This window comes from Ruditapes philippinarum, unplaced genomic scaffold (genome assembly GCF_026571515.1).
Source record: "Ruditapes philippinarum isolate M1 unplaced genomic scaffold, ASM2657151v2 ctg3928_1_1_1_1, whole genome shotgun sequence".
In the NCBI taxonomy this organism is placed as follows: domain Eukaryota; kingdom Metazoa; phylum Mollusca; class Bivalvia; order Venerida; family Veneridae; genus Ruditapes; species Ruditapes philippinarum.
The window spans coordinates 835-72,923 of NW_026863809.1; the positions used below are offsets into that span (position 1 = coordinate 835).

General features: G+C 29.5%; 3 protein-coding genes across 3 annotated transcripts; 1 reads left to right on the forward strand and 2 right to left on the reverse strand.

The window, feature by feature from the left end:
* Positions 1–25,026: 25,026 nt before the first annotated feature.
* On the reverse strand, positions 25,027–32,166 carry LOC132723398 (NAD(P)H-hydrate epimerase-like). Its single transcript, XM_060708112.1, has 6 exons — positions 31,984–32,166; positions 28,565–28,673; positions 27,897–28,007; positions 27,079–27,256; positions 26,590–26,673; positions 25,027–25,836 (listed from the first exon to the last, which is right to left on the reverse strand). The coding sequence occupies exons 2-6, from the start codon at positions 28,604–28,606 to the stop codon at positions 25,586–25,588; spliced, it is 666 nt and encodes a 221-aa protein (XP_060564095.1). The 5' UTR covers positions 28,607–28,673; positions 31,984–32,166; the 3' UTR covers positions 25,027–25,585.
* Positions 32,167–45,461: 13,295 nt separating this feature from the next.
* On the reverse strand, positions 45,462–56,976 carry LOC132723397 (NAD(P)H-hydrate epimerase-like). Its single transcript, XM_060708111.1, has 6 exons — positions 56,603–56,976; positions 48,426–48,534; positions 47,768–47,878; positions 47,321–47,498; positions 46,853–46,936; positions 45,462–46,345 (listed from the first exon to the last, which is right to left on the reverse strand). The coding sequence occupies exons 1-6, from the start codon at positions 56,728–56,730 to the stop codon at positions 46,089–46,091; spliced, it is 867 nt and encodes a 288-aa protein (XP_060564094.1). The 5' UTR covers positions 56,731–56,976; the 3' UTR covers positions 45,462–46,088.
* LOC132723400 (putative uncharacterized protein DDB_G0279653) lies at positions 52,398–53,546 on the forward strand. Its single transcript, XM_060708113.1, has 2 exons — positions 52,398–52,537; positions 52,811–53,546. Exons 1-2 carry the CDS (start codon positions 52,504–52,506, stop codon positions 53,011–53,013), a joined length of 237 nt encoding a protein of 78 aa, XP_060564096.1. The 5' UTR covers positions 52,398–52,503; the 3' UTR covers positions 53,014–53,546.
* Positions 56,977–72,089: the final 15,113 nt, after the last annotated feature.

The following is a 72,089-nucleotide window of genomic DNA, read 5'->3' on the forward strand; positions in this document are numbered from 1 at the left end:
GAGATAAAAAGTGGGTAAAATTTTTGGTGTCCCAGATTCGGCATCGAAGAAGAACTGTTTGATCACGGCCGTTCGAACAGAGTATACATCAGAGGTGGACACATCAAGAGATGGGGTTTATATCGCGTGAAGTTTATAAAAAAAACGGCATTGTCCCAGTTTGCTTTACATTCAGATGATAGAGTTTATTAATAGCCGGTTAAATTAATCACAAAGCAGGTAAAAAATAAGTCAGTTTATTGAAATTTAATGATTGTTTATTAGCAAAGCATCTCCTTTTTCCATTTCCCTCGTATCCTAATGACTTTGGTAATCCAATTATTAACTATTTTGTTTTAAGTATATCATGAAATGTATATAAAAGAAGTTTTCTTTACCATGATATTGTCAGATTTTTTAGTTTTTAATGGATATTTAAAAAGAAAGCGCGTAAAATATCAAAATTTATGGCGTGGGTATGCTGTGCTAGTATGATAATGCTAAAATCTATTTTAAGGGGTAATTAAAAAAAGAAGTTATAGATGAAAATTTATAGATGCATTTCCGTCACAATAACAAAAAAGGGGACCAAATTTTAAAAAGAAAACATGTTTTCTTGAAAAACTATTTTTTTTTTTAAGAGTAAAAGGGAAACCTGTCGGAACAATATGCATAACACATATTAAAAAGTAGTTTATCAATAACAATTAAAAAGGGTATTTTATCAGATAAATTGGGGCTGGTCTATATTATGATAAAAACAAATTTTTCGGGGAAAAAGAGAACGTTTTTGCAAAAAATTTCCATTAAAAAAGGGTTTCTATGAAAAATTTTTTTATTTCCCAAGGGGGGAATAAGTAAATGCTCATTTACCATTAATTTCTTAATTTTTATTTTCACGAGTCACAAAAAATGTTGGAACAATTATTTTAAAAAAAAATCTCCGCCCCCTTTGCTTTAAGGAAAAAAAAAAGAATTGAAACTATTTTTTAAAACTGTTAATCTAACAACTCTTTATATAATTTATCTTATCAAACAAGGAAAAAGAACAAAAAATTTTTTGACTATGAACTTATATATAGAGATTCTAAGTACACAATAAGAGACACATTATTCCATTCCAATAATATTTTTAACTCTCAAGACAGGGAGATCAATTAATGACAAGTAATAATGTCCATTTAGAATAGTTATTGCTTGAATAATTCAGTGCTAATAGAAGTGTTTGTGATTACCCAAATTGCGAAGATCATTTTGAGTCATTGCAAAGGTTGGCACTGTAAAAAGTATACCTTGAATAATTGAATCGTGACTTGTGAGTCAAGAATTAAGTTCAAAATGTGACTGATCTATCAATTATTATCAAAAAGCGTAACGAATATTCTAATACTGCAGAACTAAATATATTCCAAAAAAAGAGTGTCACTTTAATGAATATACAAACACACAATGTCATATACTTTCAGTACGTAAATATGCATGATTGTTTTCATTTCTTAGTTTACAATTTTTTAATATCGAAATAACGCATTCAGAAAGAGATCATATGTGTTCATGACCCCTTTCGTTTACGTTAACAAAATGAAAATCAAATGGTATACCTTAATAAATTTGTTGTACTTATTTTGATTTTCCTTAATGCGGTATGTTTTTATATGACTTACAATGTCATCTATTTTTTTTAAAGTATAATGTTATTAAATCAATACAATTTAAATATATTGTCTACTTAAATCACGTGAATTTTTAGATTTGTGTGGGTTTCAGAACTTATAATTTATAAGTGTATAGGAATGTTACGTTAGAAAATTTGTGATATGTTAAAAGTTCTAAAATGTCGTTTTTCCATTTTAATTATGTTTACTAAATGCTCTCTTAAGACTTATATGTACAGGCATTATCTGATATTTCTTTATGACATTGTTTCTCTTAAGCTGAATTAGTCTTTATGGATATTTATAAAGTGTGCATATGCAATACTGTCATTTCATTGTTGCTAGAAATATGTTCTGCTCTGCGTTATTATTCCTAATCAGGCATCAAAATTGTGTTTTCTTCTTTTAATTTGCCACATTAAAACAGCATTGCAGAGCTGACTACGTGAGTGAAGCATTAGCTAATAGGTTTGACAAAATAATATAGTAAAACGCCAGGACAAAACATGTTCCCTTACTTTTTGTGCTTAACTAAAATGAATACTTTTCTCTTTGAGTGATCTAATGATAAACACGTCACAAACGAAATAGAGATATTTTGAAATCGATTGACATTTAAAAGAATAATATTCATTTGTTCACTAGACTAATTCAAACTTAGTGCAATTTAATGTTGCTTAAAGAAAAGAGATATCATTGCTTGTCGCTCGCTTTGAAATAATATTGTTTTGCATCATCCATCATGTAGGGTAATAGTAACAGATTATTTTTCAAATCATGTCACCATGCATTTAAAGAACTCAAAGCTTATGTATATTGGCTGTCTGGGTTCATAACTTAGGTACACCTCTCAATGTATTTTATGTTCATACTTTCATTGACTTACTGAGATCGTTCAAATTAATATGTTAATTTAGTTTTTTAGGTCTTTATTATTAATTGTGCAAGTTCAGCCATGACCTAAATAATTAACTTGACATTTCTTTAACGGTCATTAATTTTTGGTTAAGTTTAACTAGAAATCATGGCAACCAACAACGGATGTTGTGCATGTTATATGCGTGTAGAACATAAGTCCTCAATTTAGAGAACAAATTGCCCGTGATGTTTTAATTCTTCAGTAAATAAGAAAAGCGTTCTTACTGAAACCATTTACTTTTCATAGATCCTAAGAATTTTCTCTTTAGAAATTAAATGTTTTTCAAAAATTTTCGGGATATCCTAACATTATGCTATCGGCTATATCATTCAAAATAATAGTGTACAGATCGACAAAGCTGACTGGTGCCCTGACATAAACAGGTAGCTCTAGAAAAGGCATTGATAGAAAAAATAAATAAAAAGAACGTGCATTTTTAGGGACCCTCCAGAGTTTGAAATGACCCTTTTAATGCACACTCTCAAAGATTTCACAATTTTTAGAATATATATATATATATTTTTCTTATATCTTCGATAAACAAATTAAATTTAAGGCACATATTTTGAGTTTTCTTTAGGTTTTCTATTTCTGATAATTGCTATCTAACATTAACATTTTTAACCATTATATTGCTATTGACAACTTGTATTTAAAAAAAAAAATGGCCGAATTGCTTTTAAAGTAGCCTCACTTACTGACGCATGTAGACACAACATATTTTACAATAAGAAAACAAGAGTTCTATCTTAATAAAGGTAAAGAAAATATGTCTGCAGCGAAATAAAATATATTCCAAAGGGAACATTAACATGTTCAGCACATATGTAGCACAACCACTAATTGGGAAAAAGAAAACTATTCCAAAAATAATTGACAGCAAGAATAAATGTTCTTCAACTTCCAGGCAACAAAACATAACACAATATAAATTGATACATTAACAACAAAGACGTTGACAAAACATGCCCGCGGGGAGTATATGAATCAAGAACAATAATATCAACTGTGATAATAACTGACAAGTTGCGTACAGTGTAACTTCTGAATTCCGGAACTTCTAAAATCCGGAAACTTCTGAAATCCGAACATTTTTCAGGGTCCCGAAATTTCTTCTTCTGTTTTCTATGTAATCAAAACCTCTGAATTACGGAACTTCTAAATTCTGAATTCCGAACGAATTTCTGGTAAAATTTTGGTAATATAAATTTAAATTTACTTCCAAAATCCGGATATTAAAAAAGGTGTGAATATTATACTTGTAATTGAAAAACCTCCAAATGTCAGTATCTTCAAATTAACAGTGACCATTTGACACCTATTAGAATTTGCAACCTGTCAAGCATATCAAACACTTGTTTTTAAGTGTGAAAATTAAGAAATTAAGAACAATAGTGTGATGAAATGAAAAGATACAAGTTAATAGCAGGTACTACATGTATATGAGATATACTAAAATAATATACTAATTAATATTATCCTATTGTATCAGCAAATTCAGTTAAATGTGATAATGAAATTTAAAATAGTGAATTTAAAGTCCTACAATTTTGCTATTTTATTAATTTAATCAGCTTCATATATTTTTCATTATGGTTATGACATACTAAAAAACAATTGATGTATACTAATATTACTTGTTCAGATAATTCCGAACTTCTGAATTCCGAAAACTTCCCCAAATTCCGAACTTTTTGGCTAGTCCCTTATGCGTTCGGTTTTCAGAAGTTACACTGTATAATATGTTATGCCATACATTTGTAGACAACAGAAACGAAGTGAGTTTGCATGGAGTGTAGTTTCAAGCTCTACTTGGGGCCAACAGTTTGATATATAGGTTTATTCGCAAATGCATATTTAGTGATAAATGAGTGAAAATACAGTAGTTGTGCAACGTCAAAGGTTGATATTGCCAAAATATGGATGGTAAATCTCCTTTTTTTTAAAACATGTTCTGAATTTAGATACATTTACTGGGGTTGTTAGACCACCCTCTTTCTGCTTTATCAAATTCGACTTACACCTGTTTCAATAAACCATTTATCAATCATCCTTTTCCAACGACATTGAAAAAATACAGACACGCGTGTATTGAACTTTGATTAAGCATATTTTTATAACATCAAATGAATGATTAGTAAACATGTATTGAACATTTTGTTTATATAATGATATTTTTGAAAATTATATTTAGATATTATTGTTTAACAAAAAATGTCGAAATCGTACTTTATAAAATAGAATGACATTGTTAGCCATGCAAAAACACCCCGCATTAAGGAAAATAAAAAAAATATAAAGACATATAAAAAACATAACAAAACAACACGAAAAACAAAACAGATCAAAACAAATTAAATAAATAAAAATATCAAAAGCAGGAATTTATAAAAGGAGGATATTCTTAATAGCACCGAACTTCACGCAACGTTTCTTTATACACTGAAAACGTCCATATTAAGTGCTGAAACATTTAAATTAATTAACACAATACTTTTCTGCTTCTTACTGGTACATTATACTTCTGATTCTGAACAAACCTCATTCTAACATGCATTCAGATCATTTTCAGAATTTGACCATGAAAGTGTTCAACTGTACCTTTAGTATTTTAACGAGGTTACAAGTAACACCTTAATTATTCAGCTTTGTTTTAGAAATGCTCGAATACCTATTTCACTTAATCCTTTTTTTCTTCCTCTTATTTTTATTGGTGCCTATAAATTTCAAAAAGTCATACAATACTTTATATTTTCATATGAATGTGTTAGACATCCTTGTCGGTTGCTATTATTCCTCATTAGGCATTACTAAAATTAGCGGCAGGTCCTTGCTGTCTTTGTGCTCTGCTTTGTTTTTGTTGGCCGGTGATCCTATGTTGCTGGATCGTTGAAGAGATGCGTTCGGTGAATGCCTCCCTCCCTTATTGATCTTGTATTTCATATTTTAACACTTATTATTGTATGCTTTCGATGCCTATGATAAAATTGTCCTATTGGAAATGGTGGTTTTAAGCAGTATCCCAAGATTTTTTTTTTGACTTAATGAAAGCGATAAAGAGACTGTTAATATCAATAAACGCATCATGCCGATGATGCCTCCGATTAAGCCAAAGTATTTCAAAAAACAAAAAAAATTGGGAAAAATATTTTTAGAATGTAATGAGCGTTAAATGACTGATTTTGCAGTAATTGTATACACCACCCAATTACCACGAGACTATGCAGTAAGGGCAGTTTTTTATGTTTAAATTTGATAAATTTTATCGATTCTAAGTGCTGTTTGCCGTGTGTATATTTCTTTTTTACTGTTCCTTTCACAATATTATACATTTAATTACATTTTTAAAATTTCTATGAAAACCAGTATTAATATGAAGGCATGCTACTATAAGCTTTTTATTCAGCATAAAAAAGTAAATAAATAATGAATCAGCTATAGAATACGGTTTATCACATATCAGACGACTCTCTTTAAATGTTCTCAAATTCATCATTAGAGTGATAAAGTTCTTATATATTGACATCCAATAAACGCATTATAGCAACACTCATTCAAGATTAAACAGATGACCATGTTTGAAACCAGCACAATATTTTAGTTAATATATGAATACAAATAAAACAATATAAACTTACCTCCAATTACATTGTACGTATCCTCTATGGATGTTTTCAAGTATCAATACAATCAAATTTCATGAACTACTTAGTTATGATATTGTGTACAAAATATTGTATGTTCTTGCACGGGGTGATTAATATCCTGTTTTTTCCAAACTTGTAAGTAGGATTACCAGAGGCTTTAAATGCTGATATAACATAATTGAAAGAAAACATCAGCTAAAGTTTTATATTCCAATGATAAAGGATGAAAATATGATTATTTCAAATCGGCATGTGATATTTCTTCTCTTTATGTAACATAAAATTGCTTTCAGTTTGATTTAAGTTTACAAATTACTTTCACTTTGTCGATATTCGCTTTCATCACATTCATTAGCAAGCATATGATCAAACGAAAAAATTATTTAAGGGACCAAAAAATATTTTTCAGTGACAGAGTAAATCGATTCCTTGGTTTCGTTCTTTGTTTGTAATGTTTTTACCACAAAGCGTTCACAGAGTGAATAATCTTTTATACAACAAACAAGCAAGTCATGTGTAAGATAATAATTTTATTGAGTTTAACTTTACTCTTTTGTCAGAATGTTATCTACTTATTAATAATATTATCGAAGTAATTTGTTATAATTCAAAACATTCTGATTTTTTTACACAAGGCAATAAAACATACGTAGAAAACATGTCAAAATAACTAGCTTGTTTGTTCCATGAAAAGGGAGGTTGTAACATCATTTCAAATTACTAGCCACCATAAAATGACATTATTCCACATACATGGAAACTCAAACTTCAAATTCATATATAATTGAAACAGGGGTTATAAAATACATATCAGGTAGGTATTAAGAGTTCTCATGGTAAAAGAAAATCAATAGTAACATGGCATAATTTGAGAGCATTGGAACCTTCACAAGTTTAAGTAGTATCGCCTTAAATCAATGTAAACACTCAGAAAACACAATTGATTAATGAACGGTTTCGCCCTTTTTCATGACTGTTTAGACTTTTATATTAAGTAAAACGAGCAAAGAAAGAAACTATAAGCATAGTGTGACTATTAAAATATGAAATTATGAAATACCCTGCTGCCACAGCAAAGAGTGAAAAAATAATAAAAATATAGGTATTGTTTTCAAAAATCTATGGACATTTTGGTTAAACACCATTTATTACTTGGCTTTTGCATTGAATCGTTAAATCATTTCAATGAATAATATATACCTTGATGGTACATTCAAGTATTTGTAAGACCCCAGCAATTCCCGTCATTTTAATATAAAATTTCATTCTATTGTGATAATGGCAAAATATTTAATATTATACTAATGAATTTGTGTCGTTTGAAATAGCTCATGCGATTAATTAAATTCAAATTTTTAATATGTTACCATGGTAAACATTTGAAAATCTCCGAATCATAACTTTCAATAACGACATTATATCTTTGAAAATGAAACCAAACTTTTCTGTTCGGTTATGTTGATAGAAGCTAAAAACTTTTAGAAAAATGTAGACTCGTCAATATATATGCATTTTTTTCTGCTATGATGAATATCTTAGACAATTGCACCTTTTAAAAAAGAACGATTTATTTAAACTAAGATAAACAATGATAAATATAGTAAACATACTCAATGTATTGAACAATCATTTCATTTAACAAAATAAGCAAAGCTTAAACAAAGTGATTGCTTATTCATTCATTTAAGCTTTAGTTTATTTTTTAGAGAATGCAAAATCCATTATTCAAGCTCTCATAATCTTTAAAGGCTTGCATAACTTTTTTTTGTCATTAATCTTACAACAAGACTTAGTAGCTGCTGCCATTAACTTTCCGAAAAATTGATATATAATTTACTGCATATAATTTATAATAACTACAAGTGTACAATTTTTGTTTTTCGTCGCTACTTATTACTTTGCATCATAGTTCAATTCATTTTTAAATGAAAGTACAATTTGATAAACTGCATGACAATAGATTGAAGCATCTTAATATAATATAAGCTTTCCCGATTATACATACATAAGCAATCTTCAACACTGAAAGTGGTAATATTGCCACAAAGGTGAGGCAAATATTACAGCAAGGATTAGTTCAGGGGAGTATCATACAACTGCGAAACAGCTTTATCCCCTTTAATTATTACCCCTAATGTTTTCCCTAATCTTTGAAAACATCAGATACACATATAATATATTAAAAGCACTTAGCATATTACTAGTTTTAGTAATGTTAGAAGATAATCATCGTTCACAACCTTAGTTTATTAATAGGAAACACTGTGTTATTTAGTTGTAATGTTAAGTTATAAGATACCAAACAAAACTTCGTACAGAATTTACAGGTCACGATTTCCAGACATTATCATTATAATATAAACGAAAAGTCATTATTTTCTGCCACGGTTATGATGCCATTTATAATGACACGGTATGAAATGAAGAAGTATCTTTCTAAAATGAATCCTTAGAGACGAAATGAAATGCCTTTCTACTTTTAGCATTTAATTTAGTTTCTAAAATAACTCAAGGAATCTTTCAATGTATTGTTTAAGTACTTTTCTAATTATATATTTTTGTAGACATAATCATTTATTTTGAGCATTTCTGTCATATTATCAAGATTTCTACTCATTCTAGCTGTGTTGTATTGTGTGTATGGTTTGATTAAAATAAGACTTACATTACGCATGAGGGCAACAAAGATAAGTATTCGTATCTCTAAATTTGTGTCATATAATTATCAGTTATATTATATTATAATAACAACACATGAATTAAGATATATATTTGAAACGAAGCACGTAATGTGTGTAGTGGTTTTCTTTTTGTTTAATTGAGAAGCGTTCCTACATCTTATAATTAATTACATAAAATTACTTATCACTCATTAATTTTCTTTATATATATATAGGCCTGTTTTAGATTCATCATTTATATAGAGAACAATTATTTTGCGCAAGAGATGTATCAACGTTTAACTTATATTTGTTAAAACAATTAAACAATATAACTGCAAATCGGCTCTTACTCGTCAGTAATTAGTGTAGCCGCTTTTTCATGAAGAGACCAGTGCTGATAGTGAAAATTGTGATTGGCATATTTTAATTAGCCAGGTCAAGTGTTTCTAAGAAGGCTGATAACACTGTAGCAATGTGAGGATATATTCAAATTTATTACATAGATAATGCACGTGGAGCTCAGCTCGCAGAGACAAATGAGTACACAGTAACTTTTTGATCTCCTTTTAACTCTAAGAAAAATGATTATTAATTGCTGACTGTTTATATTTTCTGGAAAAAAGTAAGCAAAACATTATTTTGTTTCATATGGCAGGAATGAATTGCATTAACAATCCTAGGTATTGTTGAAAACTCATTGTTTTACTTGCGAGATTAAGTAATTGGACCCCATCCTTGTTTGTACGTGACTGCTGGGGAAAAATAATGTTATGCTTAATTAAAGAGGTGACACTTTCTATATTTTTATCTGATATCGAGTTGTAAGAGCAGATTTGCAGTTATATGGGTAAGAGTTCGATAAGACTCCCTACGGTCGTCTTAATACGAACTCTTACCCATACATACCAACAAAATAGAACCTGGCAAGAGATTATCAACGTTTAACGTGTATTTGTTAAAACAATTAAACAATATACCAATAAAATAGAACCACGTCAGGTTCAATCTTTAAAGACAAAATATTACTATATAAGAAGATTAAACAATCGGCCCTTTCTTTGAAGATTGGTCAGGTTAATGCCAAACCGGTTTAAGTCGTAATTATCAAAACCGCCTGCTAAATTATACACGGTTAATTTGAGTACAGCCTTTTTCACAACGCATTGTGAAATATCCGATGCATCGATATTTTTCTGTCTAAATAAAGAACGAATAATAGTTTCAATTTCACACCAAAGGTTTCATTTTAAATAGTTTTAACACTTCATACATGTCATAATAATAACGTTTTGAATTACTGCTCCGTCTAAATTTTTTTATCTTCTTAAAATATTCAAACATCTTATCTAAAAATGTATTTTATCACAAAAAATCGTCTGCTAAAGTAATGAAAAAATGAGACGTACAAAGAAATAGATCCTGTTCTAGAAAATATTTGTTATAACATAATGTAATTTTTATAGAAATTGAAAGTGTTAAAAAATGTCGTTTTTATTAAAAATAGTAAGTGTCTTTCTTTTAACTAAATGTAAGTTTTTGCAATATTCGTATTGTTACCAATGTATTCAATCTGGGATGAAAATGAATCATGAACAAAAAAAATATATTATTATATCTAATCATTACATCGTAAAATTGCAAATCAAAATATTATTGCCATGTCTTGTTCTTCATTTTATACGCCTTTAACCACAGTATTTTGTCCGCACATTTATTTGCTTCGTAAATATAATCATTTTCTTTAAAAACAAACGAACTTTTCTTGATATTTTAAATTGTGACATTGTTAAACTGCATAAGGCAACATAATTAAATGTCGGTAGATTTTTTTTGTCCTGCAGCATTCCTCCCTCGTTTCGGCAATATACAACATTTCTTTTTTTTGAAATTGTTTGATATTAAAGAACTTATTCATTTCTTTTTTGAAATTGTTTGATATTAAAGAACTTATTTATTTGTTTATGATTTTAGTTTTGATGTTAATTTGCTCGAATAACAGTTGTGAAAAGTTTCAGATCAATTACTTCCACCATCATCTTTCAAGAAGAATGAATTAGCTTGTGTCAAAAGACTCAGAATGAGAAAAGATGAAACGTTTTAAACTCAAATCAGGCTTAGAATAGCACTTAAACACGCTTTTCCAATTAAGTCATAACAAAAATAAATGTCTATGTTGCTAGGCAAGTAAGGAGTAATAATGCAAGGGTTTAATTTTCAGAAATCTCAAGGAATTAATCATGAACTAGTGATGGAATAATGCCCTTAAGAGCTGTGCATAGTTTCTGCAACAATTTGCAACTCATCAAGTATCATATTTAAAAGTAACACTTGGATTTTGTATTCTCAAAGGATGTTGCTTAATGCATTATTAAGTATTTCAAAGAAGAAAAATTGATTAAAATATGCATGACAGTTATGTTGCTTTAAAGTCAGAAGACGTGTTAAATATGAAAATTGCTTGTTAATATGTTTCTACAAATTCCTAATTAAGAAAATACATTTATCTGAACCGTAGTTCATTTGATCTTTATTGCATGTTTCAAGTAAATTATTCATGCTGATTGTACTGCATGAAATAGATACTGCAAGGATACTGCACACACACGTCTGTTTTTTGTGAGTACGGTTCCTTCTAAGCCATTGTGGCAAATATTATAATAAATGTACGTTCAATTTGCAAAGAAAAATTTTCTTAAGTTATATTTGATAAAAGTAATACGTATATTTATATACATTACACTATTTGATTTGTCTTGTTAGTTTTCCATATTAATTTATGGCACTCATACAATTTGATGATATTTATTTTTGTATTCATAATACTCTTGACAATTCAAGAAATTGTTTTGAAAATGATGCTGGGTAAAATTCAATTTCGTAAGGCAATTATTCATATTGTCCTAATGCATGGTAATCAATCTTTATGTATTTTAAACATCTAAAAAACGTGTGTGTTACAATCACTATTCTTTCTGTTGAAATTCATGGTATTTAATGCAAAAGGAAGTGTTTTATTTTCCTTCATTTGTATGTGTATGTGTGCTGGTTTGTTAAATTTATTATTCGTGACGTATAGCTTACGATAATGTGCATTTTTATCATTTCAACCGGTATTCTATTTGATAAATGTATCAAGTTTATCTTGAATCGATACATTATGCAAGTGGTGAGCATGCAAACCGCTCTTAATACATGATTGATATTACAACATTTTTAAACACAAGTTTTTTGCCATTTCTTAAAACGTTTTTTATGTTTTCGTTCCCGAGGAATAAATTTCAATAATGCACTATACATTTTCTTGATTAGAAATACAGCGTATTTTAGATCATGCAAAAGAAAACGTATTATGTTCTCTGTTTCGTGTGCATAATTATTTTTGTTTAAATTCGATTACGAATCTTTAGTATTTTTGTATAATTCTTTATATTATATGTTACAATTGTAACAAACAAACCAGTAAATGATTACTGAGAAAGCTGAAAGTCAACAAAAATATGGAGATACTAACTATTTGGTGCCAATTGCTCTCTTATTAAGGGCACATGCATATTATTCTTGTGAACCATACGTAATTTGTGTATGAATTGACAAGAAAATTCATTGAAAGGTCAATAATAACAGCCGTATAAACGCACCTGCGAAAATCTCTAGCGATATTCATGTCAAATATTGTGTGTTTTCCTGGAGCGGATAGTAGAGTTTGTGGACGGTAGCTTTTTATTTTCCATTATCGTCCTTGAACAGGATCATTCAAACCGAACATATAATATTTAGTTTTTGCCATCGCTACAGAATAATTATATAAACGTATTTCCTTTGTTTCTTCACAGTTGCCTGAAGAAGAATGTTTGAGAAGCAAATCAAAGCCAAGCTATTTCTTTATTTCTTAAACGATGCATGAACTTTTAAAAATATATACCAATCATTATGATAATATTCCACGTCATACAATTATGAGATGCGATTTTTACTCCCTTTTTGTGAAAAAAAATAAATGAAATTCTGCTAAACTAAAATTTGCTGGTGTAATTACAATTCATCAAAAGATAATGGAGAAACGAGTTAAAAAAGAAATAATTTCCTTCTTCATTTAAACTTTAAACGCAGAGTAAATGATTTGTCATGACAAAACATAATTTTCTGTCTAGCTCAAGATTTTGGAAACACATAATATTACTGGAATCTAATAGATTGAACGATATCTAACCAAAGTTAAATATTTAGGTAAATAACTCATTTTATTCTTAATGCGGTGTCCTTTTATGTTAGAATGTATGACAAAACGTTTCGTTCATTTCGACTTATTTTCTTTTTTCTTTCTTGCATTCTTTTGTTGTTTATTTGTTTATTCATTTAAATATCTGAGTTTCCCCAATTAATTTAATACTCCGAAATACCGGACATAATCCCAGATGATTCATCTAGATACCATTTAAAATGCACCTTACATCATTTTTATTTTCAACCAAATATTCATGACATAACTATTCTGAATGGACATTGCTAGTTATTATAATTGTCTGCATTCTTTCATGTAAATTCCTCTTTAATCACAGGAGATTTTTTTTTAATCTGACGAATATAGCGTATACTAAATACCTTTATTACAATATAAAAATTATTTTAACATGTTGTTATAAGCTTAACGCTTGATTATGTCCCAGTTGAATCGTCTTCCCATACAAATATCAATATTTCGAGCTTATGTTTTCGCTTGATGATAACCGCCTTTGCAACTTATTTAAATTGGAAGTCAACTCTAAATGTTATCGTTTTTGTTCTATTGAATCGTAATAATAATCACGAAATTAATTACAATATTATACATACATATATTACAGATACAGATACAGACATGTAGCTTCCGTAAAATTTTGTATTTGTATCGCATTCTTACCCTCCCCCACTTTGGTCTGATATAGACTGACAAACCAAAAACAACTCTGACATGATATTTTGTTTGGTTCAGAATCAGAGGTAATCGCTAGACTATTATCAAACTTTAATCCAAACTTGTCTTGAAAATTGTTAAAAACATGATATTAAGGTTTATTTATATTATAAATATTTCATATTTTTGATCTTAATAAAAACATACTTTACAGAACTATACGAAACATAAACACTGTGGCGACATCATTTGACGATTTAACGAAAAAGAATGCAAAACGTTACGTTGTGAAAATCAGTCAAACTAACTTAAAACCTTAATTTTTATAATTGACCATTTAATTCGTTTGTTTTGCTCTTTGGCCATTGGTACAAGTAGTGTGAATTAGTATTCTGTATTATAGTATTCATTTTGCTAATTTAATGGCACTCTAGGGAACATTCAGTGTTATTTCTCTGGTGTTGACATCTAACGTGCTCTTAATCAATTATCAAAACATCATTTTATATAAAATAATTTGCCTTTCTTCAGAATTGAGACATTATGCAATAGGCATAATGTGCCATTAATTATGAACTATAGTCTGTCCCATTAAAAATGGAAATGAACTTTTGCCTGGTATGAAATAACAAAACGACGTTGAATAAAAAATAAAACGTTTTTGTAAACTAAAAAAAAGTCACCCTCGAGATTTTTCATGAATCTGAAGATTCCTACATTGCCAGTTTCTATCCAGATCCCATTTTTTTACTTTAAAACTCCTGAATGACATGACTCCTACACTTTTGATGCTCCAGATTTTTTAAACTGATAATCCGTCTCATTATTAAAACATTGTTCAATTTGTGGAGTTATCTTGGTTAGCAAATGAAATATGTAAATGAAACACATCATAATTCAGCATGTTCCAAATCCATAATTCAAGAACGGCCCATCAATTTTAGTGTCAACATCACAATGCTTATGGATTCCTGACGAAAAAAAACTTTATTACGTCAACAACAATTGACGAAATATATAACGTAACAAAAATGCCTCGCGCTTTTTATGGATGATTTCAGTTGCGGCATTGACAGAGGGCGGTTAGGCATATGTAACCTCAAACAGATAATTTTAAGGGTTGAGATAAATTTGTCTTGATGACATTTAAAATAATTTTGTTTACCCAGATTTTGCAACATAACTGTAAAAATTACACCTTCAGTTCATATATAACTTTTGATAACATTTAAAAATAATTTTAAACACACTTAATGACATGAATCTACAACAGTACAATATTATTTCCATTAATTACATATAACATTCGTTTTGATTTTATGTTTTTAAACTATTTTATATATTTCTCAGAAATAATTTCCCTACATATTATCTCGTTATTCAAGACTACTGTAAATCCTACTCTTTTAGCTACAACATATACAATACGCGGTATTTTTTCTGCCGCGAAAAATATGCTAGATCTATTGTTTTTTGTTTTTTTTTCACTGAATATTTTCAAATTTTAGAAAGGCTAAAATTATTGAGAACGTCACTCGGTGTTTCTCTTTGACTCATATAAACATAATAATTTTATGTTACACTTTGAGTCTACAAAAAAAAACACTTATTGTCGCTTATTGAACACTCCAATTTAAACTTACTCCTAATAATATCAAATCACTGCCGGTATTTCTGGACATTTTGTTGAATTGTGAGACGGAAAGTTACATCTGTATTTACGAGCTAAAAGTGTATAGGCCTACGTTTGATTGCTTAAACTAGAAAGCATGATATTATATTCTTATAATTTACATTTTCCTCGAACGCGAGTCTGTGTTCTCTCGTTAGCGAGGGAGTTAGTTAAAGTAGACACTGCGGTAAAAAGCAAACCAATGCTGAACGTATAGTGAATCAGTTTTCCATTCTTTATATTTTTTGTCAGATTTGTATGATAATGTAGTATTTGTTGGTGATTTCTTGTGAAAGTTGAAACCTACGGAAAGTTTTAGCGCACGAACATCGCACCCGGAATAAGAAGGGTAACATATTTTTGTATCCCATCGAACCTGGTCAATTTATTTATTTTTGAATAGACGTGATACACACTTATGGACAGAATTCGTTGCGGTATTCAAGATGCGCACTTGATTTAAAAGCTATCTAATATCAAATCACTTCATTGTTTTTTTTCTCTAAAAAAATATATTATACGACAGTATACTAATATCATGGTAATTAATTAAATCTTTGCGTAGAATTTATAAAGCTTACTGATATTTTCACTTCAAATGATTTTGATTATTTTAAATAATGGTCTGCTAGTAAAATAATTTACTAGCAATTATTGCCTTTTTGACACCAACTTTGTTGTCATTTTTCATATTAATGATAACATTAAAATTTTAGCTATTGGTCAGTAAGTAAATAAGAATTATATTTTTTTTATAATTACCGAGTACATTTCACGCTAATTGTGAGACGAACCCTAAATGACGTCTATATGGGCGCCGCCATTTTGAAATGGAAGTCACGTCAGGTTACAACGTAAGTCAACGGGAAAAAATTTTTTTTAACATTTTGACCATATTGCTGACTTTATGAAAAAAATGAAAAACATGCCTAGAGATATTGACGTCAGTGTTAAGATGACATTTATTTAAATGATTTTACTATTATATTAAATAAAAAATGGAATGTTCAAATTTGATGGGACAGACTATAGGATAGCTATATATATACTGTATATTATTCATACCAAGCATAATTTCTGTCATTTCCATTTTGATAAGATAAATTATGTAAAGAGTTTGACAGATTAAAAATTTAGGTAAGTTTCAATTCTTTTGTTTTCTTAAAATGCAATAAAGTGAAATATTTGTTCTTAACACTTCTTGATGACTCATGTGAAAATCAATTAAGAAGATAATGGTATAATGGCGCATTTACCTGATTTCCCATCGGCAATCATATTTATTAAAATATTCATGACGCAAATTCTCTAAATGGACATTGTTTGAAATAATCGTCTGCATCTGTTTCTGCATATAGTTTTCTTATAATTATAGATTACCTAACTTATCTGATAAATAATTCCAATTACTATTACATTGCATTTATAATATGTGCTATAGCATGATTGTTGCCGAAAAGTATCCCTCTTGTCACTTCAAAGAAAACAAATATTTTCAAGCATCACATCTTCTTTTTTTTAAATTTCCTTCTTATTTAGTATATTGAACATCTTGGGATGCAATTGTAATATCTTGAAAATGCAATTATTATATTTAGGTTCTTTACTATTATGCATATTGTTATACATCTATTGGCTCTGCATCAATAATAATTAATCACACTGATGAAATTCTCTACCATACCTTGATGTAAATCGGTATAAAAATAAGTAATCAACATTCTTGAAATTGAAAAAAACATGTGTACATGTACAGACTCAATCAAACCGAGTCTGTGATGCAATTTCATGTAATTATGTTGTGATTAATGCTACTTTGTTTCCAAATTTTTGTCTTTTTATACGGTTATGAAGTATATATTTTTATACAAGTTATTCTGTCATTGCCAATATTACCTGATTGCTTGAATATTAAAAGAAACAGTGTACAAATTTTAAAAGGAATCTCATGACGTTGACTTAGACACCTGCAATTTATATTGAAATGGAAATGGTGCTTCGTTGTAACATCTCTATATTCCTGAAATAGATTAAGATATCTGTATACAAATTGGATGCTTCTGACATGAATTCGGGAGTCACAGTAAGCATCTACATATTGGCATAAAATACAAAATGATGAGCTCAGTCTTAAACAAACTTTTTCTAAAATTGTGTTACGTAACAATTAAACGTAGAAAATAAAATTAAATCATTTATCATAGGAAAAGAAAAATTTAATAGCAATAACTCCATCATAAAATATTTATTTAGGGAAAGTCGTTTAAAGAAAACAAAATGATGACATTCAATCACATTATATGCAAATATTACGTCAATTGGTGTATGTAATTATTTCTTATCAAAATGATTAATTAATGTGCATTTCTCCTGCTATGCGATGCTATTTACTGTGTTTTTTTCCCAACAATCGATCACTATATATTAATCTGTATAGAGCCGATCGACTAGAACTGTTATCAGATCCGTTCCAGCTGAGAAAAAGAAAACAAATCGTGTTCTATTGCGTTTAGCAAAACTGTCGTAATCAGTTATTTAAGCCTCTTCCTACATGGCTGTCGTTTTTATTAATGACGTCGAAGTCGTAAACAAATAACACGATGGAAAACGCTGATTGTTTGAAATAACATACAAAAGACTCGTACGTGTGACACGCCACTTTGTCGAATCATACTGACACCGGGATTGCATTTCTATTAATTATAAACAATTCAGTTTTATTGTGATGATGTTGTGAGTGAACGGTTTTTTTACAATATGCATTGATATGAGATGTATCAAATAGAAAAAAATACATTAATTTTGTTAATTTGGAAAGTGTCTTTCAATACACAGCGAAAACCATAGGACTGGTGCAAAAGTTGCGAATTTGGTATAAACATAAACTTAAGGAATTAAAAAAGGACATAATAATTCTCTTTGAAATTTCTTCCAACAAAGATTAATAACTTGAAGTATCATTTTGAATTAATGAAATATATATTGACTTAATTTTCCTTTTATGTATGGTCTTCTTTACGTTGAAATTAATAAAACGATGTCATTAACTAACCATTGTATTAGTCTATTAAATATGTCATGCCATAGAATAAATGAATCCGTTCAGACATAACAACGTCCACACACACACAGAGTTATATATACAGATGTTGTTTACAAGTGTGGATTATGAACATGTATAATATATATTTATATAGCATATGATAAAATGTTCTAGAATAAAATAATACTATCCATTAAGTAAATGTCCATTCTAAATCACTTAGAACTTTATCAACATTTCTTTTTAAGCAATATATTTATATGATTTTACAAAAGATACACTTATTTTGCTTTTATCATTATTAATGGAGAATGCGCCCATTGGAGACCAATTGACTAAAATACAACGTTATAGATTAACATCAGATTCTAATTTTGTGTTACAACACTTTTTTATTAAAATATGCTTCAGTAAATAAACGTCCAGACAACATTATCTTATGTATCCATCTTTAACCTAATGCTTTCTTAATCATTTCATGTCTTATATTGTCTCGATAATCAATGTGAAAACTGTTATGATGTCTGGTTTTTGTGTCCTTTAAGTGTAAGAATGCCTTAGAATTACTGTTTACTCAATACTTGAGTTAATAAGAAACAATCTTTATCAAGCTTACAAATTAACGATTTTACCATTTACCTAGACATCTGAAACACAATGAAACAAATATGACATTACAATGATACAAGTAGGTGATCATAATGACAACTTAGTTAACATTGAAGTGTACTAAGTATAACGAGTTTTTTAAGGGATAGGTGCCTTGCTGTTAAGAAACAACAACAGAAAGCATGATATTATATCTTCATTCAACCTAAATGTTATACAGATAAGAATTAATAGAACACCATATACCATTGTTATATAATATTGATATAAATCATGTTCTGTCTATTAGGAGTTATGTCAAAATCAAACAAAACTGATTTCCCCTTAATTTTAAAGTGCAAATCGACTAAACTGCACTCAATGTCTAGAGTAGATTTTTCTATGGAAGAATAATTAAGCAAAAACATTGAAAGAGGTTTCTTGGTATTTTTCCTTCAGTTCAATACATAAAATATGAGGGACATATTGAGTGAATTATTTGCTTTTCATATTAAATATTTTACAGTCACAAAAAGCATATTGTCTGTAGAAATTTGGACAATAACGAATGTATTGCTTCCATCAACTCTTTTAATTGTCGTAATTCCTGAACGAACGGTGGTGTCGGTATGAACATAATACTAAAACATTGAGAAATGGAATATAAATATAAAATTTGAAATTTTCTTCAACATTTGTTTAAGCATCTTGATGTAATAATCTGTTTAGCTGTTTTCCAAACGTTAAAATATCAAAAGATTTTGCGGGTACACTGATATAAGATAATGTGGAGAAGAAATGTGAAAGTATTCCATTCTTTTCATTTAAATGTATTCACTGAATTATGTCATAATACATGATAATATTGTAAAGCATTTTTCTTCCGCTTCATAATAATTTCAATGAAGTTTTAGTCCCTTCAGGAATATGTAACCCTATCTCATTTTTAGAGATGATGAATGTTCCTTAAAATATTGCAGGCAAAAATTTACAATTTTAGGTCATTCCTTCATTTAAGATTTCCTTAATGCAGTGTCACATGATACTTCGTCTAATACATTCTTTAATTTCCATTGCAACATAAAGATTCTCTTAGGCGACAAAATATGGTTTGATACTACTTCAGACATTTTCGGAAAACAGCAAGGGATAAATTTCATTATTTTTAAAAAAAAAAACCTTTTTTATCCCTTATTTTTAAATTTATATTTTATTTAAAATGATTTTTGTTAAATTTTGGCAACGTGTTTTTGAAAAACACCAAATTTTTTCCCTTTCAAAATTTTTCCCAAATAAAATGCTTTTAAAACGAAACATCAATTTGAAAACTTAAACTTATTGAAAGTTTAAGTAAGCACATCCAGTTTAAATTTTCTTAATATTTATGCATGTACAAATATCTTTTACAAGAAAATGACATCTCGCCCCAGACCTAGCATTTTAATTTTGATGAAACATTAAAGTCAAAATACAAGTAGGTGTATCTATGAAATAACGTTTGTTTTAAATATTAATGTAATTTAACTTTGACGGATTTTAATATATGTTCATGTCTAAAGTGGTCAAAATCTTGCCCATAACGTACATTCACAGGAAGCAGCCCCTGCCACACCCAAGCTATCACAGCAGGGCACACAGAAGGCACCAAACCCAAACCTGGAGTCGACATAAGGGCAGCGAAACGAGAGGGACAAGTAATGTGTGAAATAATTTTAACAACTAAAATGGATTTTCTTAAAGAGAAATTGATCAAACGATAAACTTCAAAAATATTAGATATGGTTAAATGCTGATGGTAAGTGTGAGATACAGTACCTCATGTCTGTATACATCAGATAATTAAAATATTATTTAAAAAAAAGTATGTTTGGTAAAAAAAAACTGTTCTAACTAAATCACTTTGAAGTCTGTTAAAAGTATTTCTAAATAACAAAATTTATGAATAGAAAATGATAGATTCTATATATTTTTTTACCAATGTATAAATACGTATGGAAAATTTTATTTGCCCATTGTAGACAAATTAACTGAAATTAATTGTTTGATATAATAGATAGTTATATTAAGTTTTCTATTAATATTTTTAGTTTCGTGTTAATCAAGTATGTGTACGGTTTTGTTATTGACAAAAAAGGATAAAATAATGTAAGGTAAATATATAAAGGGCAATTATCCAAGAACGGATCCATAAATAGCTATGGTTCTCTGCATTTTCCATTTTCACTATATGCCCTCTGACTTCTGTTTCAAGTGACATTATAAATGTACAACATTACTACTTATGTTTTAAAAGTAATTGACACAAGAAAATAAAAAAAAGAATAATTCTGTTCATCACAACTTTCATTCATTTCAAGCGCATGACCCCAGACAAAATCCATAAACATTTCCCTATGCAACAATTACATTTTTATATATAATTTCGATCGAAATAACAATAAATTGAGTCTAAATTCCATTCTAATAACATTATCACTTAATCTTAATTTGATACGATATATAATGCATTGTCCGTTAGGAATTCTCTCAGCGATTGATTGTATGATATTATATGATATTTTAATAAATATAATATTTGCTATATAAATTTCATTATCACAAAACAGATAACAGTGACGTTTGTATTCTATGCTATGATTTAGATCTGATTTTATCATTTTGAACACAAATACATATTAAGAGACGCAAACTAAAACAGACGACATTTAATCACGTTATCTTAAAGATACACTGTGATATTTAACTATTTAGGAAACTGATAACATTGTTGTCAAATACTGGACAGTTCAAGTTCAAATGCGTATAAACACAATCACGAAGGCTGATCTATAATATGTAATTACAAAGCATTAAAACAATAAAGTGTGAATAATCATACTTTAATACAAGAAAAATCCATTCAACTTCCATTCTCAGACTAATATTATGATTATAAAACAATAATTGATAACCTATGTTTAAGTACATTTAGCATAGTGAAGAAGTGATTTTCCTAACGTCATTTGGTTTGCTGACGTCAAATTGAGTGTTATACATTCGCTTTTATACTATGCATATATCGTGTATTAAAGCACTTGATAATAAAGCGTGTTACAATTTTTCATTTGGCCATATTGCTTTATATTTGGAGTGTATCCGAAATAATTATCTGTCATCTCCTTTAAAAAAGTTACATATAAGGAAAGGAAATGGTCTGTGTAATTTTCAAACAAATCATAATTATACAACTCTCCTTGTACTTTATGCATTTGAAGTTCTATCGAAATATGAAAGAAATGTTTGTGTGAAAAAAAAGAGTTCGTTATATACTGTTGTTATCACATATACTGATTCTATTGGTTCCGAACAGAACAGCAACACCTATACCAGACTAAGCCTGTGCCTTGCCCAATATGTTGACAGCTGAATAGTCTTTCACTAGATAGTAAATTTATATTATTGTACCTGAATACATCAATAACAAATGTTTAGATTAGTATATACAGCAAGTAGATTATATATCATAAAGTCATTATATTTGAAATAGACTAGTACATAAAACATTTTGCAGTTTTGAGAAAACATCGGAACGTGTTATTTTAGGCTACATTTGAAACAGAATCAGGCACTGGTTGCTATGGATTAATTTAAAATACAATCGAAAGGATAATAAGAAATAATAAGGAACTATGCTAAGGTTCAATATAAATTTGAACAAACTGATTTATATATCTAACGATTTAAAACGTTTTGTAGTTGCGACGTACAGTTAATTAATAAAACGATACCATAAACGCGATGTCTTTAAAATATCAAACAAATAATCTTTTATTTATGTTTTTTTTTCTTTTCGTTTTTTTATAGTTTGACGTTTACTTCAATGAAACATTTAGTTTTGTATTGCATATTTGATTATCATTTCAAAGAGCCTTTGAAATCTTTCTCTGATGATGACTAATCTAGTTATAAAGATTCATGTTCCCTGAGCTTTGTAATTTATAAAATAATTGGGCGCAGCTGTCTTTCAATAGGAAAATGATATTGCTGTTATAATTCAAATGTTATTTGACAACATGCATATACTTAATTGATTTAGTTTACATGATTTGCATTTCCTTTTGAAATCCAATTATAATATACCATTACAGACAAAATAAATAAATCGTGATTTCGCATTAAGTTATTTAGAAAAAAAACTGAAAATATTGATATGGAAATAGATATTAAATTCACATTAGACCATGTTTTAACACTTGCTATTGAGCACGTAATATGTTTCCCACGTGAAGATAAAAACATTTAATGTAAAAATAATTTCCCATAAATAAATCACCTTCAGCTTGATAATAGTGATATTCATGATATTCAGTTTTTGATGCCAAATTTACAATGACATAGACTTCACTTATTGTCACGAGAGAGCAAAAGAAGGTTCAGCTATATTGCCGATGTGTACCAGAATACTTAAAAGACTTTCTAGTGTATATTGACGTGTTGATCAATCACAATTAAAGTTCTCTACAATAATATTGGCGAAACAATGTGCTTAAACTTCGAGTATATACGCATTTCATATAAATTATTAGCTTCACTATTTAAACTCATCTTTTAGTGTAAGGATTATCGTAGATTTGGCTTTATAGCAATCATATTCATTTACTAGATAAAATGTAAATATAGAATTTATTGAAAATTTACCTGTCAGCAGAATCGATGTTCCATTATAACCAAAATAGTTTTCATTTCGACGTTCAAACTGTTTCCATTTTCCTGTCATCTCAACTTTATAGAAAAGCAAATGTAGTTTCCTGGGCATTTATTTGTTAGTAATGTATGTCTTACACTTAAGCTATTAAGAAATAGACTAAAATTAACGGTTATGCACTGGTCGTGTTATCGTTTTTCTTTAAAGGGACATCACTGAGGTTTTTCACATGATTGGTTTGCAAATGTATTTTTTGAGATCTTTTAAACAATTCATGTAGGTATTAACCACCTATGTCAGATCATTCGCGTTTTTTTGTTTTATATAAGAAAATATAAATAGCTAGATCTTCCAATTATCGTTTATATTAAAGTAAAATTTGACGTAAATGACATGAATGATAAATTTTTGGAGCGACATTGTTTGTTTTGTTTGTTTGCTTTGGGTTTTACGTCACATCGACACAGTATAGGTCATATTGCCACGTTCCAGCTTTATTGGTGGAGGAAGACCTCAGGTGCCCTTCCGTGCATTATTTCAGGCACGAACGGGCACCTGAGTAGTAGAACCACCGACGTTCCGTAAGCTAGCTGGAGAGCTTCCTCACATGAAAGAATCCAAAGTCCCTGTCGGGATTCGAACTCACAGCGGTGAGGGGCGAGTGGTTTGAAGTCAACGACCTTAACCACCCGGCCACGGACGCCCCAACATCTTTATCTTGGAGAGACATAAATCGCCCGTCGCTACTTACTGGCTTTCCACATCTTGAATATTGTACTTTTCGGTACAGGCACTTTTTAAGATATGTTTGTATAATACTGTGTAAATGCAAATAAAAGATCATTCCTGTGAAGTGTGGTCAACATTCACATAGTGGTAAAGTAAGATATGTTGTTAAATATGAAATTAACTTTGAAAGACTGAAATAATTCTAAGGAAATATAATTGAATATAGACGGCTGAAGCAGGGTAAGCTTTATTTCCCTTTAAAAGGCATATTACGCCTTATAAAATAATACGATTTATTTGCATTTAAGGCAAACCAATGTTTAATGATGCTCTTCTAATGATTTGTATAGATGTCAGATGTGACATGTTCGTTATATTTCGAATAGACAAACATTAACGTGAAAAAAAACAAACAAAAACAAACAAACAACAACAACGAACAAACACATGTCACAAAAATACCTATCAAAACGTACGCACAACAGTAGTGATTTGACTTCAACTTAAGCATAAACTACAATACTCAATAGCTAATGTACATCAATTAATAAGTAGAAGACTGTCCATTTATTTTGCGAATCATATCTTTTCAGAAATTGTTACATACATTTTAACAATAAAAAATGGTAATCTTTTTAAAAAATAACTTATAACAGACGTTTACTTTATATTTTTTAAAAGTTTTAAATAAACATGGTGAATATGACAGAAAGTAAAAGGATTAATATATTCAATGTCTTGTAAAATATACACAGGCGAACAATATGTGTATCCGTAGAATAAAATGAGAAAAAAATAAATAAAGGACAAATAAGAAATAATAATAATAAATAAAAGGAACACGTCAAGTTTTTCTACTAAAAAGATCACCTGTCGTTAATAATGACTTCGTGATTTATGTTTAATTGCGAGCATTGAGAAGTTCTACAGAAATCCGATGAATGTAACTATAATATCATTATAACCAGTACTTCATAGTCGAATATTCCCAGCACGAACTATCATATGCATTGTTCTTTGACATGTTCGTGGCCTTGTTTTAATGTCTCATTTAGGAGCAAAACATTGAATTAAATTTAAAGATACATCTAGAAAACGAAAAATGTCCTAACTTAATAATCACTTTTGTTGTCACTACTGTCCTCACTTTCCTCATCGTCCATTTTAAGCTCAATTACACAATTAGTACCTTGGTACATCGGTAAATTCAACTCATATTTTTGTTCAAGTGTTTTGGGGACAATCCGACCTCCAAGATAGTGATGTTTGCCTTTAAAAAACTTTGCACAGTTTTTAGGAGCGATAAGAGAAATAAGCATATCTGGTTTCAGTCCATTTTCATCGCCGGACTCGATATCCCATCCTGAAACATGGAAATAGCATTAACTACTCGAATGAATTCAAATGAATATCGTAAAATTAATATAGTTAGGCACATATTTAATGTCATGGTTTTATTGCACAATTCCAGGTCCTAGTCTTAAAATAAAAACAAAAACTCTTGATGTATTTTTAAGTTTTAAATATGTATCAACATTACGTGAATCATTTATAATCAAATGTATACGTTCTTCAATGATATATAACAAAACATTTCATTTATTAAATAAAATAATAAAATACATGATATGCTTTATTAGTCTTATGCAATAAAAACTGTTATTGATTCCCAAATTAAGCTAAAATCCTAAATATATAAATGCATACAAATAAAGTAAGATTTTTTTAATGAAAATATTGACCAAATCTTAAATAGGACAGATTTACCTTTTGAAAGTTATTAAACATATCCATACCTTCAATTAACATATATAGTATATACAAAAATGCTAAATAATACGAGTATGTCAGAGAAATATGAGGTTCATGTATTAAAACAAAATAATGTCTAGCGTATTACACACAATAAATGCAGGGCCTGTTATCATTAAAGTATTAAACAGTCCGTTCCTTGATGTTTTGCCAAAAGTGGTATTAAAGTTTTTGAGACAGGTATTTACCAGTACAATATAAAACCTTATGTGCCCGAGAAAAAGCTTATTCTTAAACAATTAGCTGTATATGTTAATTAATTGGAGTTGCGAATTGACGTAACATTGTCAGAATATTTACATACCCGATGGTACATCTATGCTGCAAATTGGTGATTCGACTTTCTTTAAAGTATCCATTACAGACTCGAAGTCCGTTCTTACAGGGCCTGTCGAGAGAACAAAATTAAAACGACAGTCATTCTATATTTTGTTCAAAAGAGCAACGATTTTGTGTTAGTCACTTTCTTAAATACTTATTAACAATGGTATAATTTAAAACAAACAAAAAAATCGTAAAAAACTATACTTTATTACATTATAAGTGACAACAAATAAGCTAAAAATAATTTGATGTGTTCTGTGGCTACAGAAATTATGATTTTAGACTCACAATACAATTAAACAATTTGCGTATATAATACATAATTATAAACCACATAATGTGCGTTTATTTGCTTGGTTTGTTTGATTGAGTGACTGGTTAGTTGGTTGAAGGTCATACCGACACTGCAATGGTCATGTGATTTGAATGAATATTTCGTAAAATTCAACATAACGAAGCTCCAAATTACCATCAAAGTTTAATCCAAATAATGCATCAACGACGAAATTGTATGAGTCTGTAATAAGATGTGCTTCTGACGGAAAGAATGATAATAAAGGCATGTCCAAGCCTTCGCATTGTTTATACAGGCGGTTAAATAGAGGCTTGTTCGGTCTCTTTGGATAAAATATTGTTGGCTTATATCCCTGCAATAAATACAACAGAAAACACAAAACAGGAGTATACGCATAAAATGTAGATGTAAATTATTTGTATTGTTTTTGTCCGCTGAAGGTGCAAATCCTTATGCTTTCATTTAATATGATAATAATTAGTACTGGGTTTACTTTTTCCACTTTTTATAGCAATGTTTATTCAAAAATAACAGATGTAAATGTAAAGCAATTGATAACAACAGTGGCTGTAAACAAGTGATGATAACAATAATAACACCAACAAGGTTAATTCTCATATGGATCGAAATATGTGGGTATAAAATATAAAAAAGAACAAATATTTGATTTCAATTATATGGTTGAAATGATAGAAAATAAAAGACAAAACTTGCAGGCACAGATACAGTACATCCTAATACTACTATATCAGTAGTGCAGAAAAACTAAAAACTATAACATACATCAGACGACGGACATTCAACGATCCTAAAAGCTCATCCTGAGCTAGCTCAGGTGAGCTAAAAACAAATATTTAATTAAAATCATCTTTGGTTTAAATGATAGCAAATAAGAAAATGAAAGACAGAACTTGCACGCACAGCTACTGTACATCTAAAACTAATGTATTGGTAGTGCATAAAAACTGAATAAAATACAAACATTAACATACAAACATTTTCAGATGTCTGGCACACACAAGTCCATCCCCGCCATTATTTCCAGGTCCACAGCAGACAAGGACAGCATGGTTATCTTTTGTCATCTTTTCAACAGGGTAACACTTAAAAACATGTTATTTGTATAAAAGTAACCAACAATTTTTTAATCTAAGCATGCAAAAAATACATGAGATTATTAAAGAGTTTTATGCACATCGCTTTTTTATACAATATGGTAAATACTGCGTCTGTACTGCCACGCTTTTAAAATTATTCAAGACACATTAATCATGTTGGCGTAAAATTAGTAGCCTTTGATCTTTTGCAAAGTGTAGAGCAATCGATAACTGCGGTGCTTCATTATAAGCAACCTTTGTAATAGTGTTTATATCAATCTTATCAGAAAATAATTGTCAGTTCTCCAGAATCATAAGAAGAATAGGCATTTACTAATTGCAAAGACAATATCAAATATTCTTAAGGAAAGGTTTTTACAAAGGGTAATTTAATATTGAACATTTATAACATCGTATCATAGAAATTGCTGATTTCTTTTGATCATTGCCTCCAAGAAAATAAAGCTATATTATAAATAAATAAATTTCTTTTAAGGAAAACAACGTAAAACATAAAAAGCAATAGTAAAACTCAAGAGTGAACTATATAAGTAATAACTCACATTTGCTATGGCAACAGCACAACTATATCCCGAAAGCTCCATAAGTTGATCAACATTAAAGGCATATTCTGTAAATAATTCTTGTTCGATTTCTCTCGCCTCTTTCTGACTGAAACAATAAAGACATCCAATAAGTTTGTCGTCAAATTCAGATCTTGTTTAAACATTATATTGGTTTTATCACAGCTCTGTAACTAATTAAAAAGTTTTGGATTACTTTATATTTCATTAAACGGGTTCAAAGAATAAGATATTGAAAATAAGAAATATTTAAGAGCCTGAATGAAATGCATTTGTGGGCATGGGCGATTACTACACAAGCTCTCTACCGTAACGAAGTGCTTTTGTTTTTTACATAAGGTATCTAGTTATTTCTATTTAATTCTTCTTGAACACTGCGTGATTTTTTTCTTGTTTGTTTGTTGTTTTTTTTAAACTATCGATGCAAAATGAAGATATATGAATGGCATATCCCAGTATAACTTTGCAATGCGAGGGGGCAAACCAATCCTGTTAATGTTTACAGGTGTTTGAAGATAAAGCAAATGTAATAAAAAGCAAAAATGAATGATAGAAATAATTTAGAGCATGTTAAATATGGTTCACGGCTTATGAGATCTGTTTTAGAATATAAAAAAAACAACAAAGATCAACAAGGAAGTGTTGCATTTAAACACGCATCTCACAATAACAAAGAAACATATGACCACCAGCATGGAGCCCAGCAGGACCCCAAACAAAAAGAGTATACAAGGGTCAACCACCGGGGAAGACTTAGTTGTCTATGCTAATATCATGTTAACTTCTATTTTGATCATTTAATATTCATGTGTCAAGATGTTGATTTATATTAAATTTGCTTAATCCAACTTCCCATGAAAAATATTGGATAGTGTATAAAACGTATCAATGTATGGTTTTGTTTTATCTGAAATGTATCCAAATGATAATGTAAAATTATAGATATTCTTTTTAGTAAATGTCTAAGTGGGAACGTTCCAGGTGCATAAGCTAAAAGATATAATGTATTGTCAATCCCATTCTACAGACTGATTAAAGCATATATTAAAACCATTGATTCCGATCTTGACAGCTAAAGCACTAACAGTTTCAGCAATTGTTTTATTAAAACAGACAGATACATTGTTTTATCTTATGATTGCTCAGAATGAAAATAATTAATAATTTACACAAAAACCAAAATGAAGTAATTTTGTAACTACTGTTGTATTAATATGTTGTTTGATAATGAACGTATACCTTTAAACAGTCTTTAACGTCATATCTCAGTTTATGTTTGAAAGTTAATAATAAAGGCTTAAAGATCAAAAATACGGTTCTATACAGGGCGAAACTACATGCACCACATTTGGGTAAAAATGAGGTATGGCTTTTTTTTTGCAGCGGACCTGATAAAAGGGTCGTTTCGTTAGGAAAACCAGTATTTCTAGAGCCTAACAAATAACCGGTTATTAAAACGTTTCTTTTCAGCCCGTGTAGTTTAACATTTTTTGCATGACTTTGTTAATAATTTACACATTTCTTTTATAGAAAGCAACGTAAATTATATTATAAGAGACCCTTTCGGTTTGGAAGAGGGGAAATGTTGAATGGCGGTAGTGTAATCAAAAACAGAGTCACTATGAATTTCTCTTGATCTTTTAATTTCTCATTGTTACCCTCTCCCAAGTGGGTTTCCCACTACATGATACTCCTTTTACAGATTATCACTGACATAAAATAAATAAAGACATTTATAACTTAAGACAGCTGTGTGTCCCTCCATCTGCTTATTATAAGTATATAGCTATCTCAGGATTGTTGCATTACATATTCACATTTACGACTTACTTGTAGCTCAAGAAAGAATATGATTTAAATAACCAATGCGTTTCTTGAGTATCTTAATGTGTCTGAAGATAAAAAGAATAAACCCTTCATGCACATACATTTATAAAGGCAATATTCCTCTATATGTAGAAGCAAGTTTGAGACAGTTGACACAAATAACTGCTTTGTCTCTTGAATGTTTCCTAACAACTATTTTAACTCGTGAACTTTTTCTGAATTCTGCAACATTATATACATTAATGAACATGTTAGATGTTGAGGGGAGTAACGCATGTTATTTTATTAATTAATGTTCAGGCTTCATTGATAACATACCAAATTGTTTTTATTTATTTCTGTAGTAATGAAAAGTAAATTTGGTGTCATTCCTCAAGAGGTATATCTCTTTAGTACATAATTAGTTAAGTGTTTTATTAACAGACTACGAGTGACATATAGTAAATAAGTGATACTGCAAAAACATTTTTCATGTCATATGGTCGTTACATTTGTATAACTATCTCTATAATTTAACATCACATTTTACTTTTCAGATAGCTAAAAATTGATGAACGCAGAGACAATGCTGCTTCAAACAACTATAAAAAAATATCGAGGATCGTTTTGCGTTTTTGCGTACACTGAGCGCCGCCCTTCCTTGTTGATCTTGTTTTTTCATATTTTATACGTTCCCCGCTACAATTTGTACAATTACGGAAGGAAAACACTTTGTTTTATTTCCAAAAGTTTTTAAGGTTTTGTTGCATTGAAAGAATTGTTGTAATTGACTGAATATTATGATTTACAATCTTGTACTAGAATTACTTGATTTCAAACTACAAGTTTATGTTTGTAATTCAAGTAAGCATTTTACATATTCTTAAATATACTTATATGGTTTTTCCACAAAAACAAACAAAACAAAATGTAGAATACATGTCTAATGTGTCAGTTTATTCAGTTTAACTTATTAATAACAAAATTAAACTAAAAAAAGCAAAGCTGGAGAAAACATGAATGCCTTAGAATTTGACGTTCAAATTTGATTTGAGTCAGCCATACCATTGATATTATCATTTTGTTATCATGCTGATATAAAATTTACAACAAATGCTATAATAATGAAATTAACAGAAAGAAATATGTTATCATATTATCAAACAAGAGGTTTGCAGATGTCATATTTTATATAAAAATGTTCTGTGCAATCATTTTAAAAAACTGTTTTGTACACAATAATGCATCATGTCCTTATCAAAGATATATTTGCAAAATTAAAAAATGAACCAAACCAATTTCATAATTTGAAATAATATGACAGGATGGAAGTGATCAAACATTTTGTTAAGCAACACTGCTTTTATTATGATGGTGAAAATCTAAACTATTTTTTTTAATTATACAAATCTATATAAAAATATAAATCAAACTCATTAAATTTGGTTTTACATTACTTTTTTGAACAATTTTGAATTTTAGGACATTTAAAAACGACCATACATGAATCCATCAAAAAGTTATTTGATAAAAAATGCCAGGACATACTGTATTAAATTCTATATGAAATCAATTTTGAAACATAATCTTACCTAATGTACTTTAATTTTGGCGGTTCAACTTCATCAATTTTATCCTCATGTTTGTCTTCTTTTGTTTATCCTTTTTATGACTTCCTTTTCTACGAAAAGAAAATCGGTTCACAGAAATCTTATCCATCTTTTTCTTTGATTGTTTGAAGCAAATTGTTTGTATCTAAAAGAGCTGTTTTTATTATTAAAGTGATTTATTTAAGTAAAACAATTACAAAGAAACAAAGCCTACTGCATTTATAAAATTATTCATTTAAAACCTTGTTATATTTTGCACATAAACAAGTTATATAAGAATTATATTAGTTATTACTCCTTATTTTTTACTCAATTCGTCGCAAACAATGACACTGCATGATTAAAGTAAAACCCAAGTATGGCTACAGTAGATCACAAGACGAGAACTAATACCGCATACAAATGGCAAGCAGACAACGAACGTCACTTCACATATTTCCAATAACAATATTAGATGTCCTCCTTCACTTTCCAATATAAAACTATAGTAGTGGTATCTATCTCTGCTCATGATACGGTATTAAACAAGTTTGAAATAAAAAAATACACGGATGTTTTGTTGTTTGGATTACGATAATTTTGTCATATATATAAAACACCGTGTCAAAAACAGTTTACATTATCGTTTTTGATTAAAATCTTTTAGTCATACAAATAAAGTATTCCTATAAGTATTGAAAATCCAACTGTTTAGTAGCATAGAAAATACTTTTCTTGAGTAAATCATATTAATACGATACTTTTATCAGGTCAGTAAATTATGCTTAAGGCTATGAAATGCAATAACTTAGGTTGTGCTATTTGAGGAAATAAAATACAGTAATTTCAGATTAACACTCGTTAAGATGTTGTTCAAACGAGGTTGTCAAATTTTGACTTTATTGACTGTTGTAAGAACTAAATAACTCAGTATAAAACATTATGAAGAGAGGTGTTGTCTTACCAAGCAATATATGTTAATGATGAGAAGAAAATTATAGTAACTTTGCCAATCAGCAATGAACACTTCATAAAACAAGTATAGCCACTAGTTGAAAGGTATAATATATCAATCTTGCATACGGCCAACCAAGGGTGTAACGATATAGGTAGAACGTCATATTACTGATAATGAGCATAATAATATGCAAAAATTTAAGTTAAAGAATTAAAATGAGGGAATGTTTCCCATATATAAGGACACAGACCAGTAATGGTTGTGACCTAGTTGTTTACCGACAGTGTTCGTGTGCCTTAAAACGTTACGATTGGTGGCTAGTGTGGGCGGATGTAGACAACTGTCAGACCGGAGCTGCCGTACCCACATATTTCTCAGACAGGGTGTGCCTTACAAAGGAAGCGTATGATTGTTTTTACAAACGGTGATTTAATACAAGTACGGAATCCACACACCAAGATGATTGAAATTTGTTTTGATTCACGGCTATCAACATGAATGTATAGTCACTGTAACATATAAAATGCAGACACAGTTACACTTTGTATAAAAATATACGTCGTAAATATATATGACTAAGAATGAATTTTCATAACTAAAACTTATAAGTTGTAGTTTACTTTAATGAATTTTTTCTAAATATAACAACCAATTGTCGAGCAATCAAAGGTTGTACTTATATGAATCTTTGTATTTATCTATTTCGAGGCAATGAAATGCTGAGTCGTAGTATCGAGGAATAAACAATAGGTAAATATCGCTTAGTAATGATGAAAATGTCTGAAGTAGTTTTACCATCAATCAATTTATGTTTTCGTCATCAGACAAAGGCCAAAGGCAACAATTATTTGGTAAATATAATAATGTAGACATTGATATAATCATATCATATCAATTGTTTTTAACCAATCCATTTTCATTTATATTTTTAAAAATCTAGATTTAACAGTGTAGGTACTTCTTGATAAGGTCCATGCGGTTTTAAGTGTTCAGGATATATTAAACTATTTAAAGGTTTATGCAATATTTGCCCGTTACTACTTCATATAAAACCTTTAATTTCCAAAAATGTTGGTGTATATGTTATGGTATTTGTGTGTGTGTGTGTGCGTGTTTTTTGTTTTTTTGTTGTTTTTTGTTTGTTTGTCTTTTGTTTGTTTTTTGTTGTTGTTCTTATTATTGTTTTGTTGTTGTTGTTGTTGTTTTTTATGGAAGGGGTTGAAGGAGCGCCAGCATAGTTTACTAGATCATTTGGTGCCGATAAAATCTTCATGCCACACTAGGGGATATACACCAGTAATGTAAAACGATCTAGTCGCCTCTAACGATCAAGCGGTGTTGAACGGTGGATGCATCTCTGATGCCTCAATCCATAAGAAAACAACCTTTATCCTTGAAGATCGTTCATCACTACATTATTGTTGTGTGTGTGTTTTAGGGTATTTTAGTTCCTTATAGCGGAACTTTTCTTTTAAAACGTATTTATTCCTACTTAAATACTGTATAATCATCATAAGCATATGTCGCCTGCTTTTCAAATTTGTCTTTTTGACCCCTTGTCTGTGATATGCAGGCTTCGTAACGTCAGGTCCCGTTCAAATTCGATTTCATTTAGTTCTGCCTATTGTTTTCTCGTTAAGGACACACGCTTTCTTTTAAATAAGGACGATATGCCGCTTTTCATTGAATGACACTAACGTGACACATTAACATTTTCAATTTTGTCGTTTTGGCATTCCGTTTATCTCTATTTCCTAAGTAAATACTAAAAATGATCTTCGATCATTTTCATCTACCATAAAGCAGAAGAAATCGAAATTAACAGCATTAACTATTGAACAAAATATATATAAACAAATAACATTCAATATATTTAAGGAACAAATAGCATTTAATCACATTGTCTGAAAAGACTAGTACGATTTCTATTTGTAATTGTTTTCTTATCACATTGATTTATATTCTTTCTGTATATTTAGAATCTTTGTTACAAAAGTAATGTGTTTTATACTGAAGACAAAAGATCATTCATTGATCAGTTTAAGATTAATTTGTAAAGAGCTATACGATTCTATGAGATCAGTTCAAGCTGGGGAAAAGAAAAACATAATTATTGTAATTTTGAAACGAGGGTTGATTAGAAAATAAATTGAGTTGTCCTGTAAAAACGTAATTTCAATTAACATTGGAAATTAAATACAATACATTTCGATATCTGATACATATCTTCCGCCACTTCTTTTTAGAATAATATTGAACATATCAGAGCTAAAATAATTTAACAAAATAATCATAAAACAAAAACGCAGAAAAGCCAGATCTACTTGACATCACCTTGGGACGCGTTGATAACCATGGCATAAAGCGTTAAGGTACATAGTCCTTACATTACCCCCACCAAGAAATTTCCTATGAGCTTTCACACAGCATACACAGGGTATCATGCTGTATGTTGTAAACATTTCTATGAGTGATCTCCTTAGCTGTTACAAAATAAATGATAGTAAGACGACAGTCTTCTCCGATGTACTTCTTCATTGACATCTTAAACGTATTGAATGTCGGTCGGGACACTTATTTTCAAACACGATTTTTCCTTCTCTTCCAATTAAACCATTTGAACAAAGTTATCTCCATCATCTTTTAGAAAATTGTCAAACGTCTATGTTGTCAGATTTCCTTAACAGACGCAACACGCCAGCGCGTTCGCATTTCCTGCCTTCCCGGCAGTTTCACTCCATCTTTCAATGTTTCGTAGTACTAATAGTTTTCGATGACATCGAATGAAGCAGCGTCATAAAAGGGCATTAGTAACCTGCCCATAAATATTTGTACCTTGTAGTCATTTTCAATTTGGTGCTGAGGAAAGCTAGATAATTATAATCTTTACGGAAAACATTTTAGTACATAGTATTTTAAACAATTAAGTCAATGAAACAAATAAATAAAACATTGTCATTAAACAATAAGCTTGTATAAATCAGGTATATTATTCAAAATATTAAAGTTTATATTTTCGTTTATTTCTTCAAGTTTCATTTTCAGAAAAGAAGATAAGACTTACTATATATATGTAAAATGACGATTGCTACTGTAAATTGTGCTGGAAAGTATACAACTCCTGCAGGCATTTATTCATCATGTCTAAATGTACTGTTATCATAAACATCTACGGTCGTCTACAACAAAACATTTTGTTAAATCATATATAAACAAATACGAGTCCAGACTAAATTACATTTACATACAGGCTATAAATAATTGCTCTCAAACATTTTATTTATTATATTGCATCAAAAATCAAATGTAGAAAATGGCACGAGTCAGGTATATATCGTTTCTCAACAAAGATCCATTTCATTTTTTGTTTTGTTTAATATTTTACAGTTTTTTACAGTTACAGTCCATTCAATGTAAATCAAGCTTAAATCACATTATTTTCGTGTGCATGAAAAAAAACAGTAACTTAAAAACTTACTTTTAAGTACGGATATTCAATTGACCCTTTCATGTTGAACAAAAGGTACAGCTTACATTTTTATACCATTTTTTAAATTTCTGTATGTTTAATACAGACTTTATGATAAATAATATGCATGGTATTTTTTTTTAAGATTTGTACTAAATGATTATTAAAGACCATTAACTTAAGTCAAAAAGTCGAATTATTGTAGACTGATTGCCTTTGCTCAGGGCAGGAATGATCTTAAGAATTACTTATCATTATTAGATAGATTATTTATAATGTTAAAAATTTACAGATTTTAATATTGAAATTGAATGTAAAAAAAGTGTAATTGAAAATAGCCTCCGATAAAAGTCAACTAGTCTAAGACATAAAAATGCAATATAATATAAATACGATTAGGCAGTCAATATAACATAACATCGTTCTAAGCATAACAATCAATTATGATATTATTATCTTGCTATGGGGAATAAAAAACATAAGATAACATCTCAATTCACCTTAAGCCTTATACCATATAACGTTGCTGATGTAATGTTTATATAATTGAATACGGACTGTCTGTTAGCCTGGAGAAGTTATGTCCTAATAAATAGCACGGAATTGTCAAATAACATGAATAATGTTAGGGGCAAATCGACTAACAGAATTTAATATCTCACTATGAAAATGTACAGAGAAAAAAATCTTTGAAACCTTAATATCGTGTATTTATGACGAAACGAGTCGTTAATTGAATAGTATCATATACATGTATTATTTAATATTGTAGCGATTTCGACAATCGTATGTAATAATTTGCAAGCTAACGCGTGCAGCATGATATATTTATTTACCTTTAAATTTTACTTTGTTTTACTTTTACAAATAATCACACAGATTATTATCCTATATGACAATTCTTAATTTAGAATTATTTAATTTTATTTGTAGTCTTTATAACTAAATTATATTTAAAACCTAAATATTTAAAACCTAAACATGTGGTTTAATGATAACATTTTATTAATATAGTGTGTTTTGACAATAAAAATTAAATAGTTGTATTGACAGTGAATTTAGTTGATATATAAAGAGCTAGGTTCACTAACCATGGATTTTTGCCCAAGATTTTGGCAAAAAATAATTTGATGAAAAGTTCTTGTTTTTAGGTTTTATTTATAAGTTCAATCCTTAAACTGTTTAAAAAATATGAATTTATAGACATATGTTTACATTTAGTATGATTTATGTTCTATGGAAATACCCCTATTTCCAGCAAAATTAGGAAAATTCACGTATTTTTGGTGTTTTAAACGAAAATTAAAGTATCAGCACAGTCCAGCCCCAACAAAATCATTACACCATTGTGTTGTAATGAATCAAAGGCTTCAACTATATCAATATAAAGTTGGGGCTTGCCTGTGCTCTATTCCAAAATAAGATTTTTATCTAATATCTAAACGTCATTTTCTGGCATAAATTTCAGTAAATGCAAATCATGGAGCATGTATATTGCACTCAACATTATTATTTTTGTATTCTAAGTTGTTGAAATATGATTCATAACATAAATTTTAATAAATTTTTGCAGAAAAATCATTTCTAGTAAATTAAAGGCACTTTTACTAAAATAAGTACGATTATGTTTTGGTACGAGTTCGACGGTTTCCACTGTAACGGTTGTAAACAAAACTATGGCAAGTTAAAAGAATTATATGTAAACGCTTATAAATAAATGCTGAAATTCTACTTATGCCTTAAATATTCCATTCTTAGAATTAGCAAGGTGTTGTTATGTAATTTTATTGATTCATTGAAAGAAGTTGTGCTGTTCAAGCTATTTTATTGCTGAATACTTGATCTGGGTCCGGTTCTTTCGCCCTCACAAAAAACAACAACAACAACAAAAACAACTGTGGTCGTTTAAACACAGTGATTAAGAGGTTTTTATGTCTTTTTAAAAGGTAGATAAGAAGAATTCAATTTACTTTGTGAAAACAAAATTATTGCAAGTCTCAAAACAATTTAAAGATACTGTATGTAGAGTATTTAAACTTTATAATTCCACATCCTCTGCATTGATGTAAAACTACTTGTTTAATGATGTCATTACATTTCGGAATGGCATTAGCTCAGTGGTAGAATGGGAGCCTTTCACCCAGGAGAATTGAGTTCAAAACCTTGATCATGAACTCTTTTTTTTTTTCGTTTTAATAATTAATAAAATAGATAGTGCTTTTCCAGTAAATAATATGTTATTTCATTAATGTATTTATTCCTTCAGATTTTAAGCATTTTAAGTCAGTGCTATTTCATAGTTATTAAGATATTAAAGATTTGTTTGACATTTAATTGCTTAGATAAAAGTTCAACAAGAAGTTTTAAATCTTATTAATTTAGTATTATTCTCATTAAAAAATATTCACAAGAAATTGCCAGAGCAGAAAATATGTTAGGAGTCAACGGACGAAAAGTCTTCAGTACACTTTCCCAGGATGAGAAAAAAGCATGGTATTAAGCTCTAGCTGTTTCCAAGAAAGTCTTGACTTGTCCTTTTTCACAATTCAAAAGGATCCTTTTATTTTGTGCACGAAATTGCAGAGCATACATGTAAGCAGCCATAACTACATAAATTGGATTATCTACACGAATGACAGCATTGATGTGTAATTACTGCCTTTCTTATGGCTGGTGCACATGTAGTTAGAATGTGTTCCGATGTCTCCACCGTAACATGGTACCTCGCATATGGACACCATGAGGAGTGTTGAGACTCAGTCAGGAGTGAGAAATTGGTCTGATAATTTTGCTGATCATGTAGCGGTATTTTGAAATTGATAGCCATTCAATACAGTGTGAAAGAGAATCGTTAAAAGGAACAGTAATAGAGACAATGCTAAATTAAATTTTTGATTGTGTTTAATTTACAATCATTATGTAGATATAAGGGCATATTGGAATAATATAAACCAAATCTTACTTAGAGTTGTTTTATGTCACATAAATTATGAATACATGTAAATAAATGTTTTATGCCCTCGAAGGATGGCATATTAAAATCGAACTGTCCGTCTGTCAGTCTGTCATTCCGTCAGTCATTCAGGCTTTATACATATAGACAGTGGTGGTCATATCCGCTCTGATTCAGTATGCATGAAAGGATTTTAATTTTTCTTTCATACATGAAATAACCATAGATGCATGGTGTGTCGCTAACAAGACTGGTTTCTATGACTTAGGTCCAGGTAATTGTGGGGGTTCAAACTTTGTCAATTTTGATATTAATATACATATAGGCAGAGATGGTCGTGTCTGCTCTGAAAATAATATGCATGAAAGGATTATATTTTTTTATTTCACATACGAAATTATCATAAATGTATGATGTGTTGCCCTAAAGACCCGTGTTCCTACGTCACTGCTGGCGTTTAAACTTTAACAATATTTATGTTATATACATATAAATGGTGGTTGTTGTGTCCGCTCTGTAACTTCCATATACATGAAAGTTTCAATTTTTATTTAAAAATATAAAGTCACCATAGATGGACAATGTGTTGTGAACAAGACCTAGGTTTCTTTGTATAACTTATACAATGTAGTTCACTGCTGGGGTTCGAACTTTGTCAATTTTTACCACCACACTTAACATGTAATAGTTGGTTTAGAACTAAGAATCCTTTGGGGGCATTTGTCACGTTTTGTGACAGCTCTTGTTTTTTCTCAGTTCTCATATCGTCATGGATCATTACAATACAATTGTAATAAAAGTCTGATTTCCATAATTATAAATAACACAAATCGTTTTCTGGATTTGGCTGTATCATAATTTATAAAAGAAAATAGTATCGAATTTGCAGTTCAGTATCAAATATTACGTATACTCCGAAAGAGCATGCAGTCAAACATTATTTTTACTTGACAAAAAAATTCTAACGTACTTTTATTTAGGCGGACTTTTACACTATACATTGGAATAAGTCAACAACTCCTAGTATTTACATAGTATTTGCTTACATGTATATAGTTACTCAGTGTAAGTTTAGTTAGGTTAGACAGAAATACCTATCTGTTTTGTGTTATTATAATATAATAATAATAATAATAATAATAATAATAATAATAATTTATTATTATTATTATTATTATTATCATTATTATTATCAATATTATTATGTTCAACGTCCTTGTCTAAAGACTGACTATAAAGGCCGTTAAAATTGCGATTGATTCTATACACCCTTATTTTAAGCGTAATGTAAGAAGTAGATGGATATAACAAGCAAATTAGACATTTATTGATAAAAAATGAACAAACTTACAGTATTTATAAAAGTAAAAATAAATACATTTAGTTAGGCGAAAAATAATATGCATGCACATTTTTATTTCTAAATATCCGAATTTGGATTATCCGAAACGTGCCCCATTTATCTTTTATATTAGTTTTGTGACACAATAGTCTAATTTTAACTAAACTATAATTTTGTTAACAATATATAAGAAATATATTGCTATCTTTATGAGTTTAATTCAGTCAAACACACAAATTTATTAGTCTTGTATGAAAATTGTCGTCAAATTTGTGATTTAATTGAATTAAGCAGGTGCTTTAATTATGACGTCATTATGTCGTCATAGTAACCAGAAATGCCTAATAAATGTCTATTTTGAAAATGTAACACATTGTACTATACACCTTTAGGTTTTTATCAATATCTAAGATGGGGCCATTTTTGGTGCTTAGTGAACCTTGCTCTTTGGAGAAAATGTTTTATATCACATTGAAAATACCAAAGTTAATAAAAAAACTTCTTCCGATTGGTGCCGGATATTTGAAATGTCGCTAACAAAGATAACCATATCTTGGTCTATGCACTCAATATAACCTTGGCCTTTGACCTAATAACCTCAGTTATAAAAGTGTTCTTGCTGGTCTTATAAAATGTATTTTATGACCTAGTATTTAAAATTGACGTTAACCGATTATCTTTCACAAACCTCGGCCAATTCCTGCACATGTAATTGAGCATCATTTAAAATAATAACCATTTGAAAATCAACTACCATTTTTTGTGTCGTCTACCCCGTCACAAAATAAGTTTTAAAATGCTTAAACACAAATATATGAATTATATCACCATGTATGTAATTGGACGAAATTGCGACGTACTATTTTATTTCTTAAACCTTATACTTAATCAGCTATTTGTTTTGTATGACCTAAAGAAAAAACAATCTGGAAACGAAGTGATCCCTCGGAAGCATTAATCACAACAAAATTTCATGAAAACTGCAGACTCAAGAAGTCAACGCTTAGCAAACTTTTTAACCGATTGCATTTTCTGTATTTATATATTACCATATCCCGTGTTATGAACTTTGGTGTTTTGATCTTTATGATATCATCGGAATTTAGCATTGTAATTGAATGGCTTCCCTGTCCCTACAATACAAGAAATGAATACTTTAAAAGCAATTCGAGTCTATAGCATTTGCATTTGTTCGTTTTACACGAACTGGAATGTTTGCATATTTCAAAAATTGATGAAAAGTTACAAGTCTTGCACGGAGAGAAACGTACTTATCATAGGTCAGACGGTTCTGAACATGCTCAGTATGAAACTTGACCATAATGAATTGAAGTGCCAAAACAATAATAATTGAATTTCTTATTTGATTTAACTCTAAACAAAATTGATTGGTTCATTAACATCTTGTCCTGCTAAAGATTGAACACGAGATATTTCAATTGAAAAACAATATACACATATTGTGGAACGGCATAAAGAAACTGATAGGTAATCTACATTATATTTCAAAACACAATAAAAGAAAGTTCAGTTGATACTCACAGCATTACATATATTTTAAGAGCATAATCCCTTACAAAATTCATTTAACTTTTCCTGATGCAACATAGTTTTTTTTTTTTGGAAATTCGATCAAACAAAATAATACTTAACTCATCGCATGCTAATATCCATTAATTTTAATGTGACATCACATGCAATGCACTATCCCTTAGGACTTCTTTCAGCAATTAAATTCATTATATATTAATGGACCTACCACTTTTAATGTAGCAAGAAATAATTATAAAATGTGTATCTTTTAGTTTTTGCTTTCATTTTTATAGCATATTTAGACAATGAATGTGTAATGCATCAATACATTATATCCATCTGGGAATTTATGTGGTTCAGATATTGCGACTTGTGCACAAAAGGTTTCAGTAATAACAATAAAGGTATGTCATCTTCCAAATTAACGTGTACAACCTTTCGATGTGCGGTTACTGTAGTATTTTGAACGTGAATCAAAATGTTTTCAAATGTGAAATATAGTTTATAGGTTGGCATTATTGTACTTGTGGATTAATTCTGATAGTTGATACATTTCGACACATATGTTTCTGATTATCATTCTCATAACTAATTGCTTACCCTAAGCACTTTAATGTAAACATGATATTAACGGTGTTCATTTTCTTAAGGAATGAAATGCTTTTTGAACAGATGGGAATTGTGTAAACTGATTAATGTTAATGACCATGTTAATTTGAATAATACTTCCTTTTAAGTTACTCAATGAAGCATGTGCATTGTGAAATTAAAGATGTGAACATTAATCAGTGTTCTAAATTACTAACTTGTCTTATCTAGATATTTTCACCAAGAGTTACATACAAATATGTGTTTCATAGATAGGAAATAGGAATAAAAAATTGAATATGTTGCTTCATAAGTTTAGACCAACTGAAAACAATATACTATCTATGACATTCAAATAAGTAACTATATCATGGGAAATGCAAAAAAAACCCAAATCTTTGGAGAAATAAAATTAGGCAAAAAATATACGATTGATCTGTTATTATTGTCTGATCATAATGATTTTATGTGTTCTGTATTCCAATATAAGGAACAATTTTATTTTATCAATACGAAAGAATTGTACGTTTCTAACAAGAAAGGATTCAGTCATTAAAAACAAGTACATATTTTACTGTATTGAGCTACACGAATGAGAATGGTATAAGGAATGACAAAATTATATTGAATATCGCACACATATTTGTCACATCATGTTGATACCAAACTCTCATTTCCTACACCTATCAGTGATACCAATTATATTATTACCTATTACAATACGACAAAACATATTAATTTCTATATAATAATAATATGGTTAACGAGGTTGGATGCTCCTAGATAATACGATGATATCATTTAAGGATTTTGCTCTTTCTTGGACATAGCAATTAAGCATTCAATTTTCAATTTCGATCGGATAAAATACTACTTAATTAAGTTCAATTTGTCATCATTTGTCATGCTTTTGCCGATAAATCTATTTAATTAACCAAATGTAATGTTTCCTCCCAAAGGAAGTTTCCAAAGAATTGATTGCATAATAGTTTTTATTACATAAATTGAAAGTTTGCTTTTAATGAGAATCCAAAAATCACTATTTATATGGTGAAATGAATAATTTATATAATTATATTGTGTATTTTACCTGTGAAGAAAACGGTAGCCATTACATCAAAGATAATGGTTTTACGAAATATTAAGATGTTTTCTGTATCATTTTTGTTTGCGTTATATACTCAACTCATAGAATTAAAAGTGTTTAAGATATTTATATTTTAGGCATTATAAAATAAAGGCAGACATTATATGGCAAGAAGTAAACAAATATATTTATTAAAAGGTGAAAAAGGTACAGGTACTCTCAATTGAGTGTCCAAGATAATTTTGAAAAAGAAAACACATCCGAGCCGCATCATACTGACACTGGATGTAACCGCCTAAGGCAATTTAATTCTTTTCATTTTAATGCTATGCGAAATAAAACGCGTTTTAGTATTCTTAAGTCGTTAAGCCGAGCCCTCCACCTCCTGCATATGAGAATTAACTTGTCAATATAGACTAAATATAGTGACTTGTTTGCACACGACATGATAAGGCTTGACAAAAACACAATTACTAATCAATTAAATTTTGACACAATATAAATAGCTTATGTTATTTTGATGGTTTTGATGGCACACGCATTCTTTTACTTGGAGAACATACGCCGCTTTTCATAGAATGAAACACATCTGCGGTTGTTTCTAAATTCAAAATTTCACCATTACCATGACTAAATGTTGAATTCTGCTTAAGCCGGTGCTAGGGGGCGTTGACGGTAATTTGCACTTTCCATTACCGTCCATGAACAGGCTCAATCAAACCGAGCCTGAAAACATTTTCAATTTTGTCTTGTTGTGCTTTCTTTAGGTATTCTTTATTTCTCTCTATTTTGTTTCATTTGAGTTAGCATTTTGCACTTAATTAAACCATTGCCCAAAACGGAAGCATCATCTTCCCATGATCTTACTACTAGTAGACATATGAACAACGCAGTTAATGTTTAGGTTATAACTCGTGACATTTTACAATTGGCTTAATATCAAAAACAGATAAAATACATTTTCTCAGTATTAATGAACACATGAAAATATTTGTAACTGGAAGGGAAACTATTTGTATGGAATATACTAGTATTTCACTTGAAAAATAAAACCATGACAACCATGCTTAATGTTTTCGAGAATGCTTCCGAGGGATCACGTTTTTCAAGATGTTGGTAAAGAATGCCTCAACAAATATAAGTCAGGATAAAAGTTCTGCTGTTTCCAAACAGTTTACCTCTGTTATCAGTGTGGAATTTTTTATATAAATATGTGTCATACTTTTTTCAGACGGTACCGAAATTATCCCCAATATTTCTGAAACATCTATATATCAATTTGTGTTAGAGCTTTCTCTGAAATTTCATATTATTCAGCTTGTTATGGTGTCATTGCCTACGAAGTGTATAATTTTCTTTATGATCGAGTACAGCTGTCTAACAACAGGACACTGAAATTGATGTATATTGCTTCTCGAAAAATACGCTTAAATCGAGTTGGTATGATTCACATTTTCCGTAGAATTCATATAATATATAAAAAGTTAAATATAAAGAAAACAAAACAAACTAGTGAATATATTCAGAAAGACTTGTATTAATAAAAAATATTTTATGCAGACAACTGAAACAGGTACATGTAAGCTTCTATACTGGTACTAGTATATTATTTTCAGAGATGAGAGGAGAAACAAAGATGCATCGTCATGGCCATACAGACCTTTAATATTTAATACATGTAAATAAACGAAACATCGTTAAAGCTTGTTAAAACGATGTATTTCATAAATATATAAAGTTTAGTTAGATAATAGCATAACATATCTTTATCCGTTAATATAGAGCAAAAAGAAACGAAATTGTAAAGTATATGTTAAATATTTCAACAGGTCATATGTCTTTTATCAGATTTCCATATTGTGTCGTTTAAGACCATACTAACCTGCTATTATGATTCTTATATGAATGATTCTAAAACGGTTTATCATAAAATAACATACTTAATAATGTTTAATATATGTACCACATTAAAAGAGTCCTATCAAATCGTTTAAATGTTGTGAATATATTGTGTGAAACCAGTGTGGGGTTCATTTTTGAATTAATAATTACAAGAGAATACATGAAAACCAATTTAAGAGTTTGATGGCACTGTCAGAAATAAATAGCAATATCAAAAAATATTTAAAAAAAACATATTAAAATATTAAATGTAAAGTCTGTATCTAAAACCATTTCCTAATTATCACTTCTGTTATCACTATTCTCTTGGTTCTCAGTTTCCTCATTATCCACTTTAAGTTCAATAATATAATCTGTACGCGGGTACACCGGTAAATTTAACTCATATTTTTCTTCAAGTGTTTTTGGTACAATACGTCCTCCAAGAAAGTGATGTTTGCCTTTGAAAAATTTTGCACAGTTTTTGGGAGCGATAAGAGAAAAAATCATTTCTGGTTTCAAACCATTTTCATCACCGGACTCTATATCCCATCCTGAAAAGATGAAATAAATTTAATAGGATTTAAATGCCACTGATAACATGTTGTGACCTGGTTGCAATATTTCAGCTTCAAATCTTATTATAACTACTGTAACATTAAAGTTTCCTATCATTGAAATGTGTGAATAATTAATCATCAAATTGAATCACAGTACAAAACAGGTAAATACTATTATATTTTTGAAATCGAGGCCAAATGTAACTTAGATACGTAAAATGACTGCAAAAATGACATAAATCCAAAAAATCAAGTAATTGCATAAAAATATAATTAGTTAATATTGTAATGAGAACTAAAATGACAAACTGCATTTTATTTCATGATTTGAGATAAACACGCTATATCTTTTAATTAAGACTTAAGATTAAGAACAAGGAAGATTCAATTATAATTTTATGAATTTATTATCAAGCATTTTCTGTGAAGTGTATGAAAGTAAACAAATAATCACATGATCAAGGTAGTATTATAAGTTATTAAGATTGATGCTTGACATACCAGATGGTACATCTATACTACAAATTGGTGATTCGACTTTCTTCAAAGTGTCCATCACAGACTCAAAGTCCGTTCGTACAGGACCTGTAGACAAAAAAAAAGCGATTTACTACTTATCTTCTAAAAGGGCTACAATTTTAGTAAGTCTCTTTTTGAAATACTCTTTTACTTTTAGAAAATAAACCCTTTGCAATAATTTGGAAAAATATGTAAAACATTTATATTTGTATATTGGTGGCCAATTATCAGTGCAATAAATTCTATGAAATTGATATTGCGAAATAAATTACAAATAAAAATGTCCACAAACAGGCCTCATTTTCTCTTCCCATATAGTAAGTAGTACTAATCTATTTGATGTTTGTTTCTTTGGTTATTTGGTTAGAAGTAACACCAACAACGTTACTGCTATCATGATAAATGTTATAAAATTTGCGAGACTTTCAGAATAACCTAGCTCCAAATTACCATCAAAATTGAATCCAAATAATGCATCCACGACAAAATTGTACGAATCAGTAATCAGGTGTGCTTCTGACGGGAAAAATGATAACAAAGGCATGTCCAAGGCTTCACATTGTTTAAACAGGCTGTTAAATAGAGGCTTGTTCGGTCTATTTGGATAGAAAATTGTTGGCTTATATCCCTGAAATAAATAACAAAAAATAATAAAACAGGAAGATCTGCATGCGATATAGATATAAGAGTTGTTACATTATACATTGTATGCATGTAATGAATATATTCTAAGTCTTGATTTATATTTTTTCATTTGCAAGTATTTGCATTTTGTCATTAAAAGTGACAATGACAGTGAATTAAATATAACAAGACAGTATTTTCAGTCATAGATAAAAAAAAAAACCAGTATGTATTATATCAGAATTGAAAGAAAAAATACAAACAATCACATACAAACATTTTTAGATGTCTGGCACAAACAAGTCCACAACCGCCATTATTTCCAGGTCCACAACAGACAAGGACAGCATGGCTATCTTTTGTCATCTTTTCTACTGGAAAACACTTTTAAAAAGGCTATGTGTAATAAAGTAGCAAATAATGTCACGGTAATTGCAGGAAATGATGTTGATGTTTGACTGATTGAAGTTAATACAAAATCTGCAATACGTTGTGTAACTAACACTTGTGCAATTATAAAGTTATTTAAGAAATGTTATATAGAATTGGCGATGAATGAGAAGGATTCTTTGATCTTTTGATATTTAACGGGATAACGGGATAATGACTGCTGTTCTTACTTATAAACAACATTTGTGAAAGTGTTGATAATCTATTTTTTTAAAATAGCATAAACATGAGAAAAATATGCATGTGCTATTTGCAAGTTGACATGAAATATTCATGTATTAGTCACACACATGGGGCAATCGAATAATTGGCGTTTATATTTACATAACACGGCAGTTGCCGACTTTGTAGATCAACATTTCCGAAACATACAAATAGTAAAAAAATAATACTGGCTTATTGTAAAAATAGTAAATTCAATCATAAGATATACAACAAGAACCGAAAACTACAACTCGAATCTTAAGTATTACTAACTCACTTTTGTTATGGCAACAGCACAACTATATCCCGAAAGCTCCATAACTTGATCAACTGTAAATGCATATTCCGTGAATAATTCTTGTTCTATTTCCTGAGCCTCTTTCTGACTGAATTAAAAAAACAACATTAAATAAGACGTCAAATGTATATATTGTTTTAAAATACACGATGTCAACTTTTTAGAACTGTCTTTTTAATTGATTTAATTTATTCATCTATGATCATAGAAATTAGAAGCATAACAAATTGGCATTCACTAATTTAGTCAGCATACGATTCATATGACATTAGTTTGCATGTTTACATTCGGTTTTATTTTTTGACTACCACCGGCAATTGCAAAAAAAAGATTTGTTAGCCCCTAGCATATCTTTTTTTATTAATTTTTTACCAGGAAGAAATTGCAGTCGTTATGAAAGTGTATAGCTTTTATCTTATTACGCTCTTCACGTAAAGTTGATGTCAACATTCGTTTGCGTATACATGTATTTATATTGATGCCTTGAGCAATAAGGAGGACGCTGGGTAGTAAAAGGACATTTTAAGAGGATTTGTCTTACGGTTATGATTTTGATGCATCTGCTACAAGAACGAAAGTTGTGTTGATTTAACTGAAATGAAATAATCAAAGCAAATACTGACACGGCATGTTGATGCTGACAGCTTAAGCACAAATATATTACTTTTTACTATAAAATATTTGCTCAGTACGTATTCTTTAACATCGGCATAAAACAAGTGCCATGAAGTAAGTAAGTATTTAGTTTTATTTTTTATTGTCATAGAAATATATTTGTTTGTATAAAGACTGACATGCCACCTTACAATGTGAATTCATATAACATTTTTATGATAAAGCGGATTTGCGATGGTGATATGTAAAGACAAAAATATTGCCTTTTTTCCACAAAACAACAGAATGTGTTTAGAGTAAATGCTATTGATAACAGATTGGAAATTTGACAAATTTGATAACTGCCTTGTACAATCCAATGGTTTAACGTTTGATGTTCAACCTTATTTTGTTTGACAAGATGCATTCAACATTGTGTTGTTCTGTTTCACGGAAGATCTTGTTTAAAAAAAATGAATGAAATTCGGATGGATTTATTTAAATTTGTTTTAAGTTCTTGAAATGGAATATACATCCACTTGATATTTATACGATGCATGTATACAGGCATGTGTCTTTAGATAGCATTTGATCTCCCTTGTAAAGTTGCTTATAAGTACAGGTTAAAAAGCGTCTGTCTTTAAATAGCATTATGTTCTCATCTTTAAATTTGCTTTGAAGTAAAATATTTAATGACGCTGTGTATGAATTGGTTAACTGAAAAAAAAATCACATCAAGTGTCTATTGATCTTTCAATTGTTTTTTTTTATTGCTCAATTTGGTTCTATGTCCCTAGAGAGTTTTGTCTTACTTTGACTTTGATGGTTTATGTCCATTAGCAGAGTACGACAGACATAAAGTAAAGCTAGTTTTATTGTCGAACAGCGTTGTTTCATGTCATGCGCTCATTATATGTGTATGAGCATCTCATTTATGCTGTCTCACATAATCGTTTCTTTTTTTACAACAGAGTGATGATTATAATTAACTCAAGAAAGAATATATATATATATATATATATATATTAAAGACACAAAGCATGTTCTTTTTGTTTTATTAGGGGATAAACTTATTATTTATTTATAAAGCTTAATATTCAGATAAAGGTATATTTTAAAAGTAAAGCAGACAAAATTTACAAAATCAAATGAACAAGATTGCTTTGTCACTGAAATAATTCCAAACAACCGCTCGTTTTTTGCACCACGTACTGTGTGCCCCCGTTTCTTACATTATATTACTTTGTTACTTTAAACAACTTATCATAGCCTGACATGTTGATTTCAAATATTAGGCTTTCAAGAACATTTGTCTGTAAATTGTATGAAATTCTTGTCTCATTCAAAATACATATAGGGTGTTGTAAACATTATAGAACGAAAAGAAGTCCTTACAAATTGTCCCTACATAGATAAATACAGTCGTTAGGAAGAGGCTCGTTGGTACAAGTCGGGATGATATTTGTTCCTTGAAGCAATACGAGACTCAAGAGGTGCATTTGCTTATAGTGTATTCTTCCTGTTTTATCAACCGCATCAAGTCGAGAAAGGAAACGAAAATGTGATACACCATTACTGAGATTGATTTACAAATAAAACGACCAAATGACATGAAACAAATGTTGTCTGACAATATCACTGAAATTACTATAAAATTATGTTAGTTATAGTTTTAATGGAAACACAAAACACATTATGTTGTTGGGAGATATACCAAAACCAATGAAACCAAATACAAAAAAACTTCAACATCCAATGAAAAACTCTAAATGTTTTTTTAATAAATAAATTATAATGTACAATTTTTTTTTTGTTTTAAAGGATAAAAAAACATTCAATATATTATACAGAAAAATAAGGGTTTTTGAAAATTGGGTAACGAACTATAAAGCTGTAAAAACGGAAATGGCTAAATAGGATCCTTCCAAAAAAAAGGATTTGATAAAAAAAAGATTTTCAAACTCTTTTAAAAAAAAGAAACAAAAAGTAAAAAAATCACAATGAGTAGATTAAATTAAACCCGTGCATGAAAAAAAAACTTTTTCTTTTTATTTAAGAAAAACCGAGAAAAACGAATCACAACAGCGCAATACTTCTAAGAGTTTGAATATCTAAATTTTCTATTGTCTATTAACTATTAACGGTCATACCGTGAGAACCAATAATTTCGCTTCATTTTAAGTTATTTAAATTTAATGTTTCAGTTCATGAGCCAATTTATATTTAAATTACAAAAACAGTTGAACATAAAAATAAAATAAATATTCATTCTTAAAATTGACTTTAAAAGGAACAAATGAAGATTTCGTTCTCAGAATCAAATAAGACAGTCACCAATAGTTATTCAGTATTAGAATTAATTAAAAAGACGTTATTTGATCAATCGAAAACTAACTTCATGCCTTTCCATTTCCGTCAATGAACATGATCAGACAAACCGAGTCTGCAACATTTTCCTTTTCAGGTTTACGCTTTCTTTAGAGGTTAATTTTTCTCTATTTTGTTTGTTTCAATCTCACTCAAGACAGTGATTATTTTGATAATTACGGTTTCTCTATGGTGTCTCAACGTATAGATAATTTAATCTTTGTGAAAGGTAAGTGCAAACTAATCAACATCAGTTTGTTGAAGTTTTAAATTGAAGATGATGTACATCAAATATATCGTTACCTGAGTGGTAAAAGGTCGTAACTAACATTTTGCCAAAAATCAGATTTTAACATTTCTGTGATACACATAGCAATGTGCATATTCTGTAAAAATATCTTGGCTATATTCCATTTATTGACTTTGTTATTGATTAGAAATCAAAGGCCATAACAGCTATTTTAAACTTTTAATGAGCGGTAAAAGGTCTTAAGTGAAACTAAATTAACGGTAAAAGGGCAGATTTGACAAATATGCCCATTTCATTCTCAACTTTTTTTGCAAAATGTATGCGAAAACTGATGTATAAGGTAGTATTTGCCAATTACGCCCTTTTCCTTCTAAGCAAAACACTCAATGTGAAACATATGCCCCCTTTATCTGAACAAATTAGCAGTGTTATAGATTATAGAGAATATCATTTCAGTACAGCAGAATTGTTTGTTATACCATAAGAATATTACTAATATCATAAATTTTCCACGTTCATATGTTTACAAGAAGGAATCATGGATGGAAAAAAATCAGGTTTGTACAATTTCATAAAATTCTTAAAATAATTAATTTGTAAATTAAATAGTTTATATCATATTTCAGAGACAATATTCTAATACTAGTAAATAACCAGTATTCTAATTCTGCAAAATTAGTTGTTCAGTAGTGTGTCTCGCATGTTTATGTGCATGTAACTTAATCAAATGTGTCCAGGTACATATTTCTTTGATTACATTTAACTGCCAAATTATAAAGTTCGTTAAGTAATTAGTATACGCTTTCTTTGTAGGAAGACGTATATTCTGAATGGTCAGATGACGAGATGTACTTTAATATTAATGTGGCTGTCAATAAAGGTAATTATCTTAAACAATGTTGAAGAAAATTTACTTTGTGACTGGAAATGCTGATACAATATTACTGTTATTGTCTATGGAAGGCGAGAGTTTATGCGAGTTGCTGATTAAACTAAGTCATCATCATAAGTAATAAGCTTACTATAAAAAGACCAAGAAAGTCATGTATACTATATGAAACCTTACCACTGCATATTTACTTATGTGATTATTATTCAGTAAATGCATTAAATTGAATTAAACACATGTTTTATTCCATATTCTTCATTTCAGACAAAGAAAGTAAAGACGAGCAACATGTACATGAACATGAAAAACATGGTAGTAAAAAGGAGCAGCAGGTGAATCAATCTGAAAAACAGCCTAGTAACCAGGATCAACATGTGAATGATCAAGAAAACCAGGCTAGTGACGAACGTGTGAATGAACATGAAACATGTGCAAGTAACGTGGAGCAGCACATAAATGAATATTGAAAACAGGCTAATAATGAGGTACAACACATGAATGAAAATGAGATACACGCTATTAATATGGAACAACACATAAATGAACATAAAATAAAGGTTAGTTACGAAGTACAACTTGTGGATGCAAATGAAAATCAGACTAGTAACAAGGGAGAATATGTAAAAGAACATGAAAATGAAATACAGGATCAAAACGTGAATGACAATGAGATACGTACTAGTAACGATGGTCAACACAGGAACAAACATAAAAAGCAGACAAAAAACAAGGGACAACATTTGAATGAACATGAAATACAGGATAGCAGCGGCGGACAAAACGTAAATGAAATCAATGAGAGACGCCCAACATCAAATTGATCGGGAGACTAGAGTGAACTTTGTTTATACAAGTTCTTCTGATGACGATATACCACTTTCAAAGTTACTGGAATATAATTTTAAAGGAAAAGAAAGGAAGTCTGTTTGGCGAAAGTTAATCGATTCAAATACTGAGTATTCTGATGATTGTAATTAGGACATATTATAATTATGATCTACAAAAGAACATATTAAATTCTACAGATTCAGAGACAGAAGAGCTCCAAAAAATAAAACAAAGAAAAAGGAGACAGAAGAATAGGAAACAATTACTTGTTGCAGAAACAAATCGTGGAAGAAAAAAAGCATCTACATTTAAATCAAAGTCCAAGAAATTAGTGAACAAACGAAAGAAGGAAAGTCCCCTACAAGATCAATAAAACTTTTAATTTTAAGAAAGAAGAAAAAAATCAAGAAACTTACAAACACATGATGAATTAAAAAAAGCAGTGAAGCGTAGCAAGACAATTGCATCACTTAAGGCACGGTTAAATCGTCTGCATGAGGCTAGATTAGACCAACTGTTAGCAGTAAAATTAAGAAAACGAGTTCAAATTCCCGCAGAATGAAACTGTTTCTTTGCAGCTGTTGCTGAGAGTGTTGACAACAATTTATGTAAGGATGTAGATACATTTCAAAATTCGCTATGTGATCACATTCAACAAAATAAGGACATATACTTACCTTTCTTGACAAGTATATCACAAAGCGAGAATCAAAGTGAAGTTTTTGAAAGAGATATAAGCACTATGAGACGCAATGGTCACTAGGATGCAACTCTAGCCGATTGCATCTCTATAGCTGTTACTAACTATTTCAATTGTGAAGTGCGGATATATTCAAGCTCGACTTCGACTCCATTTATTAATGTGAAGCCATCAAACTGGGAACAAGATGGACATTACAAGCAAATTGAAATAGCGTATAATGCATTCCGGAATAATGAGCATTATGATGCAACCATACCAGTAGTTATACAACCAGATAATACACAAAGAGTTAATTCAATGGAACATTGTGGGAATGAAAACCATATTCCTGTTACTACACACAAACATGCAGACTATAACAGCTCAAAACAGACGATTGGAACAGTAACTTCACAGAAACAGAGAGAAAAATATATTTGATATGTGTTATGCACTTCCAACTTATGAGAGGCAACGTTGTTTTATATGCTTTGTTGTATCGAAAAGCGACCCGGTTAGAATCACTAAAAGTAAAAGAAAAGTATCGTTCAAATACAGTTTTTTTCAAAAGAGAAGAAAGCATCCGTGTTTGCCAGAAGTTCTTCCTTAAAACTCTCGATATTGGTGAGAAGCTGATACGGTACACTCTTAAAAGAAAAACAAATGGTACATTTCAAGGAACAGATTTGAGGGGTATATAGGCACACACCCAGTACAAAAATCAATGATGCAAGAGTGAAACTCGTGTACGAACATATAAAATGTGTTCCTTAACTATGGAATCTCACTACGCTAAAAAAAGTTCTAAGAAACAATATGTAGCCCATGATTTGAGCATAAAGCGTAAGTGGCAACTCTACAAGGATTGGTGTAGTTCAAAAGGATATGTCCCGGTAAAAGAATTAAAATATAAACAGATATTATGTGAGAATTTCTTTGCATGAATACATTATTCCCGAAGAGTTCCACTCATATATTGCTAGCTTACCAACAAACAAAGCAACAAAGACTTCATTTCTGAAAATTCAGAGTATGAAGATGAAGTATATTAGAATTGGTGAACAATTTACAATAACTGCTAACATTGTAACAGACGAATTAAAAAGTATGTGTTTTATACATGTATAGAAATTTAGGTGAGAAAAATCTCTGATTGATTTTATGTTTAAAAGTTGGGATGTATTAGGATGGCATCTTAAAACAGACAACCGTGATTATGTGACGATATGATGGCGGAACTGTAAAAGTTTTATTTTTGTTACCCTTGAAAACTTGTATGGATTTTACGCCTTTATCATTTAATACTTGAACACTTTCAAACGGTTATATAATTTTATTCCATTGCTTACAGGACTGTTTATGCCATTTTAATAATTGTGACCAATTATTCTCAATACATATATAAAAAACAGTTATATTCAATGTACATTGTATTTCAAAAGGAATAATTGTTTTCAATTTTATTGTAAATGTGCACGATTTCAGATCAAAGTAAGTGGTAAAAGGTCAGATATGTCATATGTCACCCTAAGTATGTGTAAGTTTTGTGTATTTGTTAAGAATGAAAGGGTAGTATTTGTCAAATACTACCTTATATGAATGAACAGTTATTCTATTAACTTGAACTCCCTTAGCGGCATAAGGTCATATTTGCCATATGCGACCTTTTCATTCTAATATCTCTAGCAAAAAGTAGTAGGAGAAAAAGGGCGTATGTACAGTATTGATGATATTGATTGATTGATTAGATATTTTGTATGTTTGTATATAAGAATATTAAGATGATATAATAACATCTAACATAAGAATAATTGGTTTTCTCTGAATTCAAGTTTTGATTTTTTTAGACAGGTATAAACCTTTAAACTCTGTTCCTGAAAATTATGAAAAATGCACTTACGACCTTTTACTTCTTAGGTGACGATATATAATTAATGAAAACTTCCTCCCTAAAAAGGCTGTACTAAAATTATTTTACCTCAAACAAAAGTCAATTTGTTAGTTCTGAATGTTTTACAAATAAACACAAGTCAAAAGTTATTAAGCCTTGAATTTGCAATTAAGTTTTACGAATGAGCTAAATTTTTCTTTAGAAAATCATTTGAAATATTACTTTAATAATCATACATTGATGGCCTGTATTCATCTTTGTCAATTTATTCAGTCACACTTAACACAATTATTTTAAGGGGAAAATCCAAGACAACATAATTTAAAGGCCAATTTTACAAATATTATGCAATAATTCTTAAATCCTTTAAAAAAAAAAACAGAAAATCATTTTTGTCACCAAAACTTATTTCTGATAAACCAAACTATCCATGTTTGCAATGATTATGCATTAATTTATCTTTCTGTATATAACACCAAACTCGAATGTTTTGTTTGAAACGAGCATGTTTATATACCTACAAACAATTTACATTCATGTTAGAATATCTTGGTGTTGATCATCGGCTTATCTGTTAAAATTTATTTCGATATAACACTGCATGTATATAGTAGATTGAATTATATATAAAATTGTTTTTGAAAAATAATCTTACCTTATGTACTTAATTTTTGGTAGTTCAACTTCATCAGTTTTATCCTCATGACTATCTTCTTTATCTTTATCCTTCTTATGACTTCCTTTTCTACGAAATGAAAACCGGTTCACGGAAATCCTATCCATCTATCTCCTTAAAACTTAACTAAAGGGACAGTTATCTTTAATGTGACAATTTAAGGAAATGCACAACAATAACCTTTCTATTAAATTATGTATATATAAATATTTTCCTGTAAAGTTCCTTCACATATTAAACAAGCTGACACCTTATACTGTTTTTGAAGAAAAGTTAAGATCGTTAATCATGACAATGCAATATGAAAATTAAACCCTGAGGAAGATAACAGTTGTTTAACAAGACGCAAACTAATACCGCATGCAACTGGCAATCAGATGACAAACACTACTTAACATTTTTCCAATAACATCACGAGATGTCTCCCTTCACTTTCCAATATAATATTACGGGTTAAACGGACAATTCGGAATCAGAACAACACGAATGTTGTGTTGCAGTTTCATAAGTTAATTTCACGAGAACGATGCTTTTGTCAACTATATTGTCGACTTGCTCTGATCAATTTCAACCTTCATTTTGTAAAATTTAACGCCGTTGCATGACTTTTGTCTGGTTATATTTACGACATGTTTTTCTACAATTTCCTGTTTAGTATGTTATTTCAAAACGATGCGTGTTTCTTGTAAAAATGTATTAGGACTTCATAACGTTAATTATCTTTTCTTTTTAGGAATATAAAAATAAATACGAATCAATATATTCTTTATAATTTTATGTGGCGAATTTTATTACATTGTAACAAACAGCTCTTATAATGTTATTTTCACGTCAATAAATTTCATTTGCAGTGCAAATTAGACGTTGTATAAACATATACTACTTTCTATCTTAATCCAAAAAACAAATGGCTTCGACGGACATCACTTGTCTTATAATTATATCATAGACAAACATTCTCAGATGAACACCCATTGAAATTGTGTTATATCTAATTGTTCTCAAACCGTGATTGCATTGGCAATTGTAAGATGAAAATCTTACAATTATAACTCATATACAGATAATACTAGCACTATTAGTACTTAGAGACAGCACATATTTGCAATTCATTTTTCTGGTAACATAGCCAACATCTGACCAAAATATTTTTAAGTTTATTTTTCTCACAAATTGTATTAATTCGTCCAGAATGATACTAATAATAATCATAAAATATATTTTTTTTTTATATCTAACAAGCAAACGTTTGTTTTTAAATTGCAAATCCACAACCTGAGTCTTTATGATATGTCATTTGTCAACAATACCCGATGCATGTTTTGTTAGAAGTTGGATAAAATTAAAGTTTCTTACCATTTTAGTTATTAAAAACATTCATAGATTTACTTGATTCAGAATTGTAAATTATTATTTGAAAAGGTTCCATTCTGCTTGAGTGAAAAACCTATAAAAGGTTTAAACTATTTGACGAATGAGATCAAAAGGTAGAATTTCCACGAAGATATTATTATACTTATCTTTATCGAGAAAATGCTACCTATGATTCACTATAAATTGCCGAGTCACACTTAGTAATCAATAATATAACAGGTTTGATAAGTAATGACGAAAATGTCTGAAACAGTTAAATAACAATATATTTAAATTTAATCATTGTATGTTTTCGTCATCATACAAAGGACAAACTTTAGAAAAAAAAACATTACGTCTTCCCTTTCTATACATTTACTAGAAGCATTATGTTACCATAGAAACATTGACTGAAAATATAAGTGTGGATTTTGAATGTACATGTACTAGAAACAAATTAATTCTAAGGTTTTTAGAAACAATTGTGTCGAGCACAAATAAAGGAACTGGTTACTTTGGTTTCTGAGAGAAAAGGAAAATATTTTTTTTTTCATTTATATCTCTTATTTATAAAAGTAAATAACAAATAAAATCAATACTCAAATGAGAGATATGGCGTTTATATATCGAAGTAAGAGAGTTTAACATACCTGTTAATTATTTACAACAAATTACGGTAACTATAACTGACATTTTGCCTAATCTAGCGAACAGGTTTCCTAAAACAGATTATTATTGTTATTATAGTTGTAATTGTTATTGTTATTATTATTTTTATTATTATTATTATTATTATTATTATTATTATTAAATACCAACGTTGCAAACAGACAGAATGATGTATGTTAAATGTTTTTTAAGCTAAACCATTTTGACTGAGTGCATGTTTACTTTATGTTCTATGCACGTGACTTAAACATGAGATTCATCTTCTCTGTGTTATTTATTTTGTCAAAAAAGGATAAACAACAATACCTAATGAAACATAAAAATGTTATTCCTCTATTTTTTCAGATCAAATACAAACGTTTATTTCTAGTGATTTATACAATTAAGCATGCTTGTTACTGCTTTAGAAATTGTGAATTCGTCCTTGAATAAATTGTATATTTAAAGGAAGTAAAGTCATTTTAACATGTTTAGGTTTCCATTGATAAATGAGTATTACTATATGTCATTTTACTGTGCAATATACCTTACATCATTCTTATTTTGATAATGTAAGTTAATAGGGCTTTATTTTATCACATCAAAATTAATTATATTTCTATTATACCAAATAAATGTAACATAATGTTATATGCATTTAAAAGCATATATTACACTCATCACAAGATTGCAATAACTCAGAAAACGTGATACTGTTTAATATACATAAACTAAATCCTTTTACGTGATATTTATTACTTATAACACCTCTCTTTAATCTTCTTTTAAGTCGCATGTTATCATCATTAAAATGATTGGATTTTCTATGAAAAGATCTAAGCCATTTAACTTTTTATCGATCTTTTAGCAAGGCCAATTACTAACATGATGTTTTTTCCACCTTTCAATATTGTGTCAATTTGTAATTCTTGTAACCTAGACATTTACTTTAAGGCGTTCAGTAAAAAAAAGTTAACCTAGACATTTACTTTGAAATGCGTTTTAAGAAATTTTACTCATAAGCATTTTTATTTCTATTACATGGTAAGAAAAACGACAAGGTCCTTACATTTTCCTCTCAAAATAACTCTAAACTAAAGTTGACAGTTACACATCACTATGGATGGTTGGGAAACGCATCGAAATTAATCATTGATGCTTCATTTAAAGTTCAATTTCATTATGAACATATGAAAACATTCTCGAGTTTTTTTCCTAGGAAAATTCTAGCCTTTGGGATTATATATAAATTTATTTGTATTTCAGTAATAGAAAATTCTGCAAGCAATAGCGTACAGTTCTTTAAGGCATATATTCGTGTTTTTAATGCATCGTAATTAATTAACATCCTCAATTTAAATTTATATTATTGGCAAACACTTTATTTGTTTTAATAATGTTAATGCACATTTGCGAGCAACACTTACATGAAAGCATTTCATTAAAAGGTAAAGGTCTTGTTTGTTATAGTGTCACCCCCTACTGAAAGGGCCAGCCATTTTTACTTATGAGACACCTTTTGGTTGCATACCATGTACCTCCCAATTTCCTACCACTTTTGCCAGGCGCCAGGCGGATAGAAATCGGGTAACCATTCATTTTAACTACCTCGCGGCTCACGAAGCGGCCATTTCGGAATGAGTCCCACGAGAAAACATTCATCCTTCAATTAACGCTCCCCGGGGGCTCGAACCTTCGAACCTCCCGATCCGAAGGCGGACGGCCTTAACCACTAGGCCAACGGTACCGTTTATGATGTCGAAACGTGTTCGTTTTGTCGTTGGTGATATTTTATTAGACAAACAGATGCATTTTTATATTTAAGTTAGTTTTTTGAGACTTATACCAACAAAACCCCATTCATTTTACAAACGTTTACATTAGTTTCAAAATTGATGAGATTTCTCGAAAGGTCAATCTTGGAACACTCACACGTATTTTATTTGAAACAAACAAAGCCATTTTCGATAAACCGCGTCTATCATTGATAAAAAATATGTTTCAAATAGAAAGAAATATGAATCCCAAAAGAAGGCCCAACAAACCTATATTTAATCTAATAAATAAGTGTTTGGATTTATATTATTACCGGTGAAAAATGGGTTAAAGGTTCAAATCTATCAAAACTAACAATGTGTATAAGAAAAAATTATCAACTATATTACAATTTTTAACAGTAACATTCATAATAATAAAAAATAAACGCAATTTGGTTTGAACAATGTATGTTTGTAACACAATCAGTACGAAAGGACATAGCATGAAGAAGTTTTGATATAAATGGGATCTGAAATCTATTGAGAAAAGAAGTACATCTGTTAAAGATGAAATGCCAGAAATTTTACTTGAAAAATAACAGAAACATTATGTTGAACGACATAAAGAAAAAAATATTGTAGTAGATTAATGCATGTTGTTTTCTTTTTCAAAATATATTAACACAAGAAAAAATATATAACTGATGCTAACAGCTTTATATATTTCAAGAACAATGGTCCGTTACAAAATCCATTTAACTTTTCCCTTTGCAACGATTAAACTTTTGTTTTGTAATTTCGATCGAGCAAAATAATACTAAACTCATCGCATGCTAACATCAATTAATTTTTCCTTTTTTTTTTTTAATGGTGGGCATTTCTTGCAAGTTACCCATTTTCCCCCTATTAGGACTTATCTTCAGCAAAATATAGAAATATTAATTTGGATATTCCCTTTTAAAAATGAAACTATAAATTATTAACTTTGAATCCTTTTTTGTCTCAATCTTTGTAATAAATCATTCTTGCGTATCTCTATTATAACTTCATTACTTTAAACATTCCATTCTACGGAATGTAGCAGTTGTATTTTAAATAAAGTCAGGTTAAGGAATGATTTTTTTTTGTCAGATAAAGAAGTACATTAAAATTTTGTAAAGCATTATCTCGAAATGTAGTTAAGATATACATGTAGCAACTAGTTCTTAAATGGAAAATAAAAAAAAATCATTGTCCAAATTCAGGTTTACAACCTTTTAACGTACGTTGATTTAGTATTGTGAAAGTATATCAATATGTTCTCAAAAGTATGAAATACAGCTGATGGGTTGGCATCATCTTATTTTTTTGAATTTGCATTAATTCTGATACTTGTTAACTTTCGACTCATATGCTTCTGATAATCTTTTTCTTAATTAATTTCATGTCCCTTGACTAAACTGAAATCTTCCTCTTTTAAATTTTATGGGAAGGGGACAAAATAATATTTTTTTTTTTAAGCGTTGACATTTAAAAACATGCCGCATTGTTAAAATAAAATGTTCAAACAAATTATCCAGATTTCTGAAAATTCTTTGACAACCCAAATGGAATGTTCTGCTCTGGATAATTTTCCACCCCGGAAAACAATTGTGCCCTTCACAAGAATTTTTGCAAATATATAAATTACTAAAAGGTAACACGTTTGCTTCATAGGGAAGGCCTATTGATGGTATATTTCGGGGCCAAAACCAATAGATTACACAAGAATAAAAACTATAATTTATTTGTTTACGTCTTTCAATCCGAATTCTTATTCGTTTCGTTATTTATATAATAAAAAATATCTAGTAAGTCTTTGAATTTAATCGTGTTAACACGAAAAACTAACTTGTTAAGTCAGATTAGTTTTAACCGAGATAATTTTAATTTGGGGTTTAAATGTTGGCAGAAAAAATTTCCACCATTGGAAAGGGCCCAAAAGGGAAAAAGATCTTTAAAATTTAAAGTTAATTTTTGGAAAGTTCAAATGAACAACTATACCATAAGAAATACAAAAACAATAAATTTGAAAAAAAGAAAAGAAAAAAAACGACATTCTATCACATAACCAGAAAAAGATTTGGTAAATTACGATTATTTCTCTTATAATATTGAATTTATTTGTTCTGTATTCTGATATGAGTTACTACTATCCTCCTCTACATATCCAGCACGGCAAAGAAAATATTGATCATTGACAGTACATATTTTCTGTATTAAGCCTAACGAATAATAGTGTAACGAGCAGTTACAGATAAGGAAAAGGAAATGATTTGTGTCAAATTGCCTTCAGCAAGACAGATGTGCTATAATCTCCGACTTTAATTGTCAGATATAAATGTGATGAGATTCTAACATATGTCTTACTTTACATGGTTAATTACATGGAATGACATGTATAATAAATAACACTCACATGTTTGCCACACCCAACTTACCTGTCTTTTACAGATCGTTTTAACTTTCATCTTTTTTTGTAATAGTCCATGGTGACAGTTTGGAAACAAAACACATTTAAATTCACATCCCAAGTTGCAAAGGTTTTCAACAAACTCTTTCAAATTGTAAGATGATAGTCTGTTTGGTCTACTAATCAAGGTGATTATGTCTTATAAACTTTGAAAAGGATTTGCTTAAACAGATGAACCAGTGCACATCATGGATGCGCTTTTAGACTTGCTACACTATTGGACATGCTACGCTTTTGTTATTGCTGCGCCTATGAAATTGCTGTGCTTCTGAGACTTGTTAAGAAAGAATGGCTATGTAACTTTTAAGCGGACATTCTTTAAGGCCTTTTTTGTTACGGGAAAGCGACCCTTCCATAGACTTGCTTTGATACTGAAGACGGACCTTCCAAGTTTTCTAGAAGCAAACCTCCTCTTAGATATACGCCTTCGACAATAAAAAGTGAGGTACTTTGACAATAAAGAAAGGTATTTTTTGGGGGGAAAATGTTGTTTTTGTTGTTGTTGTTATTGTTGTTGTTTTCAGATCTTCTACTACTGAACCTATCGTTTTTGTATTTCTCTCAATGTTAATGTAGCAACGCACGAACCTGATAATTGACGTGACGTCACAATTTAAAACGGTGTAACAAACTGTTTATACTTGTATAAAAATTAATATCTGCAGAAACAAAAATGGAACATGACGACACAAATGTAAAACTCTTAACAGTCATAACATCAAACAATTGTGAAATCAGTTCCATACATAATAACTACCCTGAAACATGAAATTTACATTAACAATCATTTGCACAACGGTGATAGAATCATTGCCAAACTATTCACACAAAAACATTTGTGTCTTAGCAAAAGTTGAAGTGTATAGCTCAATGTTTATTGACTAGAGAACGAGAAGACACTGCGGATCACAGCTTTCATTTATTTTAAGAACATTATCTAAAATAAAATAAGTTTAGTATTTCAAGCCGGGAAAGGAAGATAACAGTTGTTTAACTAGACGCAAATACCGCATGAAACTGACAATCATATGACTAACACTTCTTTACATTTCTCCAATAACAATACAAGATTCACTCATTCAGTTTCTAATACAAAATTACTATGGCAATGCTATGTTATGAATGTTATGTTGCAGTTTAATAATGAGTTTATATGAAGGTTTACAATGACTTTGTCAAATATATTAAACTTGTTGTGAGCAATTTCAATCTTCATTTGTAACATGAGACGTCACTGCCTGACTTTTGTTTGGTTATATTGACAACCTTTTAAAACGCTTTCCTGCTTAGAAAATGATTTCATAAAGATGCGTATATCAATTTAATAAATTATTAAGACTTTATAACGTAAACTTTCTGCTCATTTTAAGAAAATATAATTAAGTCATAAATAATATATCCTTTATATTTTTATAATACATAAAAATGTTTTTAAAGAAGAAATTCAAAACGTTGCTATTGCAGGAAGATTGATACTTATCTATATTGAGAAAATTCTACCAACGATTCATTTTAAAATGCTGAGTCACACTAAGAAATCAATAATGTAACAAAGGTTTGATAAGTAATGTGACAACAGTTAGTAAAACGATATAATTATTGTACAAAAGATACATAATTACCAAGCACATTATTTACCAGTACCCGACGTTACCAAAGAAAGATTGACTGAATATTGAGATAAAGACATTCTAATTTATAACAAAAAATCACTTCTAAAAGTTTTTTTGAAAATATTGCATCGAGAGAAGAGCAAAAAACTATTTGAGTTTTATCATCATTTGGCTTTGTTATTTTTTAAAATCTCATATCCAATGTCATGACAATTATATCTTTGAATAATTAAATGCAAAAACCCAATCTCAGAAAAAAATAAATCTTGCCTTGAAGACCAAATAATAAATACAAAAAAAAACCTTACATACAATTTCTTTATAGAATTGAATTTAAAAAAAACTATATCTGTGTTTTATTTCATATTTTGTCTAGCTAAATAAAATTTTTTAAGCATTTTCAGAAAATTTTGAAATGTTAGGGGAAAAAACAAAAAAATGGGAAAGGAAAACCCAAAAAATTAATATAAATTCCTTTAAAAAAAAAAGAAAGTATTCCCTTTGATAAAACATTACTATGAACTTAAAAACGAAGGACTGAAAAACGAATTTCATACTGTGTTACATTGGAATTGGTAATAAAATGACCTTAAAGTATATGATTTATCAGCATGATTTTTCAACATGTACGGTACTTGTATATTATCAATCATAACTTTTTATATTTTCATTATTATTATTATTTTAATTTTTTTATATTAATAATAATATTTTATTATCGCTGGAGAGTAACACGTTGCAAAATAAACTGTCTAGGTTATTTAAACAAACACGTGTTCTACAATATAAAATAATAATCATTCGTGATTAGTACGCAATTTATATTTATAAGCACACCATTTGTGTTTTAATATCTTAAAACATTCTTTTAGATATATTTTTATGTTAAACTGTTTAACCTTGATTCAAATTTCTCTAAAAATTGACCGCAAGATTTACACTTTAGGTACCTGCAGTTGTGGCTTTATGGCAGTTGTTGCCGTAAATTCTGGCATCGGTTTTCATATGTATTTAAACCTTTAGTTAATGTAATTATCTCTTACAAAATGTTACATCATCTATGACGTTTCCTTCCAATAGCTTGAGCGTTTTGACATCTGTTATGGTGATAAATTATATTTTATATCAAATACTTGTGACTAGACAATATATCAATTTGAAAGCATTGTGACTATATATTAAAGCCTCATGTCTAAATGTCTCCATGTTAATTAATAGGTTACATTTATAAATCAAGATGATGGCAGATCGCTTTAACGAGAAATTGAAAATAGAAGACAATTATTTGTTTTATTAATCAACAAAAGGAAAACTTTAAAAAAGAAAAAAAGGAAAAGAAAAACAGAAACCGTAAAGAACACAATTAGGCAACATTTAAAACATTGCATGCAGGGTGTGGAAAAGGTTAGCTCCCCTCCAATCCCCGCATAACCAGTTTTAGCAAAAATGGTGACATTTTGAATATAAATACATCCACAGATGTGTTATATGGTGATTATCATGGAACCTACATAGGTAAAGTTATGTGCCATTTTATGAACTGCAAAGTATGATCCCAAAGTAAAATAATGTGTGTTTCCTACACGAGAAAAGAACAAGAACTAAATAAAATTGGCTTCTGCAAGTGACTAATAGGTTATAAACCTGTATATCACAAAAAAGCACTTAAAGACAAATTTAAAAGGCTGGCGAAATATATATAGAGTGAATATTCTGGAATACTGAAACGATACAACTAGAAAAGAACTAAATAGTAGGTTCCATAGCAGACAAACATGCACAAACAACAATGATATCTTCAAGGATCGAAGTGCTTTAACATATATAATTGCGTCAAATACGTGAAGCAGTTTTTAACAAATGCTTAAAACAACAGCTTTTTCGCAAGCAAAATATAATAGAAAGTGTTTTTTTTTCTTTCATCTTGGTCTTGCATTATACGACAACTGAATGAAAAGCTTCATAAATGCCCTAACAATTTCATGACAACACGTACGTTGATGATGCTTCTGAAACTAACCAAATATTCATCTGCTTGATCGTCAATGGATCATTAAATAAAAAGCGCCTACTAATGATTTATATCAAATGTTATATATTCATTTTCTGAACCTTTTAGACTAAATGCAAGTTTTCTTGTATTGTATGAAAATGACAATAAACAATAATGTTAATGTCGAACCTTATATGTCTTTTTTGTCAGTGATTGATTAATAACTTACGACAAATAAAGAGAAAAGAAATAGTATTTCTGCATAATATTGTTTTTTCTTATCAATCACAAACGTTAATTTGTAATAATTTTAACGATAAAACATGTTTGTTGACTTCAAATTTGTCTTTTGAGACACTTTATAATTGAATTGTTAGTAAAAGACACATTTAACATAATTCGGTGTCCATTCATGAACGAGTATTTATTTAAATTAATAACACCTTAATTTTAGCATATCAATGCCCGACGTTTCCCTTTTATATGGAAAATACGATCGTGGTACTAAATGTTTAAATGTTTGATCATATTACCTGCGGAGCATATACTACAAAGCTGGCAAGATTTTCATCCTCATTGAAATTTGATACTGTTTAATCTTCATAAAAAATTTAAATTCATTCAGATGATATTAATGTAATAAGAACTCGTCTCTTTAATCTTCTTGTAAGTCGCATGTTGTCATCATTAAAATGATTGGATTTTCTAAGAAACGCTCTAAGCCATTTTATTTTGTGCAGGGTTATTCATTTAGTAAGGCTAATTACTAATATGATGTTTTCTCTTATATATTTTTCGTATCGATTTGTATTCCTTATAATCTAGACATGTCCTTTTAAGCCTAATAGCAGTTATCTTTGTTCGCATTTTTTCTTTACTGACAAGATAGTGCGTATTAAATTTTTAGAAAGGCAGAGACCCCTCAAGGGCAATGGAAACAGAGCAAATAACTGTTGACTCGGTTTTTATTTGTTTGGGTCGTCAGACCAAACCATTGACGACCCAAACAAATAATGGTAGCGAAATTTCAGACCATGATGTTCTTGAATTATCTTGTAGGAAGCTATCTTAAATTCTTAAGAAAATTATATGTAAAATTGTAATATACTCTTGTTATTTAACGTGATGTTAAGCATCAATTACATGTGATCTAGGTTCAAAGACTATAAGCAATTTAAATTGAGGTAAAGGAATGTGTTGTTTTTGTAATTGGACACTTAGAACTACAGAATCATTTTATAACAAACAAATGACAAATAAAATATTTCAAAATCTCCTGATTGTCAGTTCTTTCTTCTGATAGGCCACAGTTTCAGTGAGTGCAGTGCACACTTAACAAACATAAGAATGTTAAAAGTATAACAAAAATATTAATGTCGTGCCCTGAAATGCAAATCATGTTATCTCGCTATGTTAAACACTGTCAATTTGTAAGAATCAAAATGAGTCTTGTCACTTTACATAATCTCACTAGCATGTTATGCTTACAATAACTTTCCAGTTGTAACTTTTTGTCTCTTGAAATCTGACATGTTTGCTCTCAAAAGAACGCTTATTTTTCTAAGTAATGCATTCGTAAATGAACGCTTATTGATAGCAATGGCAGTGTGACAGACCAAACGATTGTCTTGGTTCCCGGGATAATGTACCTTCACACTCATTTGATAATGTAGTTATACATTGCAATCTATTTAAAGCAACGGGCTTTAGTTTTAGTAGTTATTTGATGAGACAGCAATAGGAATAATAAAGAATAGTGGTGAGGCACATTGTGCAGGAATATAATATTGAAATAATTTATTCTCTATTTCAAACGTTTATAACTTGTAATTCAACTGACGCTCAGAAGAAGAATAATTAATCATTAGGATAATTCAATATTTTTAATACGCTCCTTGCATGTGATTTGTCTTCCTGTAAATCGAATATGTTATAATATCAAAACGGTTAGTATCATATTAAAAGTTTTCTTTATGGCGACTTCCAGGACATAGGGTATAGTATCATTTACGGTAAACAGTGATAATAAACAAATGAATCAATAATGCTGTTTGTGACGTGATGTTGAATAAACCTACAATAACTATAAACATTAATATTTTTCGTTTAACTCATTTTTGCAAGACAACGGCCAAAGACCATGGATGAGAAAACGGTCGTGGTACTAAATGTTCAAATATTTGATTATTTTACCTGCGGAGCATATATTACGAAGATGACAAGATTTTCATCGTCATTGCAATTTGATACAGTTTAATCTACATAAAAGAATCAACCCATTCAGATGATATTAATGTAATAAGAACCCGTCTCTTTAATCTTCTTGTAAGTCGCATGTTGTCATCATTAAAATGATTGGAGTTTCTAGGTAACGCTCTAAGCCATTTTACTTTGTGCAGGGATATTCTTTTAGTAAGGCTAATTACTTAAATAATGTTTTCTCTTATATATTTGTCGTATCGATTTGTAATCCTTATAAACTAGACATGTCTTTTTAAGCCTTTTAGTAGTTATCTTTGTTTAAATAATTAGCTTCGCATTTTTTCTTTACTGACTAGATAATGCGTATTAAATGTCTAGAAAGGCAGATACCTCTCGAGGGCAATATAAACAGAGCGAATAGCTTTACAACTGTTGACTCGGTTTTTATTGGTTCTATTCAAGAGAGGTAATGTTCAGACATATCTTGCGTTCCCTAGCAACGGAAGCCGTATATCCAGCTCTCAAATTTAAAACTATTGTAAACAATGATCCAGAATATAACATTTCTGCAATGAAGTATTTGGCACATATTTATTGTTGTCACAAAACTGCTATTGTAAGTATCAACAAGTCTGGAAATGCAAGATCCAAATTGAATTCACAATGAAACATAGCTGGAATCAAACAATATCTATTCATTTTTTTCCTCTTAATTCGATTATATCTAACGAAAATAGCTTTTGATCATAAATATTGGCAGTTTATGCAATGAGATGTACGGTTTTTATTTATGCAAGGTAGTATTTATGTAAGACAATTTTCAAACATCTAACTTCCTCCAGGTAAACTTTATAAAAGCTCTATCTATTGCCCTAATCAACATTCAGCTTGGATTTTTAGTACATGACTAACCAAAAAAAAAAAAAGGATAGTTATACTGATTTTGTTCAAAACGTAAGTTATAATGAATTTTATAATGTATATTGATAAATTTGTCTGCACAAAAAGAATAACACAAATAATAATAATGATACTACCTCATAGGAATTATCTCAAGAAAGAATGTAATATGCTGATTAGATACACTCAGCAACAGACGGCATGTGGTAAGGATGTTGTAAATTTATATCACTATATATATATATTAATATTATATCAGAGAGAAAAAAAAATAAATTTAAAATTCAATGAATAGTAATCAGTTTATACATAATAACGATATCTCGGCATGATATATTCTCCCATAGAGTGCTAAAATTATTTGCATTTCAATATTACTAATATACCGTGTATACCGTTTATAACGATTTCTTAACTGTCTTCACCACATATTCCATTTTTAAGAGACAAACAAATTAAAAGTTATCTTGTACGAAGGTATTTTCTCAAATTCTAAAAAAATTAAATGTAAAATTATAATTTTCTCTTGTTTAATAACGTGATGTTAAGCATAAATTACACGTGATTTGACTGTATGTCTCTTCCCAAAGACTATAAGCAATTCGAATTGAGGTAAAGAAACGTGTTGCTTTTGTAACCGGACACTTAGAACTAAAGAATCATTTATAACAAACGAATGACAAGTAAAATATTTAAAAATCTCCTGGTTGTCAGTTACTATTTTTTCTGATAAATGCCCTGGTTTTAACACAAGAGTAACATACTCGTATATTTGTTTTTCTTGGGTTATCAGCAATTATATCTAGTAGCTGAAAAAATCCTTTCAAGCCACAGTTTCAGTAAGTGCAGTGCACTCTTTACAAACAGAAGTGTGCTAAAATTATAACAATTGTATTAATGTCTTGCCTTGAAATGCAAAAAAATCATGTTATCTCCCTTTGTTAAACACTGTCAGTTTCGATTTGTTAGGATCAGAATGAGTGTTGTCACTTTACATAATCTCACTAGCATGTTATGTTTACAATAATCTTCCAGTTGTCACTTTTTGTTTCATGGAAACTGGCAGGTATGCCCTAAAAAGAACGCTTATATTTCAAATTAATGCATTTGTAAATGAACACTTATTGATACCAATGGCAGTGTGACGGAACAATCGATTGTCTTGTTTCCCGGGATATTGTACATTCACACTTATTTGATAATGTAGTCATACATTGCAATCTATTTAAAGCAATGGGCTTTAGTTTTAGTAGTTATTTGATGAGACTGAAATAGGAATAATAAAGAAAACTTGAGAGGCATATTGTGCAGGAATATAATAATAAAATAATTCATTCTCTATTTCAAACGTCTATAACTTGTAATGCAACTGACTCTGAGAAGAAGAATAATAAATCATTAGGATAATTCAATTATAATATTTAATACGCTCCTTGCATGTGATTTGTCTTCCTGTAAATCGAATATCTTATAATATCAAAAGGGTAATTATCATATTCAAAGTTTTCTTTAGGGCGATTTCAAGGACAAAGAGTGTAGTATCATTTATTGTAAACAGAGATAATAAACAAATGAATCAAAAATGCTGTTTGCGGTTTGATTTGAAAAAACTTATAATAACTATAAACATTTACAACTTTCGTTTAACCCATTTTTTGCAAGGCAACGGCCAAAGACCGTGGAAGAGAAAACGATCGTGGTACTAAATGTTTAGATATTTGATAATATTACCTGCGGAGCATATATTACTGAGTTGACAAGTTTTTCATCGTCATTGCAATTTGATACAATTTAATCTACATGAAAGAATCAATCCATTCAGATGATATTAAAATAATAAGAACCCATCTCTTTAATCTTCTTGTAAGTCGCATGTTGTCATTGTTAAAATGATTGGAGTTTCTAGGTAACGCTCTAAGCCATTTTACTTTGTGCAGGGATATTCTTTTAGTAAGGCTTATTACTAAAATAACGTTTTCTCTTATATATTTGTTGTATCGATTTGTAATCCTTATAATCAAGACATGTCTTTTTAAGCCTTTTAGTAGTTATCTTTGTTTAAAAAATAACTTTGCATTTTTGATTTACGGACAAGATAGTGCGTATTAAATTTCTAGAAAGGCAGATACCTCTCGAGGGCAATGGAAACAGAGCAAATAGCTTTACAACTGTTAACTCGGTTTTTATTGGTTCTGTTCAAGAAAGGTAATGTTCAAGCATATCTTGCGTTCCCTAGCAACGGATACCGTATATCCAGCTCTCAAATTTAAAACTATTGTAAACAATGATCCAGAATATAACATTTCTGCAATTAAATATTTTGCACATTTTAATTGTTGTCACAAAACTGCTATAGTAAGTATCAACAAGTCTAGAAATGCAAGATCCAAACTGAATCCACAATGAACATAGTTGGAATCAAACAATATCTGTTCATTTTTTCTTCTTCTTAATTCGATTATATCTAATGAAAATAGCTTTCGATCATAAATATTGGCAATTTATGCAA

Excerpts from the sequence above, each read along its gene's own strand:
- LOC132723398 (XM_060708112.1), bottom strand. The coding sequence starts at position 28,606 with ATGGAGCTTTCGGGATATAGTTGTGCTGTTGCCATAGCAAAT. Across the intron at positions 26,674-27,078 it reads ATTTGGATTAAACTTTGATG|GCCCTGTAAGAACGGACTTC; the intron begins GTAATTTGGAGC and ends TTCTCTCGACAG. Across the intron at positions 25,837-26,589 it reads CAGCATAGATGTACCATCGG|GATGGGATATCGAGTCCGGC; the intron begins GTATGTAAATAT and ends TCCATGTTTCAG.
- LOC132723400 (XM_060708113.1), top strand. The coding sequence starts at position 52,504 with ATGTACTTTAATATTAATGTGGCTGTCAATAAAG. Across the intron at positions 52,538-52,810 it reads TAATGTGGCTGTCAATAAAG|ACAAAGAAAGTAAAGACGAG; the intron begins GTAATTATCTTA and ends TCTTCATTTCAG.
- LOC132723397 (XM_060708111.1), bottom strand. The coding sequence starts at position 56,730 with ATGGATAGGATTTCCGTGAACCGGTTTTCATTTCGTAGAAAAGGAAGT. Across the intron at positions 47,499-47,767 it reads CCAGACATCTAAAAATGTTT|GGATATAAGCCAACAATTTT; the intron begins GTATGTGATTGT and ends TATTTATTTCAG. Across the intron at positions 46,346-46,852 it reads TAGTATAGATGTACCATCTG|GATGGGATATAGAGTCCGGT; the intron begins GTATGTCAAGCA and ends TCATCTTTTCAG.